The following is a 60,948-nucleotide window of genomic DNA, read 5'->3' as shown; positions in this document are numbered from 1 at the left end:
AATACAACTGCAGAAATATTACAGTCCTTAGAAATGAGCTGTCTGAGGAGCCATGACAGCATTTTAGTTACTACCTGTATGCCAGGGGGCACCAGACCAAACTGAACAAAATTCTTAAAACTGGAAGGCAATGGAGGCATCTTGTAGCTCAAACACTGACCACAAAACAACCAACTATTTGGCATTCGTTATGTAATTAGTCTTGCTACGGCTCATAAAGGATCTTTAAATTGTTCCCAAGTTACTGCACTATAAAGAAAAATTAAAGATATTGAGTGTACATGACCAAAGTCAAGATGAATTTCAGTATAAGTGTTACCTACTCTCTCTACACAATCTTGTCATAGTCAGAGCTGGTACATTGTAGATCAAAAAACCCAAATATGCCACAGCATTGTGTCAGATTTTTTCATCTGCTATATTAAAGGACTTTACCAACAACATTCTGCATTCTTCTTCCAATCTTTATTGTGCATACAGAGACAGGACCTTCATCCACTCCCTTTCTTACTGGAATAAACCAGAGAATGTTTAAGTTTTACAAGCCTTGTTGTGTATTTTACTTTATTGCTCCAATATGAAGTTTCTCCAGCAATCTTCTTAACTCCAGTGTGGTGAATGAGCAATACATATGTTTAAATATTTTCCAGATCCTTCAGAGAAGCAGCTTTTTTATTCTGTGTAGTTATCAGGCTGAGCTGTAATGAAACACAAGCAAACAGTTTCTTAATAATTCTTTGTAGGATCAAAGTAACAGTAGAACTTCTATATTGAAGGTGTTACAAAGGAGAGAGAACAAGCACAGATAAAAGGGAATTTGGGAGAAACAAGAGAATTTACAATGTGCTCTGTAGATGACTACTCCTTTTGTCTTATTTTAGGTCCCAAAGAATTCAAGATGATGAAAGATCAGGTATCAGGAGTACACTTTAAAGAACACCTACAGAATAGACATGTTTTAAACCTACGCAGCCATTATCCTGTATTTGTTATGTTTCTTGTTGAATTACTATTATTTCACAATAAGCTAAAATTTAGAGTAATTGATCTGTCTACAATAACAGTGTAATTTCTAGGCTCCCTACTAGTCCACCTCTAACCTATATTTGATTTAATTTTACAAGTCAGCTGGATAATATAATGAGAACACACAATTAAGTCAGAAAGCAGCTCTCAGCCTACAGACTGAGAATCCCATTCTGAATCTGAGGGAACACACACACAAACATTCAGTCTTTGGAGACCTGGACGAGAATAAATACCCAGATTCAGAAGAGTGGACATTCTTGCAACACTACTCCTGGAGACCTCTTTCTCCAGACTTTAGTAGGACACTGCTAGTATGTCTTTTCTTGGGGCTTGGCACAGCAGTTCTGAGGTCATTACAGAGCAGCCAGGCCTGACAGTTGACAGCAGTAACCTCTGTCAAGCTTGAAGACGGCAAGGCAGTTCTGAACTCTGGCAACAAGATATGGGCAACAGTTCAGCTGCTGAACATCTATCAAATCTCTTTGTTACCTTTCAGAGGGAGCCTGGTGAGGAACAGCTAACTACCAATCTTTGCTGGAACAGCAGAACCTCTTTCTCTATGGGCATAGAGGCCACAAGTTTACTCCCTTGAAATGTGACATGACCATGTTTGGTTTTTTATAGGAAGACAGCATCCCAGAAGTATGAGAGCCGAACAGATCCCTATAACAAACACGAGGTTAAATAAATAAATAAATTATTCTTTCAGAGCAAATCTTCAGCAGCTGCGTAGACCTTGTCATGATAGAGAGCATTTAGAGCCTGGAACCTAGCTTATGTTATGACGGCTTGGCAGCTATGCCCACTTATTCTCTCCTGTTGAGAAAAAAATGCCATTTGTCCTAAAACTGGACAATTTAGGTCAGTAAAATATTTTCTCTCTGCAGCTCACATGAGGTCACCCATATTAACAAGTTATAATTTGCAAATCAGTTTCCTAAATCACTGTAAAAAACCATGGGAGGCAGAAAGACCATCTTTACTTAACAGGAGGCCAACTTGAGGAATTAACCTCCTTGGAAAATAAGTGATCCCAGGGTATAAACATCCAGGGGATTTGTTTAGAGTTGTATAGCTTAAAGAGTATGGAAAAATTAAACAGTGACATACATATACACCATCTCTCTTTTCCCTCTTCCCATGGCCTGGAAAAAAACAAGCATTTCCTATTCTGTCTGCACAATTTTCAGTATTTTTGTCACTGCAGGAGTTATTGCAGCTGTTACACATAGCTGATGGTAACTGCAGTGGGGTGTTCTTCAACAGATAAACAACCTGCTCTGTGCAAACAGGAGCTGCAGTTAGTGAAAGGGTTTCTTTTGTCTTTGCTAGCCTGCTGCCATTTCTGAAGCTGGAAATGATCATACACCTTCATTAACACATTTTAAAGTTTAATTCATATCAAACTGGTTTCCATAAACAAACCTACACTGTCACATAGGCGTCCTGTCAGAAGGCAACATATTCAAAATACAAGTTTGTTGTTAAAATTGTATTAGTAATAATGCACGTAAATGATCATCTCTGCCTCAGGAATGACGCAAAGTGAGTACTTCTGTGCTTTTTGTATTCAATGTGCTTAGATAACGTTTTCTGTGAGTTGTGTACCTGTTGAGATGCTGTGGCTGCCCTCTGTTCTGCCTGGCTCAGTCGTCTTTGGAGCCTATCGATGTATTCACGATATTCCATCTTTAATGTCTCATCCTATGTAAATGGAATATCTCATTACCAATGCCAAGTTCTTTTCACTGAATCCACACATACTGCAGTAAAAAAGCTTAACACAAAGGAATGTCAGAAGTGGAAATGTCTTCCCTTTACAGTAAGCCTGAAGACAAACTGCTGACACATTATAGAGAATTTCCAGCTCAGATATGACATGACGTGACTTTTCCACTCAGACTAATTTGCGAGGGAAGTTTTACTCATTTCACCATCTTGAAGCAAGATGCATAAAAGCTGACATTTTAATTCAAGTAATTTAATTCACGCAACCTTGTCATGTAAGGTAAAACATGTAAATGTTTTAGCTATACTCAAAAGGAAAAGGAATATACTAGATAATACAAATGGGCTGATAAACCTGCTACAGACCTCCTCTGTTCTCTTCAAAGGGTCTGCACAAAGCCTTTCTTAACCAGCGTTTACTCAAAGAAATCTATTCTCGCATCAGCCCCAATTTTCTCCTCTAAGTAACACAGCACTATAAAAAACAAGATAGAAGGACTTATCCTGGGTAGAACTGGATGTTTTCCCAGATTTATGAGGCTGACAGGAAAGTCCTTTTTTAAAGTGAACCTTAATTATTGAACAATGCACATTCCAAAACAACCCTGTCCTTAATCTTTAATGGATAATACCTTTGCTATATGCATATATGGACACAGAAGGTAAATTCTACTGTCCACACAGCATGTGGAGAACTTGCTATCTCTGTCTATGCCACATTATCCACAATGTCAATGCCTGCTTCTGTTTAGAGGCTTGCATGAATCCACAGGCATAAGTAAGTTCAGAAACACTTCCTGAATTGTCTAAATTAGTCACCTTAAAGATGATCTCTCCTTTAACTTTGGTAATTTGAGAGTAAAGTTCATTTGTCTTCCTTAATTTTCTCTAAACCAGCAACATAACTCACCTAAATAGGTTTTTTTTAAGATCCAGGTGTACACACATCAGGTTGTAACTGAGAGTAGCTGTCTCATCAGTCATTATCTTACCTCAGCTACCTTCTCATTTGCTATTTTCAGCTGGGAAATGAGCTCCTGGCTACGAAGTTTTTGTTGACACAGCTCACTTCTGTGAATCAGAAGAAAAGATGCTGATTAGCACACAGCAGTACTTCAGTTATCAGAACATAATTTCATAGGTCCTTCGTTGCATTGTAGGGGCTTATAGCGGATTTTAATTACAGGGTTGCTCTTAAAACACTGATTTCAAAAGCACCACACAGCACTTCTTCATGCTGTGTATTCAAAACTGTAATGGCAGAGGAATGAGATGTATTTGTTGGAATCAGCAGGAGTTTGTCAAGAGCACTTGACATTTTACAGGGTTTTATTTCTGTTTATTGAATCTTATTTCGGAGGCATGATATCTAGTATGTAGTAAATATAAGCTGCATTTGCACAGTGCATTCAGTATTGAGATTAACATTCTAATTAGTGTTTCTTTACCAGACTTCAACGTGGGCATTTTAAAGGTGCTTTGAAGTACCTGAAAATAAATCATTCTATACTTGTGAGACAGACAACAATGTGACACTTCATGAGGAAAAGGAAAATACCACCTACTTCAAAGTAGTCTTTTTACTTTTATACTGAATGAGTTTTAGTGATCCTCAATTTGCATAGTATTGAAGACAAAAACCATCTGGGTTATGACAGACATCTTTGACCTAATGCTTAAAGGAAACAGTCCTTGCCTCCTGTCATCACAAGGCACAGAAGAAGAGGGATAACTAAAGATGGAACTTTGGTAATTTTAGCCAGAGGAAGGTGCAAAACTGAACTGATCTAACCTTTGACCAGCCTCTACTCCACTACCTCACCTTTAGATGCTCTACCGAAACTACAGGCACTGTAATGGAACCTAAAGCATTTATTCTTTTTGAGGGAATGGGGGTAAAGTAGAAGATACTTTAGCCTCAAATCTTAATCTTAAAAAGCCTCTGATATTTTAATGATGACACTTAGTTCTCAACAACAATTTACTCATAAACTTTTAAACCTGGTACTTCATAGAATTTTGAAAACTTGATATACAGCACTTGCAATACAAGGTTGCAATGTATTTGTCACATCAGGTCACCACTGTACCAGGTGAGTAATTTCCACTCCCCTGTTCTCCACCAACCCCATTCACCAATCCCAGGTAGATATCACAAAAACAGCTCAACAACTTTTAACTTTCATAAAAATAAAAGTACATAGGCAGATATTTAAATCCTGTTAAACAGTTAAAATTATATAGAGATTATACCTGTGTTACCACATGTGAACACTTTCATATAAAGTAAGAATTACAGATGGATTAAGACTGCAGGATCAAGAGAATATGTTAATATGTAACACTATTGCAATTTGTCCTCCATGACCAATATCAAGCATCAAGATGAGGCATTTTCAATATAGGAGAACAATTTTAAGGCGCCTAAAAATTCTTCGTTACTGAAAACAGCCTGTCTCCTATGCTTGCACTTGAGTATGGAGTTAGCATGCTTAGCAGAACAGCCCATAAACAGTTTTACATGTTCATATACAGCTGTGGTCAAGGAATTATATTTATAATGAGATCACACTGAACACATATTTAAAGAAAACAGTTTAACCTTGTAAGCATAAGGAAATGTGATGCCTATTGAGCCAGACAGTTGATTCACTCTGAGTGTTAACCCTCCCACATTATGAGATCTCAATATTAGAATTGAGCAATAACCCCCAACTGATGAATAATTAAATCAGCCCCCACTGTACATTGTCTACAAGTGAGTAGGAAACAAAAGGTGAGCTTTTAGCATTTTGGCAGACGGGTGATAAATCCACCAGCTGCAGCAAGTACTTTCTGCAAAGCTCTCATGACAAATATAGCATGTGCCAGCTGGGTTTTTTTGGTTGAATTATACTATAATATGATTCAGTTACTCTTAGTAATTATGAATTTTGTATACTGCCAGTACCTGCATCTGTCTCTCATCCTGCTGATTTTTTTCTTTAATGAACAACTTAAAATAAGCAGCTACAGCTGCCAAACATTACACAAGTGCAGCCAAGAATAATGTTTTAGAAATGGAGGAAACTTCTTCATCTCAATGCTGTGCAATTCACTACATGTACTCTACAGGATGCAGGGAAAAGAAGGCAGTCACAGCCAACATTTCACACACTGCCACCAAAAAAGGTCATTGCTCAGAGGCAGATTCTTTTCAATTACAGAAGAGATAAAACTGAGAACTCCAAACCCCACACATGGCTACAGGGACTCCCAACTATGACACAGAAATGTGTGAGAGGCAGAAACGAGAACACAGACACCCAAAATAGCTGCAATCAGATGACTTAAGCTAAGTATTTCAATTTAAAAACAATTCCTTTTTTTTAAGTACTGACAATAATAATTCAAGTGAATATTAAAAAAATTAAGCCATTCAGTATAGTTATTAAAATATAATGGGTTTATACTACAACAGGTATTTTTGGTTTTTTCCCCCCAAAAAGCTGAATCTACTAGACATAATGGCAGATGGGTAGGATTATTAATTTACTAATTCATACTATGTATTACTATTACATTTTATTACATTTTTATTTAAAGAGTTCAGATTTTTAAAGCTCCTCAAATGTTACATGGAAGTACACTTATCATCTTTGTCATTTAAGGTAATGTTTATGAATTGTTTCATGTACTGTTTCGTAGAAGAATAGACCTATGCATACCTATTTCTACCCAATTCAAGCTAAACCGTACCTTAACCAAGCAAACATCCACAGGCCAAAGCAATATTCATGGCAGAGCTGAGAGAACTGTCAATGCCCTGTCAAGTTTTCAAGTTAGAAGACCTACCTTTTTCCCTGTCTGCAGTTTTCCAGATCTACTCCAGTAAAGTGCATTCTATGGATAATTCAGTTATTTGATTCAGTATGACACTTTGCTTATCCAAGTGAATCTTATCCTGATGCCTGCTCCAAACAGAATCATGTTCAACAAAAATAAGCTTGTGGTGTTGGCCACTGGTGCAGAGTCTGTAAAAGTTTATCTGGTTATCTGCAAAATTCCCTCTATATTTACCCCAATTCTTATCTTCATTCTCAGGATTAGGACATAAAAATCTATGGAAAACACTGATATGCCAATTAGATGGGATTAACCATCTACTGTATCTGTGCATTCATCTTAGCACAGACCGGTCAAGGCAGACTTTACAGAATGAATGAATAATCTACCCTCATTTTTAAAACCTGCATACAGTCTGGGCACTTTATTTTCTTTGAGGAAATGCTGGCAGATTGAATTACTCTAGTTTTGCCTACATTCTGTTGCTAGAACTGTCTCTCTCATCCCTTCTCATTCTGTACTGTGTTCTGTTGTTACTGAAGTTTGTTTCCTTCCAATTTACAGATTTCCTAAATGTTCCTTTGTTATTGCTGATTCCATTTTCTATCTGCTGTCATTCTTCTCAGTTGAAGTCTGAAGAACTACAGAGCCTGTAAAAACTTGCACATGTATTCCCCACTTCTTTCAAAAGTAAATTCTTTCAAATGAAGACAAGAAAAGTAAAAAGCTGGAAGCACTTGCTACAGATTTTTTACCACAGTTGTCAAAGGCAACTTAAATTTTTGGAACATTCAAACTGATCTTAGAGCCTACAACTTTACAACTGGAAGCTCTACACCTTGTAGATCAGCAACAGCAACTTGGATTACTTCTAATTCTTATCAAATTCTACACACATTGGTGTAGAATTGACATCAAAGATCAAAATAACATTTTCAACATTAAATCTAGTTCTGATTTGTTATTTAGATTACTTAGACAACATTCCCAATTTGGTTATTTAGATTACTTGGACAACATTCCAGCTATATAGGGAGAAGAATAAAAAAGAAATCAAATAGAAACTCAAGTATCAGTTACTAAACTAATGAACATACAATAGTTAAATTATTCACCAAGACTTAAAAGCTCTTTTCTTGTTATGAATGAAATTACATTTTGAAATAAGTTTGATAGTTTAACAAAATTTCTTTACTTCTGTTTTCCATTTAAACCCCTATAAAGAATGTGAAAGATTACCTTTTTTAAAACCTTTAACTGTAATCACTCTATTTTGCTACTACTTTATAATTGTAAATATTTGCTGTCTATGTTCAGTACATGTAGTTAGAACTTGAAGTATCTGCAATGGATGCAATCAGAAGTCAGAAAAGTTTTCTTTCTGACTGCCAGACTAGACATTTGTAGGAATAAAGGGACTAAACTAGCCATGAGTTGTTAGCCGTGCTGCCAAGAGCAGTGTTTTTATTTGGAATAGTGATCCATGCTGCAAGCAGCACTGACCTTCTCATTTACCTTCAAGACTGACTTTGGCACAAGGATAGTGAAGCAAAACCGGTTCCTTGCCCTCCTGCAAGGTGAAGGTGAGGTCTATTACCAATAAATCTTCCTTAAGATGCATAAAGCATCTTAAAATACTTAGAGGGAAGAAAACTTCTCATAAATTAAGACTATAATATATTTTTATGAAGAAAATAGTGCAATTTAGTCTACAAGTTCAATGCATTGCCTACTGTTTCAGCAGTGATTCTGAATTTCAAATTCAGTTTATCAGCAACTTTATCATGTTTTACTTGAATGAGATCCAAACGTCCAGGGAAGCACAGAATAATTTTCAATGAAGCCTGGAACTATCAGTTAACTTAACAACATTTTTATCTACAAGTTTTTCATGGATCTATTAGATTCTCATTTAATTTACAAAATCATTACTCTGTTCTATTGTTACAGGTTGCAAAATTTACTTTTCCTTCTTGATTTTTTAAAAATCAAAAATCACCTAACATTCACTGATGTTTCTTCATTGCTTAGAAGTATTTATTTAATACCTCCTTCATACATATGGATTACAACTCACCAACAGAACACTTCCAGACTTAAAAGATGACAAATGAGGAGCACAATGTGGAAAAGTTAGCAGCAGCTGCTGGGAACTTAATAAAGAAGCCACAATGTTTCCTTCACATGGAAAATGAAAACAAGGAGGACAGAAGTGGAGAAACACCAAGAGATCATGAATTTAAGGTAAAGGAACGGGAACTACCTACACTAGCAAATGGGACACTGACTCAGTGCTTATGAGAGCTGCACCAACAGCAAATTCCTGGTGAAATGTAAACTACCTCCTCAGTATACAATGATAGGACTTTCCTAGGAAGTTTATAACTTCCTGAAAAACACTCAGTTATAAAACACATTAGTATGCTTCGAGAGTAATGATTTTTGTTAAAATTCTGTTTTTGTTAAAAACTGAAATTCTGCTATAAGCCACCAACACAACCTCTGCATTTGGTCATGTATTTACATGAATCCCCCGTTCTCTTGGACCCCACTGTGAGACTTGGTGAGACCATTTCCTTCATTAGCCTCAAGAGGACTTTCAAACAGAGCCTTTAAATAATAATAGATTAATTAATATATTACCAGTATCAGTTTGGTTTTAGTGTTCTGTATTTAGTGCTCTTACTGAAATTTCTCTGGTAAGTGCATTTGCTGCAAAATCATTCTGCTTTTTAAAAAATCAGCAACTTGATTTTAGTTCACAACATAGTAAGAAGTGATTTGCTGTTCTCCACTTGCATTCAAAATACTCAAATTGTTATTGTGGTAAGATTAAAAAAAATATGATAAGTACTCGTTTATATTACAAGCAAGGACTTTCGTGTTGACTGTAAGTCAGGAGCTAATTTTCGTACCAACTGCATTCCACACTATATAACTCAGTATCTGTTAATGTATATAATGTGAAAAGTAGGCTAATTTTAGTATTTCCAGATAATACATATAGGTCCTGTTATGGCCACTTCTCATAATAATATCAGTGCATCACTGCACAGATTTAATATGAAATTCCTCATGTCAGTCTAAATGACAATCTTCCTATTCCTACTGCCAGCTTCCTTGCAAGGTAGAGCACACACCTGATAAAAACTTTTATTTCTAGCTTATACAGTATGAAAAAGCGTAACATGCAAAATCATCTTAAAAAGTAATCAACTTGGCTTTTAGACTTGCACTAAAATATCTACTGAAGTCATATAAACAGGGACATTTTCAAAATTTACTACCTATTTTACATACAAATTCACAAAGTAGAATTCCCGTCATGTCTGTTGTATTTTCTATGTCAGCATTTTGCTGCAGATAACTGAGGTCTAAATTTTTTGGTCTGCAGCAACAACATTTTAACACTTAACATTAGAGGTTTTAGAAGGAAATCAGCTGTTTCACAGACAACTTTAATGGGTGAAAGTCTGCAATTTTTCCCTTTTAATTAGAACTTGCTGAACTACATTCAGGATCTAGTTATGGATCCAGATGGCTCAACTGTGAGTTTTTGTATTTTGATTACAGAAAATAAACTACAAGTTTAAGAGCTAAAATTTACCTTAGCATGAAACATTGCAAAATACTTTTCTTCGCCAGTTACTGCAGCATTTACAAAAGATGTTAAAAAAGTATTAGTAAGAGCCAGCTAATTACATACAGTGAAGCTATTAAAACTGTCAGTGAATAGGCACAGCTCCCAGTGCCTTGCAGACATGCTCAACACTGATGTTGACTCTCCTCTGAAAGAGACTTTTTCCTTTTTAAAGAGCTGTTCTTTGATATTGGCAAAATGCAGTACATTTTAAAGGAAAATAAAGCCAGCCTATATCTGAATAGGTAAGGTAAAAAAACCCTGTAACAGTTTACTTCGGAGAGGTAAAGATGACCACATACTTCTCTACAAAGATGGAAAACCAGGTTGAAGTAATGGTAGGGTAGATTTTTTTGTAGGCAACATCTTCAGGAATTTATTTTCCTTGCTCATGTTTAGAAAATTGGATTCTAATTCCACTCAAACCATTGGCATTCTGACAGCCAAGAAATGCCAAGCTACGCTTAAAAAACTGTGACTCCAAATATTGCACGAGATACTGGAAATATTATGGTTTGAGCTGAGACTATGTAAAGCTTTATAATAATAATAAACCACAAAAAATCCCAAGATTACTCTAAAGGAAATGAAAGGTAGCATTCCAATTTTAATAGGGTAAAAGCTTTGCTTTCTTGTTAACATGATAGTAAGCAGCTTCTAAAATCAATCTGAGCCATGAACCATCCAAGACTGCATCCTGTGCTTTAAGTGATTAAAGAGTCATTTCAAATTTATAAAGTTAACAGAGTGGCATATCCTTAATTTTTCTTCTCAAAACCCTAAACAATAATGATATGTGCAAAGTTATATTCTTCTCTAAACATTTTAAAGAAGTGAGACTTATGAAATCAAGCTTCCTGGTTTAGAAGTTACTGTGTACTGGTCTGTCAATCTCTTCCAACTTTCAACCAATTTTGAAGGGGAAGAGATCTTGAGGACATAAACTTCTATGCAGTTCTATAAAAATATCAGGCTCATCTCTAATTTATAGTCTACTTGAGCTGACAGAGTTTCCTGAGCTTAGAAAGAAATAAAGCATAAGGCAAACTTGCAAAACTGAAAATATTCTTGTATTCTGTGCTGCAAATCCAAGTATCAGCCAGTTACTTGGCAACATAGATGAACTAGGATAAAGTAAAGTTTATATCGTAATTTTTCTTAGGACAATCACATAACCCGTTTGTATCTTCAATTATGACAGCAACTGCTCAGAATAGAACATTAGATGTGTATTGCAATAGGTTTTTGTCCAGTTTATTCTAGAAGTCTGGGACTAACTCCACAACTGATGTTATGGTGACTTTTCTAAATAGGTATAGAAGTTTTCATAATCCAAAGCTAAAATTCTCTAAATTGAGTCTGCTGTATCTTGAAAGAGTAAATTAAAAGTAATACATTCCATTTATTTTGTCATTACAAAAACTGACATATTATCAGCAAGATGTGAAATTTTTACTTCAGTGCTAACTTCACAGAGAGCATCAAAAGTTCTGTTTAGATCATTCTTCCTTGTTTTGTTGGAAGCACATCATCTAGTCCAGTTGGTTTTTCACGACAGGTCTACTGCCCTATACCACACAGTAGCTAAAACACTAACACTTTGCAGAAGAGGAACAAAACTGCACTTACTTCAGCTTTCTGATCCTGGCTTCTGCAGTTTCAGTAAGCTTTTTTGTTTCTTCTTTCCACCGGTTGGTTGCTTTTTGCTGAGCTACTAACAGACATCGAAGCTCAGCAGTGGACTTGTGACTGGTGTCTTCCATTTCCTTGAGTCGAGCTTCATACCCATGTTCTTTCACAGCATGCTCATGCTCCATTGTGCTTATCTACAAAAAAACACAAATCGGGTACAATCAAATCTCTCACGCTTTACTTGTTTTGTTTTGTTTTACAATGCTTGAGGTAAATTTATAAATATTTGTTGAAAGCATATAACATACAATAATTACACTTGTAATTAGATGCTCAGAGATACCTGTTCCCAAAGCTGATTTAAGCAAATAGTATAATTGACAATAAAGGATAACGAGTTGTGTATGCTTATTTTTTGTAAACAATCTTTATCCTTCTCCCTTGTGTTTTCTCCACAGAAACACATTCTTCCATTTTTGTCTAGCTAAAAATGTGTTAGGAGTTTCTTAACTGCATCTGAAATCCTTTGTACATCAGAGGGAAATAGGAGCAAGCAGTAAATGTTATTTGTGACTATAATGGAAGCCTGTCTGACTAAAATGAGACAGACAAAGATTTGGTATATGCTTTATAACCACTGCCTATCTGTTACAAGACTCTAATCCTTTGGTTTTAAGCTTTGTTTGAGCAAAGGGTTCTGGAGTTGGACAAGACTTCCTGCTAAATTTGACAGCTTCCTTTATATCTTGTGGTGCAAAGTGGAGACTAGACTTGAGATGGTCCCCATTCATAACTTGAAAACTGCTTACTGAGTTTGTCTTCACTGCTGCAGATTCTTAGATCCCTTTTCAGTATCTTTACTTTGCAGAGAGGAAAGTACCAGCTATATATGTTCAGAAAGCACATCAAGGATCAAAGCTGTTCCTCTCTCCAGAAGGTACTGTGAATTTGCTGAGGTTACTACTGATTCATTATCCTACATGCAGTCTGTTCAGGTGCACCTAATGGAACACGTTCAAAAAGAACAACCATCTTTCAGCTAATTACTTTGTTTGCAACTACTCTTATAGAAGAATGCTCTCTGTCCAGAAAATACAGAACAAAAGTTTCACAACCACTCTATTAAATTATTTATCAGTTACACACTGCCCTAGCAACATGGTGGACACACAAGTAGAGGAACACTCTGAGTTCAAAGTCAGAGAGATATTTCTAACACATTAGAGACAATAAATAAATGAAGATCTGGAACTGCAATATTATTTAATCTATTCATCTTATAAAAAACAAAGAATACTTGGGGTCTTCTTATGAAGGAGAATTTAATACACATTGAAATACAATTTAATTAGCAGAGACTGAGTTACCCAACAGATTCTGAGGACACAATCCTACAATAAAATTAAGCAGCAACCAGGAAGCACCATTGAAACTTCTAACCTTAATTTAAACACTTAATGATTTTCTCTTAGAACTGCTGCCTTGTTAAGCAAATATAAGTTTTACATTACAATTAAAATAACATATAAAGCATACCTTTATTTTAGCTTTTTGTTGAGCCTCTATTGCCAGTTTTCTCAAACCCTCTATTTCTTTTTGCAATTGTTCATTCTCTTGCTGAAGTTTTAGTCTTTCTTCACTGACAAAGGCACTCTTTTCTCGTTCTGAATCCAGAATGCTTTGCAATTTACAGATAGCTTCCTGGCAACGAGATTTCTCTTCCTCAGAGCTGAAAGAGAAAGAAAGTCCTGTTGGAACTCAAGAACTGAACAACTACTGAACTAGAGAATAAAAGATATAGACCAGGGCAGATCTTTGGTATGACCCAGTACAGCTCTTCCCCCATTTCCTTCTGAAAGTTTGTATTAGCTCAGCATGTTTAATGGGCTTGGCAGCTAGAACTATGCAAAAGTCAGGAAAGAATTTTATCAAGATGATGGAATTGATAAAATCAATCTAATATTAGATTTCAGAATTATGGTATCTTGATACTATGTTTGCTACTGATTAAAAAGATGTGACAAAACCCTGTCACATATTCAACAATTTAAATTGTCAGAAATAATTTCCATAGCTTTCTCTTGTATTTCTGTAACATCACTTACTTAATTTCCAGTTGTTTCAGTTTATTTTGTGTTGTCTGTAGACTTAGCTGAAGGTCATCTTTTGCAGCTTCTGCAAGTAAGTACTTCTGATACAGCTGCTCTAGTTTCCTACTGTTAGAGTCATACCCTCTGTCTTCCCTCGAAATCTGAAGAAGAGTAAATGTACATGTAAGATCATCTTTACCTTGCCCTGGTGACTGGCAGTGTAGTATTGACAAGGAGGCTACTTACTCCTCATTGCATCCTATTTGCCAGTGATTTAAAACAAAACTGAATTTCTGTCATTGTATCTGTGCTGCTCCTGCTACTTGAAAAAAAAAGTTTTCAAAGATCTGATATTTATTTAGTTTTCTGTCTATTGAGTTTAACTGGACCAGTATTCTTTCAGATTATACTAAATCTCTCTCTTTTACTTTTTTACACTTTTCAAAGAACATTCTCTTTCAGTTTAGTGTTGCAGCTTTAAAGCACTTTCTGGATTAAAAAAAAACCCAACCAACCAATCTTAAAGTAATTACATGAAAATTTACAATTAAGAAAAGCTACTAAAAAAATAAAATAAGAAAATTAGGGGGAAAACACATGAAAATGGGAAAAATCAATATAACTTTTCCTTCTGAAAAGAGATCTTAAATGTGATGTAAAAATACATACAATTGCCTTACCTTTTCAAGTTCTTCTTCCACTGCTCTCTTTTCTCTAATGGCTCGTTCAATTTCACTCTGTTTTCCTCCACATTCCTATTTTTAAAAGTAAATTTTAAATAGATCTAATAATTCAAAGTAAAAATTCAAGAAGTGCCAAAGCCAAAACTGTAAATGCAGTTCTTGCTGCTATCTATGCATTTGACTATATTTACCTGTTCGTTATTTTCTCTATAGTATCATTCAATGTACAAATTAAGAAACGTAAAATGAAACCTTTTAAAAATAAATTTAATGCATAAATAGGCGCATTAAGCACTGAGTTCTTTTGGTCACCTGCATAATTTATTATAAGTTCCTGGTTCATTCAAGAATACAATGATTGTGATGGACAGACTTTGTCTTAGGACACTTTATCAGCTTTCATATACTTAATTTCTACATACCCATCTATAGATATGCAAAACTCAGCTTTCTATGCTTATCCCCGAAAGAAACAGGGATACTTAAGAAATGTCATCACAGAGAAAATATTTTCTAGAGTACAGATCTCATTGACAAAATGTTTGTGAACTAATGCCTGGAAACATACAGGATGCATTGTGCTCTATAGTAATATCGTATTGTCCTACACAGTCACTCATTAATCATGTTAGTAGGCTTTCTTTTACTGGAATATAGTATTTTATTTGATTAGCAATAACTAGAAGTCTCAAGTGTTTTGCTGTCAAAAGTGTTTTTATCAGTCAACTCCTTACCATCTGAAGAGCTGAAATTTCTTCTGTTAGCCGAGAAACCTGCACATTACATTGCTTCTTTGCAGTGTTTACCTGTTAGTAAAAACAAAGTAAAACTAAAAAATTAGTCCCACAAACTAGTTTTCCATCTTGTTTTTTGATATACACATATATAGCCTATATGTGGTGCATGCATGAAAATATCTGGGACTGCAGTAACTGACAAATCTTATGACATAAATGTTAGAAGAATTATTATTATCAATACTACTTTAATTGAGGGTGTTGAGAAAAAAAAGCACACATGAAGACACCACGAGTATCATTCTTTACATCTTCACAGTGCAGCCTCGTCTACGCCAGTGTCTGCACAGACATCAACAGTTTTGGTTCTTGAGGGATTTAAGAATACCACTTAGTTCAGAGGAATACGTGTCTAGACAACAAAGCTGAAGAGTATGTACTATCAGCATGCTGCCTTGTTACTTATATTATCAAAACATTTTTAAGAAAACTGCTTATGATGACCATGCACCAGCAAGAGCTTTTCACCCTCGGGAAAACCAAAAAATCTTCCCATTCTAAACATCGTAACTTACTGCCTTTCTAATTCTTGCAGCAGTATCTTCTGCAAGTTGAGACATTTCATCTTTCATTTTTTTGATCTCCTCTTCCTTTTGTTTCTCCCCAAAGAGTGCCTAGAAAAAAAAATAACAAATATGACTGATATTTTAATGAGACACAGTACCTAGCACAGAGAGAAGAAACCACATATAATCACTGATCAAAAGACACTTTTTCTCCTTTTTACTTTGGAGCAGTTGACACTGAGACTCAACAAGAAAACAAGAACAGTGAAAACATGTTGCACTAAATGCACATTCTTGTAAATCAGAATCACACAAAAAGTTAGTATCAGTAGGTGCCTTTTTTTATTGGGACTTGCAGATTTTGGCTGAGCATGGAATTTACACAGAAGCAAACACAGGAACTCAGAGCAAATGGCAAAGCTAATTTCCAGTGTTCTATCTCATGCCAGTATCTGTAATAAAAACATGCCAACAATGAGGCATGCAAAAGGTTTCTATTAGGAAACTGAATACCTGTATACACACATACACTCCTACATAAAGCTAAGCATTTTTTATGGTTCATATACTACTCATCTCCGAGAAAACTAAAAGTAAAGGAATAAAAATATATAGGCAACTAAGGAACAAGTATGCAGACCCTTTCAGGTTGGATGCAGTGAACAAAACAGCTCTTCAGCATAAAAAAAAATTGGGAGAATTACAGAAAAAAGTGTAGCAAGGAACCCTTCCTCTGAGGGATGTAAGAAAGTTACTGGTGTTACAGTATAACACAAGATACTGGTCTGAAAAGATTACAGAATATAGGATTTTTTATGTCACCTATCAAGAATCCTAGGTGACATACAGAGAATGTGTATATGCACAAAGGGAGAAAGACATAAAAAAGTCCCAAATGGATGAAACAAGCTAACCTGTAGAAGGTTACTCACTTCAGGCAATAACACGCCATTTCATTGGTCATAATCTCCTTTACTGATCCTATATAATTCAACTTTGCTCTTTATTGCTCAAACTACTCTTAAAATTCTTCTGATGTCCTTTTAGAAGCTTAGCCTTTTGTGCTTTTTAATGTTAACAGAAGCAGCATTATTACAATTTCTACCTCAACCTCAGCTGCGGTTTTAGATTCTCTTGTAATTTTCCCATATCACCATTAGGGGGCACCCGCTGATAACACCGCGGCCTGCCCACACAGCCACGGTACACCTGCTGAAGAGGCGGTTATCGCGTGAAGTGGCATGGGAGTTTGTGGGGGATAAAACGCACTCGCTGCTGGCATGGGGACTGCGTCTTTGCTTCCTGCTCAGTAGTTGACAAGAAGCCGCTGCCTGCCTGACCCAAACCACCTCTCTCCCCCACGCCAGTATCCTGCCAGTCCACCGCTGTCGCGCTTGCTCCTGAAGGGCTGCCCCCCCAAGACTCGCACCAGTTTTTGCCGCAGTCTCCAGCCGGCCTGTTGCAGCCCGCTTCTCCACGCCGGGACGGCAGCTGCTACCGCCCCTCTCCTCCCCCCGCCTGCTCCAACTACAGGCTTCCGCCGGTTCACTGTGCCCACCGGGGTATGAGAATTAAAAATACGGGTTTTTTTTAATAAATAGGCGTATCGTGAAGTTGTAAGATATCCACGTTCCAAGACCTGAACTTGGATATCAGGGCCTCTTGACGGGATAAGGGAAATGAGAGAATTCTTAAAAATTAAATCTTTTAGGGCCATTTTGTACACGAGGTTCTTCTCTTCGGGCTAAGAACAAAGAAAGATCCATCACCTTTGACAGGGGATGGCTTGCAGCTAATTGGGATAAAGGGAAAGCCCCTTTTCAGAGAAAAGAAACCTTTTTAGGTAAAAATAAATACATTAAAACTTATCTGAAAAGGGGGGGATTTTGTGAAACTATAAAATGTATGGAATTTAAACCGAAGGTGTCTTTTCCCCCGGAAACGCGGTGCGAGAAAGACCCAACGCAGAATAAATTCTGCTTTGTTTTTGTTCCCTAAGTTTATTGCCGTCTTTCTAAATTTAAAGAGAGGGATATTTCCCAGAGGGGCTCCCCCGCCTCCTGTCGTTCTGGACTTCCCACTGGTCCCAGCCCGCTCTGCCCCCTCCGCTCCCGACCGCTCCAGCACCGACGCTGCACGTCGGAGCTCTCCCGGCCGCTGCTGTTGCCGTTGTTGTTGCTTTCTGTGTCACAGTGCCGCAGGGGCCACGTGGAACTGCTTTGCTGGCTCAGCAACACGGAAGTGGACAGAGTGATTTTCTGGGTGATATTCTTTATTATTGTGTGTTTGTTGTTTTATTTTGGTTTTGCCCTTTTTTTTAGTAAAATTTGTTACTTTGTTTATACTCCTTCCTTGTAAGTCCCATTATTTTTAATGGATGGGATGTCGGACGTCCCATTGAAGGTCCCACCTCCTCAGTAACATTGTCTTTAACCCAAGACAACCCCTAACAGAGCAGGAAGAAAACAGTTTATAACACAAAGCGTTCACAGCTATGTGCATTTTTTTTATCTTGTTCATTAATAGACTTCCCAGTTTGAAAAATTCAGGATGTTTTAGCCAGAGCACTAAATTAAGAACTGTCTGCTTTGTTTTGTCTCCGAGTTTGAAGAGCAACTCCAGGCTAAAAGGAAGTGTTTATCTTTTTAACTGCTCAACAGTGTTGAACTGTTAAGCCAAAAGAGAATCAGTTCTAAGATCCTCTGCTTATTCCCACAGACATTGACTAAACTGGGTTTCACCTACTGATGGCTACAATCTCTGGATGGGCATTAAAGTTCTGCCTCGGAACCAAACACAATTTTCCATAAGTCTGACTGGAACTGAAGCTTAGCATTAAAACACAAAGAGCCCATATTAGACAAGAGTTTACCAAGCCCTATATCCTATTTTCTAAAGGGCTAAAGAGCAGATACTTTAGGAAAGTTAAGAATTGTGAAAATAGGGGGTCTAATTTTTTTTGATCAACAGGCTTATCAAGACTTGCTGGATTAGGTCCTGTACTTTAGGAAGTTTTGGTGGATCCCCCTGTTGTGTATGTTACTGTTTTCATATCTATACTTCTGGTATACACATCAACCTATGACAGTTTAATCACACATTGTATATAAAAATTTCTTTTAAGGCCTTTCCACATATCTAGATTTCTTTGTTGACTCCTCCTGCACTTTCCTAGTTTTCCTATGTCTTGTCTGAAATGGGCTGATCTAAACTGCACATGAAGGGGCATTATGTTTAAAGGTTGGGTTTTTTTTTAAACTCCCATTATGAACATCCTATTAATTGTATCGAGCACCACTGAGGATTGTGTGAATGTGTTCTTAAGAGAGATCCACACTATCTCCTAAATCGGTTTTTGACTGGTAAGACTAAACTCAGCAGCCAATATGGTATGTTTGAATTTTTTCTGCCATTTTATAATAGACTAATAAACATATTTTCAAATTTTTCCTGACTGCAGACTTTACCCACTCATTACTCAGTCACTTTTTCCGAACACAGGTCTCTCTCTTGGTGCCTTATGTCCCTCATAGAACAAAAAAGTCCCTTTAGTTTAGCTGTTCTTTCCTAGCCATTTTTAAGTGATAAATTCATAACAGAACCTTCCTTTTCAGTCTGACAGCAGAATTTGTTAGTATGTATGTGATAAGAAACTCTGTCAAAAATTTTGGAAAATTCATGTTCAGGTACAGTATTATCACTTAGATCAGATTTATCCAGGCACTCAACATATTGTTTGAAATTTATACTCTATGACAAGCCTAAGTAATGTCATATCCCAGTTTGCTATCTATGCGTTACTAATTTTAGTACAACAGACATAAAAGAAGCCAGCTCGTGCATGTGTATATGCCTGTGAGAATATGCAATCAGGCTCTTCACAACTGTAAGTGATGAAAGTATTCTAATTTCTAAGAAATACCTTTATCCAATGACTTACCTGACTTTTTTCCAAGTTAGCTTCTTCCAAGAGCTGTATGCAGTCTTGGACTTTTACAACAGCATCATACTTCTCACTCTCTAGATTAGCAGCCTTGGCCTGAAGCTCTTTGATTTGTTCCTCCAGGACTGCTCTTTCTGTTCTCAGCTGTTCAGCATCTTGGACAGTAACAAGTAATCTACAAGACAGTAGTAATTTTACTCATTTAACAATAACATGGCTAATTAAGACACTAATCCATTCAGACTGAATAGGAAGCATCTATTCATGAGCTACCCAAACTGCATTGTTTTTGAGTTTGATATTAATCAAGTCCTGGAAAGAAACAGAATTAAAGGAGTTAACTCAGATATCTAATCTCAGAAGAAAGTTGCTATCCTGGGATACATCTCTGAAAATGTTCTATATTAAACCAGAATAGAAGAGCCTCAAAAGAAATAAAGTTTTCTTCTGTGGAGGAAACGGAATAATTTGATGTGGGCAACGAAGTTGCAGCAGCTAGACTATTAGAAGAAAAAACAACAGCTCAGAAATTCCTATTGTTTAATTATGATTGTGCCAGTAAGCATGAGAAAGGGCAAGAGAGCCTCAGAGTGATCCTCAAAAAAATCTCAAAGTTCACAAGTGCTGCTGGTTCAATGAAGAGCACAGCTCTAAATATCCACAGCAAGCACTTTAGCAACACTCGGGCTGCCTTCGCAAGCAGCAGTGCTTTGTTACCTTCTAACGTGTTTGTCATAAAACAACCACTCTCTTTTTGCAGAATCAAGGCATAATTTTTGCAAGTATCCTGTTAGTAACACCCAATGAGTTATCTTTACCTGGTTTCTAATTGTTTTAAACTAGACTGCATTTGCTGCAAGCGTTTGTCAGATGCCGTTTCTCTTTCCCGAGCAGATATCATGTCTTCTTCCTAGAAAGAATAAATGTATTCTCCATGACAGGATCTGAGCTTCCCTAAACAAAATAAAGATATACTCACATAAAACAAACTAAATAACAACTTGCAAATAATTTAACATCGGCATTCAGAAACTGACTGGCCATTCAGTTGCAACAGAAATTATTCCTTTCTCTAGAATACCTTTCTCTCCAATTGGCTGTGAAGCTTCTCTCTCAGTTTGGTCATTTCCTCAAGCTTAGCATTTGTTGCCTGCCAATCTATTTTGGCTTGCCTGTATATAAAGAAAACAATTATTATAGAGGAAAAAAATGGCTACATTACAACTTTGTTGAAATAGCTGTGAAGGGCAGTCAGATTTCATAATACTGTTCTTACAGGGCAGAAGAACAGTATTATTAAAATAATACTGTTCCTTCTTACTATGTGGTACAGTAAGAGAGGAATACTAAATTCCAAAGTCCTGTGGAAATGAATTCTCAAAGTCAGCTTAAAAGGAAGGTGTATGCATTGATTAAATATTTGGAAGGACTAGGCAATCAAAAACTTTAGGTGATTCAAAAGCTTAAGTATAATTAACCACAGATACCTAACAGAGAACTCTTTTACAGAATTAGATTTGACTTTTTAAAGTAATAGTACTAGGAATTTAAAAAAAAATCATTAAACACTTCTAAAGAATTTAAATTATGTGCTTTGTAATTTGAATAGTTTTTACGAGCTGAAAGAGGAAAAAAATAAACCAGTTAATGAATCAAGTTCATGATGACTAGTGGTTCTTCATCCTCAGTACAAAAGCCTATTGAAATCAGCAATCCTTCTACTCCTCTGACTTGCCCTTCACCTTAAGTGTAACCCAATTATTCAGGCTGCATCTAAATCTAAAGACCAGTGACTGACTGTTGATAAAGTTAACGCAAACTGGAGCATTAATAGTCATGAAACAAGCTAGAAAACTACTTAATACTTTTAACAATCAACTTCAAGCAAGAACTTCTTATAGAAATAATTTTTTTGAATTAACAGCATAAAAGACAAGCACATTATACTTACATGAAAACCTTAAGCAAAGTATACATAATCCAAGCAATTTTAGAGTGAAGGCTTTATTTCAGCCTAATTAACTGGGAAAGTTAAATTGAGTACAATTTTTTAAAGAGAAAAATCTACAATAAAAACATTATTCCCAAACACAGGTCTTCATTGCAGGTTCAAAACTTTGATCGTACTCCACCTGAATCACTCATCTTTCTCCTACAAAAAGTACTGTTAAATTCAGGAGGTCATTAAATTGCTTCCCCCAAAATATTTAAAAGGTGTTGTAAAACAAAATAAAAACTCAAAAGGCAGCATAAGAAGGGAAAAATAAGAAAAACATAAAAAGGCCATAAAAATGAGAACTGCTTAAAGTATTAAAAATGCATTTTAATGACCAAATTCAGATTCAGATCAAATGCAGAGGTGTAAATTTTACAGGCAACAAATTGATTTCAAAGATGCAGCTTTTATTCTTTACTGTACAATGCATCTTTAACATAATCGTGGCAAGTTATCTCTGTTTACAAGCTTTAAGATTCTGAAATGCGGATATATGCCCTAGTAATGCCAAGTTTCTTAGTTTGTGTGTTTTGTCTAGTCCACACAAACCTAAGTCAAACCTTAATTCTCTAATACACAAGTTGGTTTTTTTTTAAATCTCTTTTTCCATTCCAGACTTACTACTCAATCACCATAAATCATGTAAATCTATTAAAAACATCCCAAAGGATTAGGATTGTCTGTGCTAGATGCTACATAATCCATGTGTCCTATGTCTGTGTAACTTCATGTTAGAGAAGCAACCAGTGGAAATATTCCAGACTTCTTGGAGAACCACTGCAACACTTACTTTAGGGGTAGGTAGAGCTGCTGTCATTAACTCTGGGAGTAAGACGTAGTACTGTTTTTAGGGTTGCAAGGACTTTTAGCTGATCTGAGAGGAATATAGCGTAATCAGCGCCTGTAATTAGAGACGCGAAGTTCATCTGGGAGCCTCTTTACCCAAACTGAAAATACTGTTGGGAAGTAACAATTTCAAAGGTTGCTCATGATCATCGCCAGACAAACTAAACAGTTACGAAAACTCAAGACAAATGTGTTGAGCAGTCTTGCCCACCTGGAACATACTAAATCAGAAACCTAACATTCTGAAATGAGGACAATGACTAATCCAGCCCTGTGGATGTTTAAATGAAAGGCTAAATTAACTCACAATTTCACTAGTTATAAAACAGCAACTAATCAAAAATACACATATATATTTGGGCATGTGGGAATAGAAGTTCAGAGCAAGATAATCCACCAGCTTTCAGTAAGTCACCTTATAATATACTTTCTTCCTGAAGCTGTAGTATAAGCAAAAAACATACACTTCTCCCTTCTACTTTCTGCTAGAGAGTAGAATAGACAGTCTTACAAATCCTTCTGTGTTTTCATAACTGTGAATCAAAGAGTTTGGCCATTTTGGTTGTCATGCCCTATTCTAAATTATTTGATCAAAGTGGTATCATTAAAGAATTTCAGGTAAGTCCAAGGATCGAACTTAAAAAGGGTCTCCCTTTAAAAAATGAAACAGATGCGAGACCAAAGGAAATCATGATTATCAGTAATTCTGACAAAAACACTCAACTGCTCAACCATAACCTGAATGATTTTAAAGTTTTTGTTGGTTTGGTTTTGGTTGTTGGTTTTTTGCTGTTTTGTTTTTGATCAAAACCATTGAGTGGTAGAAATGCATAAATAAACTAAATCTTGATAGAATTTACTAGATGTCTAAAATGGGTTCAGCGAATGGTAATTGCTTTTGTCCTCACTAATTACATGAGTCAATGTAAGCATATCAATGCAAGACCAAAGATTTATAGATTAATTAGATACCAAAACAGTATTTGTATGTTCTGCAAGGAAAGAAATTTAAAAAAATAGAGGCATGGCAATAGCGTTCATTCCCTTGAAGAATTAAATAGTGACACACACAAACAAATTGCAAGTGATGATTGAGTTTGGAAACAGTATTTTACTAGATACACTGTATACCCCATTAATCTTGGATTGCTTATCACAGCATTTTCCTTCTTCAAAACATACTACTCTGGAAAATAGTTTTTCCGTGGAAAAATCCTGGATAATAAAAATGAGAGGTGCTAAGAAGTAAATCCCACATAAAAACTCATCTTCAGTGACTGAAGTAAATCAGCGTTTGTAACCAGATTCTGGTCCTAAAGGTATTGTACAAAGAAAACATAAACAATGTTTAAAACAAAGTTTAAGTACATTATACATTTTAAGTTTATAAACTGAAAATTTCATTTTAAAAAGCTTATTTAATGCTTTAAGTACTGCTATAAAAGAAAATAAATCATTGGATAATGACTCCATTTCTTTTTCTATTTTCAATCCACAAATCAACTGTACTGCAGTTAAATTTGGATGTTGACCTCAAACATCACTAATTTAAAGAGAGAACAGACATAGTAAACTAGCATTGAATAGATTTTGGCTGTAAACACAAATAATCATAAAACTGTGTCACAGATATTGTTCCACATTTTCCTTGATATACTCCAGGAATGCAATTAACAGTATTCTTACCTCTAACTTCCATAGAATGTATGGTTTAGAGCTCTTTACTGATAAATTAATGCAAATTTTACTAAAAGCATTGAAACTTGAAGCTTGTTTGAACGTTCAGATTTCAGAACTGTAATGAGCAACCATGTAATTGGATTTTGAGCAAACTGTATAGTAATGAAAACCTATCTTCAGAGTCAACTGTGCTATGATACTGACACTTTGTTCCTTTTAAATCAAAGGTTAAATCTTGAACATTTCAGGGAAAAGCTGAACCAAACTGGAAATGCATTACCCTAACACTAATGATGCACACATGTCTAACAAGCTTCAGAGGCATTAACTGGAACCATTGTAACTATTAGAATGAAATTAGCAGTACAAACAAGGCCCATGATAGAGCAGCAGGCTAGGAAAAGCTATAGAAAAGATATTTAATATGTTTTTAATTGCCCGGTTTATACCTCAGTTTTTGTCGTAGCTGCTCTAGTTCCACATTCTGTTCTGTCACAGTTCTCAGAAACTGTTGATTGGCCTGCAAAATAAGGAAATATTTGTAACGTGTTCCTTTTAGTATTGAAAATGTTATGTATTCAGAATTTTTATAGGACATTTCTACAGAATATTATATAATAAAAATAGCCAATAAGGTCTATATAACACTATGGCTCGTCTTCAAGTACCAAGATTTATGTAGAGTATTTTAGAAAGGCAAAAGCAGAGTGATGTTCCTTCCCTTCTTTGTCCATATTTTAGTAATAGAACAACTTCACGAGACAAAAACTGTAGTAGCTCAGACCTGTCATCTGCACTTCCATGTAGTTCAGGTGCCTGGAATCCCTTGTGACACTTAGTACCACAGCAGACTACAAATGCTGCAAAAATTTCCTGTGTTTTAGGGACAAGGAACAATGAGCAATTGCTCCTCCTTCATTCTTTTGTATGCAAGCCAGAGTGCTGGAGGTGTCATTCTCCTTCAACTGTCTCCCCATTTGAGAACAATTTCATATTTTTGTTACCCTACTAGCCTTTTCTAGAGCTTACATATATCTTACATTGAGATATTAAAGATGACTGTAACGGCAGGCAGCATTCAAAACGCACAATATTCTCCTTTTCCTCCCCTCTCCTATTAATTGCTAATATTCTTCTTGCTTTTTTGACTGTTCCTAAGAATTGTTTTCGAACACTTCCTACTTCTAAAATACCTGTTCTGAATGGTAAGTTAATTTCAAGACCATCATGAAATACCCAAAGTGAAAGCCCCTCTTGCCCACATGTATTACTTTGGGTTTATGATACCGATAAAATGTCTGATAAAATTACATCAGATAATCAACATCACGAGATCTTTCTACAAATTTCTGCAGTTTACTTCCGTTTTCACTACTCTAAATATTTTAACATCAGCAGTGAATGCTGTTGCCTTAATAATGAATCTCATTTCTAGAACACATATAAATATATCGAACAGCTCCAACCTGAGCACATCTAGAAAACACAGCTGGTTTATCACAATAAAAAACCTGATTAATTACTCTGTCTCTTCACTTTCTATTTTTCAGTTTGTTAGCTGAAAAAAAGGGCATGCTGCTTTATCCCATGACATGCCTTTGGTAACAGATGGTGTCAAATGTTATTGGATAATACAAACAAATAGATTCCCTTTGTCTTAAATATTGTCTGTTTCATCTCTTTAAATTAGTTTAACTCTTTAGTTTAACTGTTTTCTCTCAACATCATTTCTTTCCAACTCTATGATTTTAAGCATACAGTGAGTCTGTTTTTTTAAGGTACCTACTACTGATTTGCTTGTAATTTCCAAATCCTCAGCAAAACTGCTTTAGAGCACATAATTATATTTATTTGAGACTGTTTTCAGAGAGCAACCCCCCAGTAACTCTAAGGTATCTATCTTTAGACAACAGTTAATTTTGAAAAAATCACTGACTACATAAGGCAAAACTTCCTCTTTTGGAGTAGTGTACTGTTTCCAGCACCACAGCTGAAGAACGATGGCACAATTGGAAACAATTCAGACGTCAGCAAAAAGAATGATTAGGTATATTAAAAACATTGTCAAATAACATTCAGAGACTTGACTTGCTCTCAACAGAACACAAAACACAGAGAAAGGAAAAAGAGGCAATATACAAGTTTTCTGTAACAGAGGCATCATGACAAAGCTTGCAGTAATCTTTCCTTCCTACCTACAATGTTTCCCACCAAAGAAACAAGCTTACATTTTAACATGAGGTCATAAGTGAGGGAAAAAAAGTCTCCTTGATAAAGACAAAAGAGACTAGACTGTTAAGAGTAAGTCAGGAGTCTTTTTGCACTGCCAATATTCAAAACAAACATTAAAAAAAAAATCACAAAAGAATCATGTCTTTTGAAGACAAAGCTGTTCAGTCAAAAGCTTCAGTTCATCTTTCACCTCAATTTTTCTACAATACTAAAACTGTCAATTCTGGAAGTCCTAGGCTAAATCTTAGCAACTAAGAAGTCTCACAGTCTAAGGCTGTGGAAAAAGCACCGGAAGATTATTAGAGCTCAGAAAAATGTGCAAAAATGTCAATGACAAAGACACTGAAGTCAACAGTACCAAAACAGGAATGGATAAACATGTGGTAGAGGTAGCATATGAGAGAAGGCATCATTTAAATAAATTTTTTCCTTTGTGAAGATGGTTTTCAATATGTAATTGAAGTACACTAACCACATATAATTCTGAGTATAAGCTTACCACTGAATTCTAGAAGAAAGAGCTCGCATATATTAAAAGGTAACCTCTCAACTACATTGACGTGGTGTTTGGAGTTTAGGAATAAAGCCATCACTAATTGATTTTTGTCTGGTCCCTGGAGAAGTTTGCAAATTTCAGTGGCACAATTTCTTTTTCAACCAGATATTTACAAAGGCCTTTTTGCTTTTGTTTTATACTCCGAGGAAAAAAAAAATTACTAGCTCACTGTTCAGGTTTTACTTACCAACTCTATTTTCTCATTGGCTTTGTGTAGTTGCCGAGTCAACTGCTGAAAGCTAGTCAGTTGATCCTAAAACAAGAATTCAAAGCTTCTTATAATCATCATCATAATAAAAAGTAAATAACTAGAAAATTTCATAGTCAACTGAAAATATTTTCAAAAAAACTCTACATGTAGCAGGAAATTCAGTATGCCTTTGTAGATTTTAATTAGATTGCTTTCAGCTGTTGACCTCATAATTCAGAAAATTAGATATACTACTGAACAATGTATCTAATTGTCACTCAGTTCCAAATTGTCTCCTTCCAAAACTCATAACGCACTTACTCTCAAAATATGAACGCACACATGAGCAGTGCCTATAAAGAGCCACACAAACTATGATGCTACTACAAGCATTTTTGCTAAGCACAATAACAGACATGTACCCATTAATTAAAAAAACGCTTGTACAGATGTGTTTAATTTGCTCTTTGCCATATAGGATGTCTTGAGTCCATGGAAAAAATGGCTCAATTAAGCTTGAGTCCCTGAATGTGAAATCTGTCATCCTAGGAAAACTAGCATAACACAGAAAAATCATCTGCAGCATGTGAAGTGCCTTCAGAGCATAGAAAGGACTGAAGTCCCTGAGTTGAAATATCTATTAATTGTGCTGCATTCATCTAACAGTCTCAAGGTCAAGTATATGCCAGAACCCTATTCCTGCAACTCATTTGCCTACTGTATCCAATCCTTATGATATCCTCTCTTTGCTTTTTGTCAGTTCTAATTCTAGTTGGTCTTAACTATTTCTATTTACCTCTGACAGCTATTTTATAAAAGCAACCCTAAAATAAAAGTTTATTTAACTAAAAAGTGTTTTCGCTGGGTGACCAATAGCATTTAAGAATAAAAGGCTGATTAACCTCACTCTTGTTCCAATGGCATTAAAATCCACCAAAAATTTAGTTACCAAGGAAAAGTGGAATCTGACAGCTGTAAACCCTTCAACAGTTACCAATGGATCTCTACAATCTACTATGTGGGTTACCAGTAACTAACAATACAACACAAGAAATAACTTAATAGAAGAAATAAGAGCAGAAATCTGGAACTACACAAAGATAAGAGTCCTCATTCCCTGAAATAATTATGAAACTTGACAGAGCTCAATAGCTATACGGATATTTATCCAGTTTCTCAGAAAAGATCACATTGCTAAGGTGAACTTAATATGAAAAAGAAAAAACAAAATCCGTAAAAAAATATTTCTGAGGTAACTGTGCCCTTAAATCAAGTGCACTTGAAAATAGAAAGGAAATACTAAAAATTTGTGGCTTCTCTTTACAGACATAGAAATACATGTAGCAAGGTACATACAGACATAAAGTTTCTATTAGTTCTTCACACACTGAGCATCTTTATATAGCTCATCAGAGCAGAAGAGCTTTTCTAAGATTTCCTGAAAGGCCTTCCCCAGACACAGCAGAAGAGAAACAAGCTAACATTAGACAAATACTGGTCAACTTCATTTTTCATCTATTTACAAATGCTTCCTTACTGAATAACAACAGGGAATGGAAACTACTTTTCCCACTATTCAAACACAGGAGAACAGATGCAAGACTTTCACTTGAGACTTCAGAAATCTCTGGAAACTTTTTCAGATGTTTTACTCTACTAAAGATTTCCGACCATGCAGTTCAAATACATAATTATTTATATGCACATGCATATCTTGTGCATATATACATATACATACATATGTACTCAGACTCAGTGCATTCCCCAAGGTTTCTGCCCATGTTTTTGGAATAAAGAACTTTTCCAATCGTAATAGTGCATTTAGTTGATGAATCAGTGACCACATCTGACCACTCAACTTTAAATGACTATTATGGAAAATAGTTAACAGTACTCATGATGGACTGAAATGTCGGTAATGTCTTAAGCATTGTCAAAATCACAGAAAGACTTTTTGTCAAACAAAGAAGCAACTGCCTGTTTGAGACCACTAAAACCTGACTGGACTTTGGACTGTGACTGGGGATTTGAGGTAAGACTACTGTCTAATCATCTCAGGTCTGAGGAGAAATAAACAAGGCCCAGGAGCCGGTGGAGGAGAAGGGTTTTGGGGGTGTGATGGTGCTTTCTTAAATCTCTCCACATCAAACCAAAGGAGTAACTCCCACCCCCTGCCCCGGGGAAAATCACGTACACATGGGACATTCATGTGAGAGGCAGCTGAGAAGAGGTCGTAAACTATCAGATCCCCAAAGCCCCCCCGCAACTCATTCCTGAGGCCTTCCACCACTAAAGGACTGCATATGATCCAAGTGAAGCAACAAACTCAGAGCCTGTTGCAAGAGATTGCAAAGCTTCCCCCCCACCCCCAGGGGAGGTGCCTAGCATCTCCTGAACATATATTAATCCACTGGACTCTATGTTTTGTGGGACCCTCACCACCAAGAAGACCTGGACCGATAGGACACCAACAGTTTACATGGAGCAGTGATACATTTTCTATTTTAATCTCTGTCATTTTCTTTCTTCCCCCAGCTCCTTTTCCTATTTCTTTCTAACTCTCTGTCTCACATTTACCATTAAATAAAACCCATACTACTGACTTGGGCATCTGGTCTCATTTGTACCTTAATTCAGGCAGATGCATCTCTAATAATTTTAATCACCAAATCATAAAAGTACTGTCAGAACCTACCCACTTCAGTTTGACTACACATAGATCCAGAATCTCTACAGTATAGGAAGACATACCAAAATTAACAAAAATATAAATGAAAATTACATTCTGCCTTTTCCTTTCAGTTACGTGAATCTGCGTTTCAGTCAGGCGTTCCTGGTACTGCTGCTGAAGTCGATCGTGTTCCTGTAACAACGTCTGCCAAAGCTCAACTGCTTGTTCTTTTTCCTAAGTTACAGAACAATACCTTGTAAAAATATTCTATTATAGCATATTCATCTTCATCTATCATTCTCTGAAAAGAGAGAACTCCTATTTTGAAGAAATGCCACTACCTATACTTTTTTCTGCTCACATTTTAAATACACAGAGCAAATTCAGATGCAGGAAAACATGCTTAGAATTTCAAATTCCACTTACAAGTGAATTGCAAGTTCTCTGCTTTTTTTTTTTTGAAGAACTCAAACTTTCACAGGTTTTAAGGTAGGCCTACAGTATAAATAATATTCAAATACCAAATTCAGCTATCAAATTAACTTCAACTTAATCATACACAACTGGATTGATAGATCATTGTAATAAGCTGAACAAAATTTGATTGTATTTTCAGATTTAAATATTATTTTCTATATCTCACATATACTTGGCCTCCTCATAGGACATTATAGTGGTTTTGATTAAACTGACAAACTACTAAAAAAACATGAATTGAACAAAATATATCATTAAGTTGCTCGTCATGAATTCAACATACAGATCAAGTCAACTAGATAAAATTACTGGCACAAATTAATATTAAAAAATTCTTCTATGAATCTAGGAAAGAAGTTCCTTCAGGTCTTCAAATTCCATGTCAAGAGGGCCTCAAAACAGTTTCCAAGAACTCTGAAAAAATGAATTCTGAATCAAGAAATAAAACAGTTTTCCCTAATCTGTGAAGGCACAACAAGAGAAATAAAACAGTATAAATCTTTCATCTCACACACTTGCTTTGCCAGTCGTAGTTGTTCTTGAAGGTTTTTCACTACGCCCTCATCTGAAGGAATATCAGTTTCCAGATGCATGAAAGGAAAACCCTCCAGTTGCTTCTCAAGAACCTCTTTCAACTCTGCATGCAGCCTGAAATTCAAAGAACTAAGTTCAGGAAAGTATTTCTTTAACAGGTATTTTTTTAACAACTGAAATATACCGTGCCTTCCATCTGTACATATTACTTCTTAGTCAAATTTAAATCTATTAAGTTACATTCTATAAACACAAAAGACAGTTTGAAATAGTTTCATATCTAGTTCTTCTAGTGATATGGTTAAATCTCCTATACCTGGTGCTGTAATCTGTATGAAGCATTTTAAGACTCTAACATTAAGATCCTGAATCTACTTAGTAGTTGAAGATTTCAAAGATTTCAAGGTTCTAGAAAAAGGCTTTTAAATGTTCAGAAATCAAAAGAAAGAGCAGTAGTAATACGGCAGTGCAATTATTTACCTTTCATTTTCCTTGGTGACTTCTTCCAATTTTAGCCTCATCTCGCTCATTTGTACCTGACACCAACACATACAAGAGTAAGCATTCATTTAAGTTACACAAACTCTGGTAATTCCTTCATCTTTTATTTCTGAGTGATACTGTAAAGGATGGACAACTTAATTCAGCATAATACAGTAAATTAAAGTCAATTTCTTTCTTTCTTAAGGGATGCCACTTAAATTTAACAGCTGCAAAGTCCTGTTATACCTCAGCATTCAGATGTTATTTCAGGCATTAAACTTAACCTTTTGAAATTCTTATCAGTCTTACAGTTTGATTTTTAATTAACTCAAGTTCTTTTAGGGGCACAGTGGATACCTCTCATCTTTCATGCCATAAGCATTTGAGAAAAGTTTAGAAAACTGAGGAGAAACTTCAGTTAATGTTAATAAAACTGGCTGTTCCGTTAACTAGTGCAACAAAACCTTATTGCTTCTGCTGCCTTCTGAAATCAGCCAAGCTTGAAGACTGTATTTGCAAAATCTTTATGATGGACAGATCAAACAAATTCAGTGTGTTAAACCAAAACCACTGTATAATTTCTGTGTGTAGATCACAAGTAAAAAATTGCTTTCTGTATGCCACAGGTTTTAAACATATCACTTCATTTTTCAGTCATGTTACAAAGCATTAAAAAGTTTCATTTTCTGTGACAGAATGGAGGACAGTTCCCTTCCACTTCAGTCTCCATGATAATACACATTTAAAGAAATATTTGAGTCTGAAGAATTAACAGGAATGAAGAAGGCTGGGTGTATTCCATACTTGCAGGACTGAGTTGGACTGCATCAGATCAGACCTGGAAGGAAAGAGGGAAACAGCTACCTTGTCTCAATGTTACCTAGAAATATGCCTGCAACCATATTAGAGCATCTAGAGAAATAATGTGTGCATGTTTCATTTCACCACATTGCTTCTCCAAACAGTAAACTGTTGCAATTTGGACAATGTCCCAATCTTTTCACAGAAAGCTCTCCATTCATCTACTTGAGGCAGACTGCAGTCCAGCAGGTTTGTGGAGCATGACAAAAACTAGTGGCCTAGATATTAAGACCACTAACAATATACAGTCTGAAATGTTAGGAATGTCCATACCTGATAAAGCTGCAGCTGTTCTTTCATTTCCTCCAGGTGTTTATCATACTCTGTGACTAGAGTTGACATGCTAAAAAGTTGAAAAACATGCTTAGGATAAGTTTTGTAAATGCTGAAACATTCTGATAATTAACTATTTTTAAAGAATTCTTAATCTAGAGACCAGAACGGAAGAGTCACTTTTCTTGAGTTCCAAGCTTGACATTCCCCAGAATCTAATGAATAAATTTAATTACTACTTTTAAACTATGATCATTAACAGCATGAGTTCTGTATAACAGAACTAGAACATGGGACACTATAAATGACCATTAATACAACATTAATATTTCATACATAGAATTCCAAATGTTAAAAGACTAGACTTTATTGCTGTTTTCACATACAACAGTAAGGTAGCCTATAAGACAATGTAAAACACTGTAATTCTACTTCTATACTTTTTCCTTCCTAATATTTTCATAACTGAAAGTAATTCTCTGAAAATTCTATATTTGTCTAGAGTAATAATGCCTTAAAAGCTAACAAGAAAGGCTAGGTTATTTTTGTAACATGAAATTACAATGATTATGAAACCATTTCCTGATGAGCAACTGTTAGTGTAAGACTATCAAATAAACATTTTTAAAAACATACACTTGACTTCAACAGACAGCAGTTACCTGGGTTACCTGGATCAGTGCAATCCTACCAGAACTTTTGTTTATTATCTTAAGATTCAGAGTAGAGAATTCCTTCATTCATCTCTCATCCTTTATGTTCAAGATTGTGGAAGCAAAGTCAGTAATTTAATTTCCTGAATAAACACATTACTATCTAAACACAACTGCTACAGTAACACCTCTACAGACTCCATTCATAATTTCTCAGACCTTTGAACACTTGTACATAAGACCCAGTTTACCTGGATATTGACACTTCTATGAGCATTCAAATCCATTTTAGCACTCCAACTTATCACTTGAAATCAGTTACCTTTGGTTCCTTTGGTCCATCACCCTGGATCCTAATAGGTCATCACCACCAAGGGCATTTTTCTGTAATGGAATTATTCACATATTAGTACTTGCACATAACTGTATGTAGTTTTAAACTTTTATATGTAACCCAAAACTGTCTGTACTGTAATTGTACACAATATCTTACAGAATCACTTTCAGGTTTACGTTTAAAACGCCTAGTGTTCTGGCCCAATATGTAAAAATAGTATTTTTTTTCCTGGAGATATCTGATATAAAGCATAATTGCATCTGAAGGGGAACCACCTCAATCTTAAAAGAACAATCATAAGTTTGTCTAAGTGCTAAGTCCATTTCCATGCACCTTAGCACCAGGAATGTGCTGATGCCCTAAATTCTGCACAGACTTTCAGACAGGCTTATGGTACCCAGCACAAAAAGTTACCTCAGCATGAGACCAATCTATTAGAAAAGATAAGTCTATAAAAATAAAAAAGTTACAAATCAAATGTTCTTTCAGGGATAAAACTTTTGAAAATGCACCAAAAATACCATAATTCACTGTTAGGACAGTTTTGTTCTGCTATTTCTGCTTGGAAAAACAATAAGCAACTTGAGTTGTGTGACAGACCCAAAGCAGGGCCAGGCCATGTTGAAGTGAGCTGTGCTCTATGTTGTTTGTTGCAAAACCTCATTGCAAAAATTCTTACTACTTCCATTCCTGAGTTCATATACCTGCTCAGCAATAACTCTTAAAATAAATCGCATCTGTTTCATAGTGTCTAAGTGCCATATTTGGCCTCGGATTTGAAAAATACCAAGTTTGAGAATCATGGTTACAACATCACACATTATTACATAAATGTGACTGCCAGTCAGAAATATGTTTAACAGTATAGTGCTTTGAGTGTAAAAAAAATGTTTCTAAAATTCTTCTATTTAGCACAATTGTTTAAAAGAAAATAGGATTTGAAAAAGCCTACAGAGACTGTAATAATAATGAATTCCATTCCTTTCATATTCCTTCTGTTTTAAGAAATTCTAAAAAGTGAAGTTTCTGCCTAGAAAACACACAGACACATATATATCTTCATGATTTGCAAGGTCTAAGGGCAACAAATCGCATTGTGTATCAGATTCAATTAGCTGGATTCTGGGTTTGTCTAGTTTGAAGGAAAGGAGGCTGAAGAGCAACTTCACTGCTTTCCACTGCTTCCTGAGGAGAGGAAATGCAGAGGGAGGTGCTGAGCTCTTCTTCCTGGTATCCAGTGATAGGGTGCCTGGGAGCAGTTCAAAGCTGTGCCAGGGAAGGTTTAGACTGGACATTAGGAAGCACTTCTTTCCTGAGATGGTGGCCAAACACAGGAACAAACTCCCTACAGAGGAGGTTGAGGCCCTAAAACTCTCAATGTTTAAGAGGCATTTGGACACTACACTAAAGAATATGCTTTAACTTTTGGCCAGACCTGAACTGGTCAGGCAGTTCAACTAGGTGATAGTTGTAGGTTTCTTTCAAATGAAATATTTTATTCTATTTTGTAAGAATCTGAGTAACACCTTTGTAACTGGAATGGGGAACGAAGAATGATTTACTATTGACTATTTTTCTTGATATATATCCCACGGTTCTTTTTCTAGTTCTAATCTTCTAAAGGGGGGTATAGGAAAAAGATAGAGGCAACAGAAAGGAGGTAACAGTAAAAGAATGTAAGGAACAGGAAGGGGAAAGTTGCTGCCCTTACCAGCCAAAGTATGTAAACATCAGAGGCCATAAGTGCAAAAGGGGGCAAATTTTACACATCTTCAACCCTGAATCATTAAATACATTCTGGTAAAGTTCCAGTGCATCACAAAAATATGTAATATAATGGAGGACTATTATTTTTAATTTTGGATGCTAATACTTCAAAAAGCATTCAGGTAAAACCCAACTTTTAAACTGATCAGTGCCAGAGACTAGAATTTCACTCCAAGAACCTTCTTTACAGGTACATATTTAACACAACATATACTTATTCTAAAACATTAAATACAGTACTGCTTAGAGAATCTCTTTTTAGGTGTATTACACACATTCAGTGCTTTAGAACTTTTATTTTACATTCATGAAATAAGAGAAACATCAATCCATATATCAGACTCCGAGTAGGCCTCAAACAACTTTGGGCTCAGCTGGCATACAGGACAACATCAAATTTGTCTTTTGGCACCCATAAAAATGTATAAATATTATTTTTAAGAGAGAATCAAATTCTTTGATAGGAAAGGCAATTCTTACCACTTCACAGTTCATTTAGTCTGAGTTGTATTTAGAACCTAAAGATTTATAAAATAAGAAGGTAGAGCCAGAAAAAGTAAATACATATGGAAAGGCAAAATTCCAAATGTTTGAAAAACCACGATTTGTCACAAAACAGCATAATGAACACTCTTGCAAAGTTCAATAAACATACATATTTTTGAACCAGAATGACTCTTGGTTCAAACAGAAACTTTTCTGCTACTGAGGTCTTTGGAATCAAGAACTGGTCTTTCATCTTTGGCCACCTAAAGCCATCACAAGAAACTTGCTATCAATTCAGATTCTAAGGTTTGAGCAATGCACAGCTATAGCACTTCATGTACTGTGACCTTGTCTTACTACTGTCCTATAAAGTTTTCCTGCGACACTAATTAGGGACAGTGGCAGTTCTTCGGACAACACATCCACCCATTTCCTATTTACAGGAATATAAGCTGTGCAGAAGCAACTTCTTTTTGCCAGTATTTTGCTAAGGTGTAGTCTGATTGTCATGTTAAGAAATATTAAAACTATCAAAATTGTATCGCGTAACTAAAAATACTGATTTTAGTCTGTAAAGCAAATTTCCTAAGTAAACGGCAAGAGAGCTTCTTCTACCTCTGAGGTGTAAGCCAAGCACAGGAAATGCCGTGGTTTCATAACTAACGAGGCATTGACACAGAAACGCATGTGGGTTTGGCTACTACCGTAATTAGCAGCTTTTAATTACTAGTGTTTAGTTAACTAAAACTATTATTCACGCTGTTACTTGATGAAGAATATAAATTTTCATTGCCACCAACGCTCACCTGGCTGTGCCCGCGTTCCTACCGCAGAGTTCCCCTCGTCAAACACCCGGGGAAAAGTCACTTATTCCAGCCACTCGCGAGCAGGGAAGGTGAGAGCCGTTCTGGATGGGTGGAGGCGGCAACTCGCGGGCGCCGGGGACCGGCTTCCCTCACCCAGGGACGCGCTCGGCCGGAACCGGAGAGTGGAGCTGCCCCTCCGCTCCCTACCCTCAGCCCCGGGAGGAAAACAGCCCCAGTGCCACCACAGCCGCCTCCATACCCGACGGCGGAGCCTCACAACGGCACAGTACGACTGCCATCCGCCAGCGCCTCCGCCCCGCCCTCAGCGACGGCGTCGGTCACGTGGAGCCCAGACAGGGCGGGGCTCTACGGCTGTGGGGGAGAGTGGTAGTAGAGGCTCTCGGTTTCCATGTGAAGTCGGGCTTCTTTTCGGGAGCCGCAGCGGCGGGGTGTCTGAAGGTGTAAGAAATCCCTCGTTAAAACTTCGCTTGAGGAGTTTGTGGGTTAAAGGTGGGCGCTCACGCGTTAAACTCCCCTTCGGGAAATTAGTTTGTGGCTAGAGTAGCAGAGGCGGGAACCGAAAGCGGGAGCGATGTGGAGCCCGCTCCACCTGTTGGAGGTTGTAGCCAAGTGGGGATCGGCCTCTTCTCCCAGGCAGTCAGCGAGTGGACGAGAGGGCACAGTCTTAAGCTGCACTAGGGATGGCAGTCCCAGAATCAATTAGGTTGGAAAAGACCTCGAGATCGAGTCTAACCTATGAGCAAACCACCACCATGTCAACTAGACCATGGCACTAAGTTCCACATCCATTTCCTTAAAAACCTCCAGGAACAGTTGTCCAACCTAATTGATTCTGTGATTCAAGTAATGAAATCTTAAATACTGTAAAAGCTGCTGTCTCTGACTCAGTTTCCAACTTTCCCCCTGGAAGCAACTAATAAACAGAGCAGTTTATTCCTTCCTGCTTGTTTCTACCCTTTTTGCCGTCAGTTAGGGATGGAAGAGGCAAATCCCCTTGGTAAGGTGAAACATGAGGCAATGACAGTACCTGTCTCCTTGCTGGTGAGGTGTAACGCTGCTGTGGCCAAGGTCTGTGATTCCCAAGAAAATGGGTATCTGAGTAGAGATAAAGTAACCCAATCTAGTGCTTCCAACTGAAAGGAATGTGGTTACAATTTGGCTACAGAGCCAGCACCTCTCTAGTCACAGGATTTGACAGCATGTGCATAATTCTCAGTCAGGCTAACACACTGCCAGTTCTCTCCTATGGCTGGGAGATGAGTAAGGAAACAAGTCAAGGATACTTTTTGTAGAGATGGGCATGAACTCATAATTCTGAGAAGGGTAGGAGTAACAGGCCATAAAATGATTGTAAACTGGGTACCACTGGTTCTTTTGCTTATTAGATAGATTGAGGCTATTCTTAAGGCTTGTACAGTTATTTCTAAGTAACATCAGCTGTTCATTGCAGTATCCTCTATTCTGACTGCTCTGCAAACATTCAGTGTGTTTAACAAGATGTGCTTGCAGTTTTCTGTGAAATCCCTTAGTTTGTCTGTTTTGCAATGACCGCAAAGAAAAGCTTTAGCTAATTGCTTCATTTTCTTGTATCTCGAACACTCGTTAAAGGTTTTTCTCAATCTGTTTTTCTTGTGTCACCAAATCTTCTAAGACCATGAGATGGAGACTATTTTGTTTATCTGTTCTCTTGATAAATATTTCTAGTGGGTTTGGAAGGTTTAGATGCTTGATTGAAAAGCCTTATGCCTGATAGGACTTCAGAGTGATTTGTAGACCTGCAGGTATAAAAACCTATAAGAAGCAGCCTTCATGTAACTTTTTATTTAGTGGTTTTACAAAGCTAATCTATTTCAGTTTTGATGTCAAAAACATTATTTTTTTGCTTTATACGAAAGCATGTCTTTTTTTCCTGGGTAAGCATGGAATCTGAGATCTTCTTTGACAGAACTTTCTTTTCTCATTTATGTAGTATATGGAATTTAGAATTAAACACACATGGGATGGTTTACCTGTGAGCCATAACCTGGTTATGATTCGGCTGAGGCCAGACAATGCAGGACTGCTAATGGAAGTTCATGGTCCCTTCTGTAATGACCCTCAAGCACTACTTGGAGAGCCAGGGAAACCTTTTGATAGGCTGTGGGATTATGAGGGTAAGTGTAGCTGTTCTGCTGCAAATAGATCTGATTTCTGTAGACACTGATGTTTCTCTGCAGTTAATATACCTGGTCTTTATTTAAGAGTCTTTAATGGTTGTTTTTTCAAACTGATCTAACAGTTGTGTCTGTATGATATCTAATCCAGTTTCTTTGGTCACAGTACTGCTTTTACAGGTCAGACCTAAAATGTAAAGTAAAAATTTTCCTTTCTGCTATATCCTGAGGAGTCTGTGAAAGAATACTGGGAAAGAATGCAGTTGTAATCATTGCCTTACCCTTAAACAGCTCCTCAAGTAACTATAAGCCTCCTGCTATATTCAGATGAAAACTACTCCAGATTGACTGAGGAGTGATGCTCTTTTTGTAGGTAGGGAATTGATTTTCATCACTGGCACTACTAACCATGAGTTGTAGGTCTGTAGTAGTGCAGCAATTCAGACGACCGGGAAAAGAAGCGAATGTATTGAGCTGAATTGACTTCAGTGACGTTCAGGTTGACTCTTCCTGATCTTGTCAATAGTATATGCACTCAAACTTAGTTTTTGGGTAACTGATATAACTTGTGGACTATCAGAGGCTTGACATATTTGAATATCAAAATAGTTTTGTAGCATATATATATAAATTCCTTTGCAGGAACTAAGTAGAAGTGAAATCCTAAAGATAGATTCTACTTCTACTTTAAGAAGTGTTTTAATTGCTTTTCCAAAGTTTCTTTGAGGAATAGGAAGGTGTAAAACACAGAAGTTGCAGCTCAAAAAATACAATTCAAAATTGTACCCAAATGTAATGGGGAAAATTCTATAGTAATGCTGTTTTTCCTCCTTTTCCTGTCACTTTTACTCATTGCTTTGAGTAATGCAAGAATTAAATGTTTCCAGAAGTTCTCTACTTCCTAATTATTGAGCTATTCTGATTAAAGCTCTACTGAAACAGTATTAGCACCTCTTTGATATTATTATAATAGGCTTATGTAAAAATAAATATATCAGTCATATTTAATCATAATTCTAACTAAAGGTTTCTAATAATGTCCTTGCTGTGTGGAACACCATTGTAATTTTATGTGAGAAACACCACTGTAGTTCTACTTTGTGTTCCTGAAATGTGATTCAACTGTAATAACTGAGGCCTGAAGTTTTGTCAGAGAAGATTTGGGTTAGATATTAGAAAAAGGTTCTTCACCCAGAGGGTGGTTGGGTGCTGGAACAGGCTCTCTAGGGAAGTCACAGCACCAAGCCTGACAGAGTTCAAGAAGCGTTTGGACAATACTCTTGGGCACCTGGTGTGACTCTTGGGAACGGTCTGGTGCAGGGACAAGAGCTGGACTGAATAATCCTTGTGAATCCTTTCCAACTCATCATATTCTATGATTCTGTAATAGATGGCTTTCAGGTATACCTGGTCAGTAATCCTCTGTCCAAAATATCACCCATCTACAGAGAAAAAACATTTAAGACCTAAATGTTTTCTCACCGTTTCTGAGATTTAGCAGTCATAGTTTTGGAGTGTGTGCTCTGCTGTAAGTGTCTGATTCTCTGAATCCTCAGGCTACCAGCAAACACAAGACTTACGCACTTAAGTGCTCTACCTGGAGTGCCTGCTGAGAGTATGATTGAGTAGGATTACTCTGTCTTGGCCAGCTTTGTTCACAGCAAGCATACAGGATGAAATAACTGTATGCTTATGCATTTCTTACTCCAAGGAGAACTAATCTTACTAGATTTGCCTTATTTTTCTCCTGTATCAAGGTGAGTGTTTTCAAAGCTGGAGTTGGTAAAGTTAATAAAATTAGTACAGTACCTTATAACACATTTTTTGATAAGAGGCATGAAAAATAAAAGATCCTGAAGTTAGAATTATAGCACAGCATTTTGAATAGTTAGGAAACTGTCAGTAGCATGCACACAAGCAAGTCAAACTCTGGCTTGAAAATCTTGAAAACAGAATGGTTTTAATGAGATATGAAGATCTCAGGACATTACAAAGTAGTTAATATAAAATACTGACAGCCTGCTTTGGGGTTTTTTTTAGTTGTAGAAGCATTTTTCCAAGTGACGGAACTGAGCACTCTTTAGGAGTTGACCTTTGTCCGTAAGTATAGCACTCTGAAAAAGTCACAAATGTTAATTTACACCTCTAGTTCTAACGCTTGTAATATATATGTATGTGGAAAACTCGATACAGAAATTGTTTAAATATGGGGAATGTACATCTTTGTGGTAGTAATAACTTGGCACTGATAACTTGACATCGTTTTAAGAAAATTGTGGTTTTTTGACATCCATGGGCAGCACTTACTACTGCTGCTTTCTGGCAGAAGTATGGAAAGTAAGTAGTAACGTACATTCACAATGTGCAGAAAAACTAACTGTTTTTAGGTACCTGTTTTCTGATCGAAAGATGGCATTACCTCTTTTTTTCTCTCTTTTAACAGAAAGAACTTCCTTTAGAGTTTGAGGTGACCATAATGAAAACCAAATGGGAGGGTAAAGTTCATATTCCTTGTAATTAGTTTCCACCATAAATGCATTAACAAGTTCAATGATTTGCAATTCATGGCTCGGAAGAAGAGAGGAAGTACAAAGCACTTTATCTTGTGCCTCAACATGAACTACAGGAAGGACAGAAAGCAGATTTGTAAACATAAAATTAGCTCTTTTAGTTGCACTATTGTTGGAATACTTAAAGAAAGCCAATCTAGTTTTAGGACTGAGTGGCACTAGTATTTTAATTATACTGCTTAGTTATGGATCCATTGGTGCTGTATTTTGTATAAAGCACTGAGGCAGATAGCTGTAATCAGTGCTTGATTTCCATGTTATCCCCTAGGTGTATAGAAAATGATGCATTCAATACTATTGACATCTGCTTGATCACCTTCCTGAGCTAAATCATAGATAGGTTGTTCTACTTTTCCCTTGCCTCCAGCACCTCCTGAAGTGCCATTTAGTGATAATTTCACCAGATATATTTCCAGTAAATCTCTTTTGCTACTCCCCTACTGTTCTAAACAACTTCACCTCTACAGATGGCTCCATACTGTAGAAAAATTTGAAAAGGCAGACTAAACCAAAAAGCATAATAAAAGGATACCCAGTGTCATTAGAAAAACTAGAGAATCTTGATTTTTAAATTGTGCTTTGGGCTTGTTTATTTTCTTTGGCTGTGTGGCTGAGATGGTTGGTCTGATAAAACCTGTTACTTCTGGTCACTTTTTATACATTAACTAGCTCTAGAGAACAGACTGTATTTCTTATGCAACCTTGTCACACAACATATAATGACAAGTAAGGTAAATCATAGATAAATTACGCTTTGTTGTCTTTTTTTTAAGAAAAACTTAGGTTTTGCAGCTGTTTATTTTTAAAAATTCTAAGCTATTGCTAATAAAATACATTAGCAGTGTTCTGTGAGAAATAGATGTTTTTATTTCTCTGTAATAGCCTGTAATAATTTCAAGAAGGGATTCTTTTTACAGTATTACTTTCAAAAAAAAAACCCTTGTCTTTTTCAGACCTTGGTAGCAGATGCGATTATGCGAAGAGGCTGATCCTTGCTGCTTTCATTATTCTTAGTTTGTCTTTATTCTTACAAATTACCTCCTAATATGAGAGTTCCATTCACCTTTTTAAATTATTAATGTGGTGTCAGATGTTCTATTTACTGTTTAGTGGTTTTTTAATGTAAGTATTTATTAGCAATTGGCTTTGGTGCCTTCCTTCTATTGTTTCTGTATGATAGCCTAAAGAAAAACTTCTTAACAAGAAAATGAGGTTTCTAGTCTTTTGAAAAAAATATATTTACTAGCTTCACTATCCCATCCAGTCTTCCTTTCCTCTGTAAGTTGGTCAAGACTTGTAAATTTTGGCTCCACTGGAGTGCGGATATGTCATAAAGCAAGATGTCATTGCTCTTTCTCTGACAGCGGTTCCAGGCAGCATAAGCTGAGGGAGTTTAAAAGGCGAGCACTTTGTGAACTTCACTTTCTGCTGGGTGATGCTTCTTCATAGCTGAGGATTTTGCCCCGTGCTTTACAGTACAAGGTTTTCAGAAACACAGTAGTGTTTTTTATTTATAAACTCAAATTTTGGGAAATGAACACATGAAATGCTGGTTACATTCCTGTCCAAGAAAACCATAAAATAAAGATGAATTGAGCGTATTGAGAATACTGTCTTTTGTTAAAGACATGTTTACAAGACTTATGACTTTTTTTTTTTTATTTCTACTCTCTTTGCAGTCATTGTCTGGAAGTTTTCAAGGATTTAGAGGTGAAAGAACTAATAGGAGAAGACTGGAAGCAGCTGTGTTCGACTGAGATGTTATTAACGTCTTAAACATTGTCAAAATCATAGAAAGCCTTTTTGTCAAGCTGCAAGGAAGCAACTGCCTGTCTGCAACCGCTGAAATCACCCCCTCTTCCTCAATATGCTTCTTGACTGGAATTTGGACTGTGAAGGGAAGCTTGAGATAAGACTATTGTCTAATCATCTCAGGTCTGAGGAGAAGTAAACAAGGCTCAGGGAATCTGCCCTAGCTGAGCTCAGTGGGTGGCAGAGGAGAACGGTTTGGGGAGCGTGATGGCAAAATCTCTCCACACGAAACAGAGTAAACCGCACCCCCCCAGGATGACCACGTACACATGGGGCATTCACATGAGAGGCAGCTGAGAAGGGGTCATAAACAATCAAAGACCCCCAAGGTATCCCTCTCACTACCAAGAAGACCAGAAAAATGGGACCTATGGGATGCTGCCCGATTACATGGAGTGGTGATACATTTTCTATTTTTCTCTCTCTCACTCTCTTCTTCCCCTCGCCACCCTTTTTCTATTTCTTTCTATCTCTCTCTGTCTCAGATTTACTGTTAAATACACCATTCTGAGCAGAGTTTTTTAATATCAGATTAGTAAGGCTTTCCTTGACACCAAAGTCATCAATCAGTCTTAAAATCAACAGTAAAGTATGTGGCTCAGTTGATTCTAAATGAATGAACAGCTCATGTTTCAATTCATCTGGGTATGGAGTTTTTCATCTGTGCAAGAGATAAATCTATTGCTACCAATGACAGTGAAAAAATATGCTAAAATTACAGCTGTGTTTTCATGAGAGCTCTAAAGCCTGGTAAGGCCAATACCTTGCTTGAAATCTTTTGGGTTCTGGTAGTTGCTGCATTTCTGCTGTATTTTCACTGCTACTTTTTTGTTTCTTGACTGCTGAATGACATTCTTATTGCCTAAATTTTTCTATTAAAATCAGCAGAAAAAAATGCCTCCTTCAGGAACAGAGAGAAATGCAGCTTTCATGGATTTTGGTGGCCCAGTACTTGCACTGCAAGTATAACACTACCCTTTCCTCTATGTTCCTACACTTGACGTTTTCCCTAGCCTGGTGCCAAAGTGAGAACTTCATCTGTATTACAGACATCTTGGCTTCAAATTCAGTGTGGAGTTTCTAGTGATACTTAGGTACAGAGGATAGGTTTAGAAAAGGTTTTATGAATTTCAGGAAAAGTTTCTGGAACACATAATGTTGAGTATAAAATCTTTTGATAGACTTGAGTGCCTACAAATGATGGTTTGTCCTGTTGTAGCAGGATAGCCCACCCTGATAAGGCCTAGAATCTGATCAGAGAATGCATGCAATGCAAACCATCACTCAAGCTATCATGCAAGTTCAACTGCTGGTGCCAGGTGCTGTCTTGGTATTGAATTATGCTGAAACCAGCCTGGTTCACCAGATTTCGAATCCTGCTTTACTGAAGCAGAATTTGACAGATAAGCTAGTCTGCTTGCCTGTAATCTGTGACTACCAGAGTATATAGTTATATAGTCTGGTACAACTATAAAAGCCCGGTCCACCTTTCATTTGGCAGACTCTTCCACACACTTCCTTGAAGTGTGGAGCTTCTCCCTGAAGCAGGGATGCCTCTTCATGGTTACTCCCCAGGGGTTAAAAGATCTGTGTGCTATCTCATCTCTACCAATCTCTACTTAATGATTGTTTCTTTTGTTAGCTTTGATACAATTGTTTTAATATAATTGCTTTGTTACAACTTTGTTACTTTATGTTACACGATACCCTAATAGGAGATTTTAGCTTTTATGTTGTGTAGTGTATAATTTTGATTAAGATCTTTCTTCTGTTCACTTGTCTGTTCATTTGCGATAATAGATAATTCATTTTATATAAATATATCCATTTTGCCATTATTAAAAACTTGCAGGACAAACTGTTTTAATCACACCTCTATAATTCCTTAAATTTAAACTGTTGACACAGTCCAAGGGTAAGAGAGGTTTCAGGCACACCTCAACCCTTCTTCGAGAAGGACTTTAGAAAGCAAGGGAGTCCTTTTTGCACCTCGTGATCAGCAGTAGGGTTTTTTTTAATAAGTTTGTCTAAACCTTCCACTCTCCCTTGACACACATCACCTTAAGGATATAGCTAAGAAGTCTGAGAATTTTTTTGCATGCCACTTAGATTTGGAAATACTGTACATGTACGTGGCTATATTTTCTACATGTTGGCATGAATAATTTGAACACTAGTGAATACCGTTAGATGGTAATATCTTATCTGTAAACTCTTGCAGGATTTACGAATTACACATTCCTTTTATTTTGTCTAGCATAGCAAGTGCTGCTTGATTTTGGCTACTGACTTAGTCCTATATAAATTAACTTAGAAAATGGGAAGCTTGCCCACTAAGCAGATTCTACATCTGAAACATAGGTGACTTTAAAATCAAACTGCTTTGTTCAGTGAGAGGATTCAGACCAAGACATGTTCCTCCGATCTTTAATAGAAAGAGGACACCCTGCATCCTGTTGAAAGGTCATCATCACATCTGATCACATCATTTTGTCCTTTCTCTGTGCATATCCAAGAAGACTGACTTTGTCTGTTGAACTATTGTTCAGGTAGCTGAAGATAACTTTTAGCTCCCATAGATTTTTTTAAATGTTGTCATTCTCAGTTTGCCTTTTGTGAATCTCGTAAGTAAGCACCTTCTACTTAGATAATATTGACAGACAAAAGTGTAAATTGGGTTGTAATTTGGGTTGTAACTCAGAGGCTGAAATACTTCCAGGCCTTTCTTGTTTATTTAGATCATAAGTGGTTCTAAAAATCTTCTGTGTAGCTTTAGATATCAAAATGCCTGTGAAACTTTCCACAAGACTGGACTTTCTGAGTCATATTATTGAAAGTATTCTCTGTTTTCTTCTGAGCTTGTATGCAGTAATAACCACAGTCTGATGGTCATATTTTCTTTGCTGTCTTTCAGTTTAGCTGTAAGTGAGAAGAAAAGAAGATGGGAATATTCCGCCTTTGGGAAGAACATGTCAGTGTGATTAATATCTGAGACATAATGTTAGTTGAGCGTTTTTGTTTGGCTTAGATTCCCTCTTTGTTCCTTCAGTTTTATAGAACTCTACTATCAGATTTAAGGATATTACGCTTTTTCTCTTGCAGACTTTAGGATGTCAGTGCACACAGCCATCCAATTGCTTTTGCTCTCTTTCCGGTAGACAATAAAGATTCCTTGCTATAAAGTGCCATCTGTTGGAAATTCTAAGTATTGTACATTCAATTGTTTGGCTTCTTTTCTACCCTCAATCCAGGTACAGTTTTCTAAAGAAATACATCGATCTGAAACATTGAATGATCCAATAAAAGTTGATTAAACTGAAGTAGCTAGATTCCTTATCCAGCTATTTCAAAGGAACCACAGATTCACAGCAGCATAGAGATCTTGATCCACCCCACCTCTCCTTTTTGCAACTTTTTAAAGAGGATAATTATTTCTGCAAAAATTCAACTGATCTCTCTCTCCCTTTCCTTACAAGATTGATTCCATGAAATCATTTAATGAGATGCAACTGTTAAGTGAAGCGCAACTGTTAAGTGAAGCACAACTGACTAACTTAAAATTAAAGGACATCATCTACTATTAACGAAGTGTCTTAAAGCACGTTTTACTGGCATGGCCACAGCTAGAATTTAGAACAGAGTTTTGCTAAGATGTTCTGTGAACATGTAATCTTTTGTTGGATTGCTGCAGAAGAGTTATGTATAATCTCTCCTTTGGAGTAGGAGTAGTGGGGAAGAAGGGGCTAAAGAACAGGAGTTGCACATGAAAAATATCTATAAAATATAATGTCAAAGGCAATAGATGCTTAAAAACATTAGATTCTTACAGAAATTTAAGCAGCAGGCAGACATTACACTCCTTTTTTCCTACTGAACAGGGATTTCTGAGAAAGCTACATCTGACTAATTCTAGAAGGTAAAAATTCATATGGAAAAGGGAAAGGTTTAGATTTTTTGTTCTTGAAACTCTATAGCATGAGCATATGTCTGCAAGTCGTGACAAAATTCTGGCCTTATTTACTTTATAAGCTTTGCCACTAACTTTTGTGTGGAGGGAGGCAAGCCAGAAGGAAAGGGAAATGGTGGCTATTAAACCGCTTCATTCAAATGTAAGTAATCTACTGTGTGTTTAGATGTATAATGTTCTCTTGTCAGTATATCTGGTTTTTACCTGTGGCAGGAAGCTTACAGCTTTTCTTGAAGTCTGCAGAAATAGCCAATGCTAAATGACACATGACTGGAGACAGCACAGCTCCAATGCAGTGTCTTTGAGTTCCAAGTCATATCCCTCAGGTTGTCTTGGTTGAATTTACCTCAAGAAGATAACAGGTTAAATTTTATTCATGTATAGATAGGTAGATATGGATATAAATCATCTATTCTGATGTGCATACCTAGGACCTTGTTCTTTGGCTGCCCACTCAAGTTTTAAAAACATGACACTTCATCAGAGCCACCCACTTGTTTGCTGCAGTAGAAAGCAAAGACCAAATCAAATCTGAAAGTTTTGGCTCCTTGCCATTACAAATACTAAGATCAGCACGCAAGAACAGCTAAGTAGATAAGACACCATGTGCCTCTCTCATGGCAACTTTAATATTCAGATATTAAAACAACAGCGAAAATCACTGTGATAAACTGAGAAAATGATTCGGGCTAATTAAAAGAAAATTATGTAAGGTCAATATGACCTGGAGAGAGAAAAGAAAAACAAATCGTAAAACTTAATTGGGCCCCTGTAAAGAGATGAAACAAGTTACCTCCCTTTTACCTTGTGTAAGATTTATAGTGAAGGAATTTTGTTCAGTTAGCTAGATAATAGCACCTTTCTTAAAAATTTATAACTTTATGTAGATAACAAGCAAACATCTGCTGAATGTCTGACTTGACAATATATTATGGATACTTATAGATAATATTCTTGTCTAAGAAAAAACATCTGTTGAATGTATGACTTAATAATGTGTAATACTTATGTATAATGACTATTCATGAATATTCATTAGAACAACTGTCTTCTTTGGGTGTGACAGGCATTGGGAGTTGTTGAAACCCCTCCCTGATCACACAGCGCTGAATTTGCTTTTATCATATAATAAATTCTAATTGGAAATCAAGTGACTCTGGGTTTCTATTTATCACAATCACTGACAGGCAATCAGGAAAACCCAGAGCAGTGATGAAACCATTTTCCACTTTCATAATATACCACTTAGAAATTAAGATCTGTTTCAAAGTTTTATAGGTGTTGGAAAAGTTGAAGACACAGCTGATGCCCTTCTAATGCTGCCTGTCACATTTCTGTAGCCTAGAAGATGAAGACAACTATTCCCTGATACCAAATTTCCAAAGAACATTCAAGATGAAAGTAGAAGCCTGGCAAAAAAAAATCTCCAATTTTAGTACAGCAAGAAAATACAGTGACCTTGTGCAAGCTCTTCATTTCCATAGTGGGGACTGCTGAAACACTGCAGTTATGCTGTCATAGGTTTACTTGTTCTAAAAATCCAAGCAGAAATTTTCCTTTCCACTGTCCCACTATAAAAGAAGGAGGTTGAACAAGGAGGGGGAAGGGTAATTGACTATACAAAAAAACTAGCTGGCAGACCTGCATTCCCGGCTAATAGCCCATCTAAAACTGCAGGGAGGGGGGAGGACTTTTTCTGCTCCTCTCCTTATAAACAGAGAACACTTCACTTTCTTTCCCCTTTCTTCCCCTTCCCCTCCTTGAGGGGGGGGAGAATCTCCCTTTTGGCTTCTCCCATGATCCGGGGCCCCCACACGGTGACCGCCAGAGCCCAACAGCGCCCCCTGCTGGCCAACACCGAGCACTGCGGGATCTGCTCCTCCAGTGATCCAACAGCGCCCCCTGTTGGCCACCACGGAGCACTGCAGGCTCTGCTCCACCGGAGATCCAACAGTGCTCCTGGCAGCCGTGATTAGAATTGCGCTGGAGGACAGAGAAGTATCAGACTGCTTTCTTTTTGAAGGGGACTTTTGGGTACAGGATTACTGCTTAGTTGTTTTTGTGCTCTGTTACTGGTATTGCCAATATACATATACCCTTTAATAAAGGGTTGTTATTTCTTCCTTTTCCATACTTCCTCAATTGGAGCCTCTTAATTTCAGATTTTCAATTGCTGAGAGAGAAGAGTTTGGTCTACCTCATAACTCACCCTCCTTAGCAAAACACTCCAGTCTCTTTAAACTGAGACATATGCTTAAGTGGGCTGATTCACATGAAAACTGAAATGTAGACATATTTTCCAGCATAATACTACATCCTATGAAGGGCAGGCCCTCTCTCCAGAGGTGCAGTATCCCATCATGTCTTACTGTAGGATACAAGTGTCACCAAGGCAAGATCATGACAGAATATTGCACAGCTGTAAAAGTTGTTCTGCCTCCAATACCCAAATCTGACAGTCTTTTTAAAAAAACATATGAAGTTAATTTGCAAATAGAACATCACCACTTCTAATTCAAGAATATTGAGGCAAATGGGCAGTGGGGATTTTCAGAGTCTATATTTTAATTCTGGGTTGTGTTTCTTACAACCAAATTGTCCCAAACCCTTCTGCACAGAAGCAGTGGTCAGGACACAGATCCAATTCTCTTCCTAAACCTTTGAGACAGCTCCTTCTTCAGCAATGTCAGTCAGTCAGTCACAGTTCTTTCCACTAACCATGGCTACACACGTCATAGCACAACAGCTTGCCTTTGGAAGGTACTACCAGCAAGGATAACTAGGGGTACAGAAAGAATTTAACATCCTGTGTGCTTGTGTTTCTCTGGCAGAGCCCAGTCATCGTCTGCCACCCGTGAGGGGAGATTAAAAGGAGTAGTTCTGATATCACCTGTCCTGAGACAACACCAGTGAGGCTTAAGCAAAGCTGTCCTTTTTATGGCACAAGATCCAGTAGAATTTCTAAGTAGTTAATGCTCTTCATTGATTTATCATTAAAATTAAATTAGAATATACCATTTTGAGTTACTAGCACTGTACTCCTGTAGCTTGACTAGTTAAGCAGAAGGCCAGATTTCAAAGAGAACACGGTTAGCTTTGAAAGCATATCGCATTTTGAACGTTTTATCTACAAACTCCATGCATAACGGAATCTTAGTCTAAAGCATCCATTATTCAACCAGCATTCCTCTCCTCATCTCCACTATAGAGTCTGTAATGAGGATTACATGAGATTAACATATTCCTGCTCTACTCTTGATTAATATCATTTTAACTGAGTCTTGTTACCAATTAAAAAGGAAAAAATCTTTGAGGAGCAAGGCCCTCAAGGTTTGAAGTCTGTCAAGCTGTTGTACCATCTACTGCTGTGCTGCATCCTTTCCACCCTAGTTTAACATTTCGTTACTTGCACTCCGCAGAGAAGAGCTTGTTGCTGGACTGCATTAATTCAACAAGCAAGTACCATTCTTTAAGTGTTAATGTCACAGAGAGAGGTGCATGAGGTGAAAACAGAAGTACTGGTGGAAAGGTCAAATGACAGAACATTTACAGGGACTACAGAGCAAGAAAGATATTATTTACTCTGTCAAGCAGACACTACCTACAGAAGTTTATTTTGTTTCAACATCATTATAGTTGCTTGTTGCAATTGTGAATTGTCAGATAAAGTGATTTAAACAATAAAGCTTTATCTCCTATTTAACATCCATCTGTTAATTCCAGATTTCAACCTTTTAATCAAGGCTGAATGCATAAATCTGCTTATATTTTCTTCTAGTAGGAAGTGATTTATAGGATAATTCAGATTGGAGATCTCTAGTCCAAACTCCTGCTGAGACCATGGTCAACCATAGGGTAAGACCAGGTGCCTCAGGGCTTTCTTTATTTTGATCTGAAGACTGCACAAGTGCTCTGGGCAACTGCTTCGACACCTCTTTGTTCTCCTGGGGAAAAAGTTTCTCCTTATATCCTCTCTGAACTTCTTGTTTCAAGTCGAATCCATTGGCTCTCCTGTCTCCACCAGGCACCACTGTGAAGCCTGGCTCCATCTTTTCTATAGTCTCCATATAGGTAGGAGACTATATGGAGATATATGGGCTGCCACTGTATGGACGCCAAAACCATCCCTCCCTATGCTACACAAGTCCATCAGGAGAATTGCTCCAGACACTTAAGTGGCTGTCAACTGAACTCATTCCAGTAGCTGGGTTATGTTGAGTTATACTGCTGCACAAAGCTGTGAATAAAGTATTTCAAGGCGAGAGACACACTTGAGTTTAGACAAATTGGAAGCACTACAGGGATTTGACAGAAAAAAAAATCAAATCAAATTAAAAGGAAAATGTCAATCCCTTGCACTTGTTCTATGTAAGTAGCTTAACGTGTTTAATGATCAGATCTCAGAGATTATATATGGTGATGTATTTCTCACTGTCAGTCCTGCAGCTACTTCATGTGAGGTGAACAGGTAGTAGGAAGGAGGGAAGATGCAAAGGGAAGGGAGAAAGCAAGTGCTATCAGTCACATGCACTGTGGCTCAGGGATGAATCTGATGCTGATTCATGAATGGACTAGTGCAGTATTATTGATTTCAGTACTCTTGTGGGCTCTGAATGTTATGCTCCATATTTCTTCTATTCTCCGAAATAAAGCTCTCAGCATTAATGTTTCTTAGAAAGACCTGTGACTCCTCAGCAAAACTAGAAAAAATTCTGAAAAGTTGTTGTAGTCTCAGAACCAGACACAACAGCGGGCGATAAAGGAAAAGATACTTTGCAAGGATTTTCCTTTCTTCGATGGTGTTTCCACACAGGAGTCTGAAAAGGCTGTTGAGTGTTTCCTGGGAGGAAGAAGAAGCGTGAATTGATGAAAAGCGAGAACTTAGTCACCAGGTGGCACAGGCAAAGAGCGAGGACGAGAGAGCCGAGGCTTATGCTCACCCCAACCTGCCTGTTCGCTGAGAGAGTCAAAAGCCACCTCCGAGCCCGGAGATAGGAGAGCTGCCGCAAACGACTCTCTCGGGGGAGCAAAGGAAGGAGGAGGGCAGCGAAATGAACTGTTCTTTCAGTGCCTGAAATGCTCTCTTTGGGTTTCTCCCGCCCCCAGTAGCAGGTCTGGGGCCTCACTCACGGGCAGGGCTGTTCCTCGTCAGCTCCGAGTGAAGTCCTCTCCCCTCCCTCAACTGCAATTGACCTACTCTGCTGCGCACCCACTGTTGAGCCTGTGGGAGAGCCGAGGCTTTTCCCCGCTCGGGTTCCACAGCTTCCCGTGCTCTCCTCAGCTCTCTGGGCTGGTTGCAGCTTCCTCGGGGAACAAGAGTCTCCTCCGCCTCTATAGCTTCCTCCCTGTCCTTCTTCCTCCGCCTGGGACAAATGCCTCTCTCCCAGCTGCCCAGGAACGGGAAATGATCCTTGTTGAGCAACAACCCAGGGTCTCTGGCTGTGCCTTGCTCTGCTGGGAAAATGCACAGTGTGAGAGAGGAACGTGGCTCCAGCAGGGCTGCTGGATGTCCGAGTCCCAGCGGTGGCAAGGAGAGCATATTCCCAAAGGAAAAGGCTGAGGGATGAGCAGGGAACAGGATGAGGACTCAGTAGGTGACACCCATGCACAAGTAGGGAGCACATGGGGCACCCACCAGAGCCCTACCTGCGATGGCTGGGGCTGAGAAAGCCGTGCACCTCTCATCTGAAAGAGCAGGTGAAGGGCTTGGGGCTTGGCACATGGAGACCCTTACTCCCAGTCCCTTCTCTAGACCAACTCCAGAGCGATCCCAGGCACATGTCACACCACAGGAAATATACTGTTCAATTAGGTTACCTCTAAAATGGCCTTTGCTTTACAAAATATTTATGATCAGGTGAAAAAGGACAGAATGATGGTAATGGTACGTAAGAGCATTCCAGTGGAAAGTGCTGCACCTTCTCAAGGTGTAGCAGGGGATTTCTAGGGACGTGGAGGGTCCTGAGACTTTCACAGTCTTCCCAGGTGGAAGAACAGCAGCAAGCTCACCCTCCTATGCCTATGGGCTCCTCATATGGTTCTGCCCTCTTAGGCATCAGTGCAGAGATAACACATTTACAGGAAGGCGAGAAGTTTGCATTTGTCCTGAGAGGATAATGAAGGAAGGTCCTGCAACCCTCCTTCCTGAGCCCAAGGCCACATGGCTGGAAGTCTCTCCTTTCTTACCCTTTTGTGTCCTCTCTCACCACGTCTAACACTTGGTCTGGCTTGGCTGCTCCTCGCTCCACTGCAGTGTCTGCCTTTTACACCTTCTTCAGCACACCTCTGAGACGTAGTGCTCAAGGCCGTTGATTGGTGACACTCAAAGCCCTGCAGAGCCTTACTGTGTCTTTAACACACTCAGGGCAAGGTCAGAATCCTCCTCCTACCCGAAGAGAAAGATCATCGTGAACCAGAGACTCTCGGTGCCTACCTGGAGTGGATCAGTTGACGATGGCTCAGGAGAAGTGAGGAATAAGCATTGCAGCTGACTGGAGTACGCCCAGACTTGCTTTGCGCTGCCTTATATCTGTCACTTGGCACCCAGAGGTTCTGCCACTAGCCTGCTCTTTGCGTAGGAGTGAAAAGCCCTGTTTTCATAGAGGCACTGTAGAAAAAATTAACCGTGTTTTATATTTCTAAGAAAATCCCCGAAAGCTCCAAAGACGACGGTGTCTGTGACTCTGAGCTCAGGTGGGATTTGCAGCATGTGACAAAGCCCTGATGCCCACAGCCGGGGCTGTGTCCCGGCCCCGCCAGCGGCGGTTAGTACCCGGCCGCAGCCGCGGCTCCTCTGGGCATGTCTGCCTGGGCTCAAGGTTCGCAACGCCGCGTCCCCAGCACGGGACCCGGAGAAGCAGTGGACGCTGCAACGACGATGTCCCGACACCTACAGCCGTCCCACCGGCACCCGCAGCTCTCTGGGCAGACCCTTTACCTGCGGGGGCGAGGAGTTGGGGATTGTGACCCGGGCGTTGCCGGTAGAAATGGATAAAATCGCGGAGCCGTAGGTTGGCGTGTGAGAACTTGATGGTGATTTCACTACCCTCGGTCGTCTCTGCCAATGGGTCCTGCTGCACCTGGGCTCTTCCTGCGGACACCGGTGGGGAGATAAAGAAGAAAGACCGCCAGAATTGCTTTATGCACTCACTGGATGTTGTTTGCCAGTACAAATCGCCCAGAAGCAGTCAGGACCGTACGGAGCAGAATTTTAAGAGGATGTCAAGGCACACAGTAATGGAAAGTGTCCATTAGTATTTGGTGGAGAGATGAGTGAGGGAACGAGGTGGATTGGTGGAGTCACTGAAGAATGGAAGGCTGAGGGACAAAGGAAAACCAGAGAGAAAGAAAAGTAGGAAAGGGGACGGACTGCATGAGTTCTATGAAGAGAGTAAAGCAAGGGAACAGGAATGGCTCAACAAAGAAAAGAGCGACGAGTGTTCCGAGAGAATACTTTACGGAGTAGAGGGAGGGACGGACAGGAGGATTTTTCGGAGACAGAGGTCTGTGAAAAGCCAGGCAGGACGGCAGCCTAGAGGGACCTGCATGGCCACCCCAGCTCCAGCCCCAGCCCCGGCCCCCACGGTCGCCGGTCACCAGCCCTGCTCATCGAGCAGAACCGCGACCAGCGCCACCAGCCCAGAGCCCCGCCAGCACCGCATCCACCCATCCACCGCCCGGCGTCTCCCTGCCTCCGACAGCCGCGAATCTCTCTTCTCCGGCCAGGCTTCCTCCTCTGCCTTGCTCTCCCTCCCCAACGTGGGGAGATAAAGGTCCTTCTGGGCTGAAGTCCAACACTGTTGCCAGAACTCTGACTTTCTCTCTGCAAGTCACAGGGGCTGTTCTTCCTCTCACAGTGCTTCGACCTCAGGGCCGTGTCCCTTTCCTTCAGTCCCGTTTTGGGACACCGTCACTGTGGTTCTCAATCAGCACCTGGTCGATGGGCTGCACAGGTATATTTGGCAGAGGCTTGGACAAGAGAGGGAACTGTGTCCCACCTGGCACCCCCAGCACTGCGCTGGAAGTTGCTCCATGCAGGTGGGCACACGAGGGGGACAGGAACCCTCAGTCTTTCTGCCTGTCCATGAAACGAACGTCATCCTTTTAGGTCTCCAGCACTGGGGAGAGCAGGGGGGTGCTGGCGTGGAGCACTGTGTGGGTGTGGTAAGGATGGAGGGGCTGCCAGCCATGTTGAGGCACGGCCGGCATTAGAATTGAACTGAAGACACAAATTTTGGTGAGACCGTCCTTGTTGGGCCTTGCAATTGGCAGCAGCAGAGTGAGAGTGTGATCTGTAGAGCAGCAGGAAAGGAGAGCACAGGGTGCTGCATGTAAATGCTTCTTTCTTGAGCCGGTCTGTTGCAGGCTGGTATATAACTGTTCAACTGCACCGTCCTGCTTTCACCCTGGTCAGCAACCAAGGACCACAATCTACTCACTCACTCCCTCCTCAGTAGCATCCAGGAGACAAACGGATGGGTAAAAGCAAGGAAAATCACAGGGTCAGAAAAAGACAGCTTAATTTGGAAAATAGAAGGCATGCACAGAAGTAAAACAATGCAAAAAAAATTAATTCCCTGCTTCCCATGGGGCAGGCAGGTGTTCAGCTGCCTCCAGTAGAGCAGGACCCCATCACGCATGATCGTACTTTGGAAGACAAACACCATCAAAACAAACCTCCCCTCCTTCGTCCTTCTTCCCCCCAAGGTTGAAATACTGAGCGTGATGTCATAAGGTCTGGCACATCCCTTTGCTCAGCGTGAGTCACCTGTCCTGGCTGTGTGTCCTCCTAACATCCAATTCACCACCAATTTCCTTGGCAGTGTGGCAGCAGAAAAAGCAAGAAAAAAACCTTTGCTCTGTGTAAGCTCGGCAATATCAAAGATGCCTCTGTGTTATCAACCCTGGGTTCAGCACGAATCCATAAAACCAGCCCCATAGCAACCACTGTGAAGAAAGTTCACTCTACGCAGGTCAAAACCAGCAACATGCACTCAGATTCCTCCTGAATCTGGGAAAATGTTGCTCTGTGTTGCTCACAGATAGAGCAGTGGAATGTCCCCAGCACATTTCACTTGGTGACTAACACAAAAGGACACACACAGGGAGAGCTCAGGCATGTTGATGTGGACTCATGCACAAATCTGTACTCCCACAGTGTTTCATGTGGAACCCAGCTGCACACAAGTGCACACAGACCAGAAAGGCACGTAGGAAAACAACCAACCAATGGACTCTGCTGAGGACACCTGGAGACAAGACCGCAGGGCTGGGAAGGACAAGGCTCGAGGCAAAGCCGTGACACTGTTTTTGTGCTCACAGACCTACCAGTGTGGGAGAAGTCAGAAGAGGCCCAAATACTTTCCTGAGGGCAGGACGAGGTCAAAGCAGCTGCCCAAAGCACAACATGTAGAGAGACAAAAAACTGCTGACAATCGGGGTGAGCTGAGGAGGGAGGGAAATGGCCCATTCTCATGCCCAGGATTCCATGGGTAGCCACAGGTGATTGCTGCTGCTTCTTCCTTAGAACAGCACTTCAAACGAGCCCACCAGAGTGATCCAGACTGATGCAACATTTGCCTGCTCTGGATGCATCCAACCCTGGAGCTGAGTCTACTCCTGAGATTACTGAGTCCTTGCCCTGGAAATCCTGGAATATTTCATCCCAAAAACAGAAGAAGACTTCACTGGGGCACGGGTATGGAAGAAATCTTGGAGGTGCAGGAGTGGCCCCTGTTGGCCCCAGCTGACACTGTGCCCTCGGTCCTGCCCGGCCCTGCCCCCGGCCGTTCCTGCCCTACCGCAGCCCCAACTCCTCTGGTCATGTCTGCCAGGGCGCAGGAATACATAACCGCATCCCCAACATGGGACCGGGAGAGGCACAGGGAGTTCCGGCGACGGTCTGGTGACACCGACCCCTGTCCTGCTGTCCTCAGTCTGAGGAGACTGGAATGTTTGCTAAAGAGGATGAGTTATAAGATAGACCAAACTTCTCTCTCTCAGCAATTGTAAATTCAAAATTAAGGGGGCTTTAATCCAGGAAGTGTGGAAAAACAGATGAAATAACAACCCTTTATTAAAAGATATATGTATGTTGGCAAAAACAGGAACAGAACACAAAAAAACTAGACAGTAATGCCAGAAAAAAAAAAAGGGTCTGAATGAATACTTCTCTGTCCTTTAGCACAGTCCTAATTGTGGCCTGCAGGGGGTGCTGTTGGATCACTGAAAGTGCAGGGTCTGCAGCTTGCTGTCATGTCCTGCAGGGTGTGCTGTTGGATCCCTGAAGGTGTAGAGCCTGCAACTCTCTGCTGTGCTCTGCACGGGGCGCTGTTGGGCTCCGGCGCTCACCACGCAGGGAGAGGGGTCCGAGGGGGGGCGGTTCCGGACTGCGGGAGAAGCTGAGAAAGAAATGGGGAGGACCCTTCCCTCAGTGGGAGGAAAAAGGGAAGGGAAGCAGTCCAACTCCCATGGGACACACTGCTCTCCCAGGTGATGGCGTCTCAAAACTCCTCCCTCCTCTCCTGCGGATACGCAAACTCTCTGATGAACAGCAGACCCAGGGAGCGGGACAGCCAGGCAAGTCAAAGCCAGCAGCCCCAGCTGTCCAGGCTGCGAAACCAAAAAAACCAGATCCCAGTCCCTCTCCCCAAATGCCTGAACACAGACTCCCGTCTCCCTCTGAGAGTCAATTCTGGCTGTCTGACCCTCTCCCCACTGAACAGAGCCAGTCCCCCCCTCTCTCCCCAGCCTCTCTGATGACCCATCAACGAGGAATGCAGTCTGGCGAGCTAATTTCTTTGTAAGGCTAATTACCTCCCTTCCCCCTTCCCTATTCGAAACTCTGTTTCTCTTACAGGGAAGCAGGGAAAGAAAAATTCCTCTCTCAGATTTATAACCTCTAACACCCCGCCTTGTCCAGTGTATCTTTCGAGTCTTTGTGAATGCTCACAAGGATTTCGGGCCCTCGACCCGGCAGCTGACCATACCAGTAGATCAATTCGTCTGACTGGATGTCGGGGTGCGAGCAGTTGTTGGCTATTTCGGTACCCTCATTCCTTTCGACCAACGGTTCCTGCTGCACCCGGGCTCTGCCTGCAGCCACTGCCGAGAAGAATTACTTTTCTACAGTGGAAAGTGCCGTGCAGGGGCAGAGGATGACATTTCTGATGGGGATATGTGCTGAGAATAAAGTTTGGCCAGACTGTCTCAAAAAGAGTGGTTGGTTGTTGTCAAGAATATGAGGTATGCTTTGAAGGAAAGTCTGAGTTAATAAGAGGAGAAGGGAAGGAGGAAAAGAGCTTGGCTGGTAGGAATGGAGGGAGGGAAGGATGAATGGATGGATAAGAAATAGAATAAAAAAGACAGGAGAGCTGGGAGGGAATGAGTTCATGGAGGGAAAAAAGTATGATTGCAAAGGAGGGGACAGAGGGTAAATTAGAACTGAGGAAGTGCGGGAGTGTCAGAGACTAGTCCTGTGCCCAGCCTCCGTCCCACACAGCCCCTGGCCCCATGTCCCGCGCACCAAGCTGCACCATCACCAGAGCCACCAGCCCCGCCCCCCACCAGCACTGTCTCTCTCTGCTCCGACGGCCACGTGTCACTGCTACCACCAGCCCCGGCTCTGCTCCGGATGGGTCGCCTCCTCTCCGCCTCCTCTGCCTTTGTCTCTCCTCCCTGCCCTCCTCCTCTGGGCCTGTTTGGGCTGTCGCTGGGTGCGGGCTGGATGTGAAGGGGAGTTGAGAGTTGCGGCAGCGCAGCAGCAGTCCGGACTCCACACTGCAGAGGCAACAAGTCAGAGCTGGGTGGCAGGGAACGGGTTGGTATTAGGGAACTCAACATTGACACGAACCCCCAGCCCTGGAGCCGGGCATGCCACGAACCCCCAGCATCTCCTGGGCCTGCACAGAGTTCCTGTGAGGGGCATGGTAAAAAGGGTTTTTCCAGCCTTTCAAGATCGGCGGAGGGAGAGATGGGCATGCCACAAACCCCCAACGTCTCGGACAGCCCAGCACAGAGTTCATGTGGAAGGCATGGTAAACTCAGCTCTTCTTGCCTTTTCAGGGCTTGACTTCTTCAGCAGAGCTGGAGGGAGTGATTGGCCCGGCTGCCCATCAGAGGTATAGTGCAAAAGTCTTGCAAAAGCCTGCAAAATCTCCTGGTAACCCTAGAATCCATAAATCATCAACCTGACACCACCCCGTGATTTATGCATTCAATAATTTCTCTTATTTTTGGTTCACTCTGAATCTTCTTGTGGGAGGTGCCTTTAATACAGTGGACAGAAAGAGAGAAGAGTAAAGAAAAGGAAGAGATAGCACAAACCTTTTCCCAAGGCAATGCAATTCCCTCCCCCCAAAAAAAGTACCTTACAGTAAAATAGGAAGCATATGGGATATAACAGGATCTTAATAGCTACAGTCAAATTCCCTAATATTAACAAAGTTACAGACATCAGGATTTAATCCCAACACAAATCTAATTTGCCTCCACCCCATGAGTAGTAGGTGCGAGGGATTCTGTAATAATATGTCTGTTAGAGGGGCCGATGTGTCTTGAAATTGACTTAAAATTACACATCGGTTTTTATGCAAATACATTAAATTACTTGGGAGTTGGAACAAGGCTTTCTTTTATTCTCCTCAGGTAACACTTTGGGTTTTTTTGTCTATTTGAGAAATAGAAACCCAGACTCGGGTGATTTCCAATTACAATTTATTATACGATAAAGCAAATTCAGCGCTGGGTGATAAGGGAGGGGTTTCAACAACCCCAATGCCTGTCACACCCAAAGAAGACAGTTGTTCTACATTTATTTCCAGCTAATTCATGAATATTCATTATACATAAGCATAAACATTACACATTGTTAAATCAGACATTCAACAGATGTTGCTTGTTGTCTATACAAAGTTATAAATTTTTAAGAAAGGTGCTATTATCTAACTAAACGAAATTCTTTCACTATAAATGTTATACAAGGTAAAAGGGAGGTAACTTTTTCATGTCTTTATAGCGACCCAATTAAGTTTTACGATTTGTTTTTCTTTTCTCTCTCCAGGTCATATTGACCTTACACTGTTTTCTTTTAATTAGCCCGAATCATTTCTCAGTTTATCAAAATCCCTCCTCTCTTCTATAAAATTATTGATTTGAGTTTTTTGCTCTAATCTGGACAATATTAATTTGGCATTTTCTTCATCTTGTGAAGGTGGAGTTCTGGTGACTAATAGTACTTTGGCACTTTGAGCAGTCTTTGGATCTATCGGCATTGTTGATATTTGCATTCCTTGAAGGGGACCCCTGGTGGTCTAGTGGTTAGGATGCTGCACTCTCACCGCTGCAGCCCGGGTTCAATTCCCAGTCAGGGAAACTCCCCTGGACAGATGGAGCTCGTCAGCCCTGGAAGGCCATCCATCTAGAGAAGGTCACTCTAAACCAAACCTACATCCTGAGGACCTCACTACCACTGTCCAATCTTACTCAGCCCCAGTAGATGAACCTTAGGATTAAAGGGTGGGCTCAGTTCAGCGCACACTGTTTCTCACCTAAAAAATCCACTGCGCAGGCTCGAAGGGTAAAGACCTTTCCCAATCTTCTTCGTGAAGACTGGCCATACATACACATGACAGAAACTATTAATCTAATGAAGCAAGGGATTAAACAGGGTAAAAATATTTAACTGGCCAATGCGCATAATAAAAA

General features: G+C 39.0%; 2 protein-coding genes across 5 annotated transcripts; one reads left to right on the top strand and one right to left on the bottom strand.

The window, feature by feature from the left end:
• Positions 1-446: 446 nt before the first annotated feature.
• Positions 447-37,050, bottom strand: SCLT1 (sodium channel and clathrin linker 1). 4 transcript variants are annotated; one of them, XM_032684850.1, is made up of 20 exons: positions 36,722-37,049; positions 33,648-33,709; positions 32,673-32,742; positions 31,536-31,591; positions 31,037-31,169; positions 30,156-30,278; positions 27,371-27,436; positions 24,845-24,915; positions 20,955-21,045; positions 20,692-20,783; positions 19,871-20,048; positions 15,940-16,038; positions 15,362-15,433; positions 14,625-14,699; positions 13,960-14,105; positions 13,391-13,583; positions 11,852-12,048; positions 3,750-3,828; positions 2,638-2,733; positions 447-698 (listed from the first exon to the last, which is right to left on the bottom strand). In XM_032684850.1, the coding sequence occupies exons 2-20, from the start codon at positions 33,665-33,667 to the stop codon at positions 636-638; spliced, it is 1,920 nt and encodes a 639-aa protein (XP_032540741.1). In that variant the 5' UTR covers positions 33,668-33,709; positions 36,722-37,049; the 3' UTR covers positions 447-635. The 4 variants fall into 4 exon arrangements, 3 of the variants coding, with proteins under 3 accessions (XP_032540741.1, XP_032540742.1, XP_032540743.1); XR_004356520.1 differs by lacking the exons at positions 447-698; positions 2,638-2,733 and adding exons at positions 6,592-6,707; positions 8,098-8,152 and having other exon boundaries at positions 36,722-37,050; XM_032684851.1 differs by lacking the exon at positions 2,638-2,733 and having other exon boundaries at positions 36,722-37,050.
• On the top strand, positions 37,031-46,178 carry C4H4orf33 (chromosome 4 C4orf33 homolog). The gene is given in 8 exon segments (XM_032684855.1): positions 37,031-37,231; positions 38,712-38,895; positions 40,403-40,409; positions 40,942-40,995; positions 41,165-41,221; positions 41,223-41,232; positions 41,339-41,541; positions 43,145-46,178. Coding segments are annotated over 7 exon segments (609 nt in total). The 5' UTR covers positions 37,031-37,231; positions 38,712-38,714; the 3' UTR covers positions 43,242-46,178.
• Positions 46,179-60,948: the final 14,770 nt, after the last annotated feature.

Source organism: Chiroxiphia lanceolata, chromosome 4, assembly GCF_009829145.1.
Source record: "Chiroxiphia lanceolata isolate bChiLan1 chromosome 4, bChiLan1.pri, whole genome shotgun sequence".
In the NCBI taxonomy this organism is placed as follows: domain Eukaryota; kingdom Metazoa; phylum Chordata; class Aves; order Passeriformes; family Pipridae; genus Chiroxiphia; species Chiroxiphia lanceolata.
Note: the sequence above shows the minus strand (reverse complement) of the source record. Positions and strands in the feature narration are given on the sequence as shown.

What these genes read in the sequence shown, in the direction of transcription:
- SCLT1 (XM_032684850.1), bottom strand. Translation starts at nt 33,667, where the DNA reads ATGGACCAAAGGAACCAAAG. An exon ending in ATGGACCAAAGGAACCAAAG is followed by an intron (nt 32,743 to 33,647) that starts GTAACTGATTTC and finishes TCAACTTTTTAG; the next exon opens with CATGTCAACTCTAGTCACAG. An exon ending in AAATTTCAGCTCTTCAGATG is followed by an intron (nt 14,700 to 15,361) that starts GTAAGGAGTTGA and finishes TTTTAAAAATAG; the next exon opens with GAATGTGGAGGAAAACAGAG.